This window comes from Jaculus jaculus, chromosome 11, assembly GCF_020740685.1.
Source record: "Jaculus jaculus isolate mJacJac1 chromosome 11, mJacJac1.mat.Y.cur, whole genome shotgun sequence".
Classification (NCBI taxonomy): domain Eukaryota; kingdom Metazoa; phylum Chordata; class Mammalia; order Rodentia; family Dipodidae; genus Jaculus; species Jaculus jaculus.
In genome coordinates this window covers 87597160-87669248 of record NC_059112.1, presented here as the reverse complement: position 1 = coordinate 87669248, position 72089 = coordinate 87597160, and the positions used below count along the sequence as shown (strand labels likewise).

The following is a 72089-nucleotide window of genomic DNA, read 5'->3' as shown; positions in this document are numbered from 1 at the left end:
TTTCTCCTTCTCTAACTCTCATTTTATGTTTCTTTTAGGCCTGCTATGTGGGCTCTCAGACTACGTGGGTGTATTTATTTTCCTTCCCTTGGTTCTGTACTTCTCTCAATAAACACAATAATTTAATAATTATCTGTCTCAGTCTTATTTTATCCAATTCTTTGTTTAGCAGTAGACATGAACCTACAGTTTAGTGTTTAAGGACTTTCCTGAACCCCTAATATCCCATGTCAAATGCTTATACTATCAGGAAAGGAAGTCATTTTTTTCTTGCATAATCATTTCATTTCCAAACAATAGTTTAAGAATATTTCCTCAGGCCTTCCAAAGTTCCTAGAGTGCAAAACTAAGCACACTTTATGCTTTTGTCCATCAGGACTAGGAGTAGAATGGATGTCTTTGCTATGTCCTCTGATATGGGTGAATTAGCACAGATCCTACATTTAGATATGACCTAAATCCCTCCCAAGGCTGATCCAGAGAGCAATGAGACAGTATATACAGGTCTTTGCAAACTCTCACATATTGCATGAATAATAGGCTCATTATTAATTCAGAGTCAAGGTTGAGGGTTCAGAAGATGGCTCAGCAGCTAAAGGCACTTGCTTGCAAAGCCTGCTGGCCTGGTTTGAATTCTCTGTTGTCCATGTTAAGCCAGATGCACAGAGTGGCACTTGGAATTGGAGTTTGTTTGCAGTGGCAAGAGGTCCTTGTGTACACATACTTTCTTTGTTTTTCTCCTTGTCTCCTCCTTCTCTCTCTCTCTCTCTCTCCACATATATATTTTGAGGTAGGGTCTCACCTTAGCCCAGGTTGACCTGGAATTTACTATGGAGTCTCAGGGAGGCCTCAAACTCACGACAATCCTCCCACCTCTGCCTCCCAAGGTCTGGGATTAAAGACATGTGCCACCATGCCTGGCTAAAATTATATATTTTTTGAAAAGGCTGAAGCAAACTGAAGGAGTCAGCATGCTAGAAATTCAAGATACTGCTGGCGAACACCAAGCATTTTGTCTGGATAGTGGCCCCCTGCTATTTCGATAACCCCAGGGGAACTGGATACCTCGCTGGCTAACTCAGAAGAAAGGAGTTCAAAGACATACTCTGTCTTCACATTTGCTAATGCTTCTCCCATCTCCCTCTTCTTGAACATAAAACACCTCCTGGCTGACACCTCACCTCACATTTGCAATGCTGGCTGCTAAGATGTGAAGTGTACCTGTACAACTATGATTTTCCTCCAATAAAGTCTAATTCCTTGGTCATAGATATTCCTACTTGTCTCCATCTTTTTCTAATGCAGTTTCCTAGTTCTCTTAACCAGCCATTTCTGCAAATGTGGCTAGCATTTATTAGGAAAGGCTCCTAAAAAATCAAAACAACTTCTATTTTGTTTGCTTTGAACTGAAATTACCTTCCAGAGCAATTGACCTAGGAAAATGTTTAATGGGACAGCTGAAAACTAAATAATTCAACACAATTTTCACTTTCAGGGGTATAGGAACAATTTGATGCAACTGTATTTCAGATGAGTTCATACTTAAGAGTGTATATTTTGAGAAAAAAAAAAGTGCCATTCTTGCACACTGTGTTATTGGGAAAGTTATCTAGCTCCAAAATTGGTTCCTGTTTGTTGCGAGGATATGACAGCCCTGATAAAGGGGAAAACGCATCTCCTTCCACAGTTAGCAGTGGCAAGAAGAGCCTGACCTTCCCTGCACTTACAGAGATCTTTCTTTTCACTATTTCTATCATAATTTGTCATTTCCTATTCTTGAACTTTATACAAGATCAGAAACTGCATTATCTTTGGTTTCTGGTGTAATGAATGCAATCATAGATATTCAGAAAAAAAAATTTGTTGACAATGTGGACTAAGGTTCCCAGAAAAGTGCTGTGTCTGCTGCACCTTCTTCCAGAAAGGCTGAATGGACTGATAAAGCTCCTGTGATCACAGAGAGATGGGATGTTGCAAGTCAGAGCCAAATCACCTTGGGCTACCTTTAGCCCCTTAGTAGCCATTTATTGCCCACCTCTGTCTGACCTAATAGTCTGGTGACTGTCAGTTGACTAGGTGTGGTCTTTTTTGGAACAAGAACAGACCCCAGCTTCCACCAACCCAAAGGCTAAAAATGTCTAAGAATCTGAGGCCCATGGTGTTTTCCCTGCTTTGCTATAATCAGGCTACCTGATGGTCAGCCAATATATTTGAAAAGTGCCTTGATTTGTGACTTTCATTTGTTCTGTAACTATAAAACTGTCAGGAAATTGTTGACACATTGGAACATGGAATTTGGGGTAACCTAAATCTGTGTTCCTGGACCATGGTCATCTATACTTGGCTCCAGAATAAACTGTCACTTATGCCCTTTGAGATAAGAGCTGTGTCTTTTGTGTGAACAAAAGATCCAACCAGGGGCTAAAAATATGGCTTAGCAGTTAAGGTACTTACCTGTGAAGCCTAAGGACCTAGGTTTGATTCTCCAGTACCCACATAAGCCACATGCACAAGATGGTGCATTTGTTTGGTGTTCATTTGCAGTGGCTAGAGGCCCTGGTGTTTCCATTTTCTCTTTCTCTTAAATGAATAAATAAATGATCCAACCATAGTGATACATATTTTGTTTTTTTTACAGTAGCAAGGAAAAGGAATTAAGCAGATGCCCAATGACTGATAAATGGATAATAAGATGTGATGTGATATAATGTGGGGTGTGTGTGTGTGCGTGTATGTGTGTGTGTAATGGAATTTTATTCAGCTGTAAAGAAAAATGAAATTATGAAAAATTTCAGAAAACAAGTGGAACTGGAAAGTATATATTAAACAATGTGACCTATATTCGTAGACAAATACTACATGTTCCCTCTCAGATGCAGATCCTGCCTTCTAAGTTTGCATATGTGGATTGAGGCTATAGTAAGTGTGGGTAGAGGTGGGGGAACTAGAAAGAGGAGCATGCAATGGGGGAAGAGGCTTAAATGGAAGGGAGCAGAAAGAACAATGAAACAAAACACAAGTGACCTTAGAGTAGAAGGGGCCAGGGAAAAGGGCACAGCAGGGAAAGGAGGGACAAGGAGAGAATAATCCAGAAACAAGCGTGTGGGAAAATTCCATAAGAGAGCCTGTGACTTTGTAAGCTAATTTAAAAGAGAGAAAATGAATAAAGATAGGATTTAGGTATCGAGGAGATAGTTCACTGGGTGAAGAGCTTTCCATACTGGCATGAGGAGTGAAGTTTGGATCCCTAGCACCCACATGAAAGGAAGGCCAGAGTGTAGGCTGCCTGTAATCCACGAGCTCAGAGGTGGAGATGGAGTCCCAGGGCAAGCTGCCTACCTAGTCTAGCCAAAATGGAGATCGCAGGGTCCCAAGATAGAGCTTGCTTCAATAAACAAGATGGAGAGTGATCAAAGAAGATAATGATGTTAATGTATGGCTTCCACATGAACACGCATGATCAACATGCATGTACACCACACATACACATATGCAATGAGCCCTGCAACTTTTCATCTCTCTAAATTGTGCCTCCAACAAGAATGAAAACCGTAAAACTGAAAGGAGGGAAGGAAGGAAGAAAGAAAGAAATGATTTAAATACAAATACCCCCTGTGGATACAACAGCTGACACGCACAGTACTTTCTAGATTTGGACTCACAGGATCGACTACAGCCATCTTTCCAAGGCATGAGACAGGTTTGTGAGTGACAGGAGACTACCCTCAAGTGGAGAGCCTCCATGAACGTGGATGCTACAGGAAGAGCGTGTGGGCCAGACACGGAACAAAGCAAAGGGACAGAGGAGCTGAGGAAAGAAGATGGGACTTTTCTGTTTGCAGCATCAGCTATGGAAGCTTTTGGCTAGAAACCTTTTGAAAATAATCAGTAGAATTTACTAAGTGCATGTGAGAAGGTTACTAATAATAGATTTTTTTTTCCTGGTGAGAAAATGAATCAAAGGGTTTTCTCATGTGTGGGAAATATATTTGAAATTGGAACAAGTAAAGAGGGACTCGACGATAGTCAATTCAACTGTTATAACATTTATTACTGATGCCATACACTTTGACACACAAACATACTCTCGCATTGTTCACTTAGTGTTTCATGCATATTTATTTTATTTAAAGCACAATATCTAACATTCCTTGGAGATACAGATTGAGCCATCAGCAAGACTGCATTGCAAATTCATCCTTTGAAGCATCTCTCTGCTGCAGACATGTCATAATAATGCATAAAATGTTAAAAAGAAAAAATTAAAAATGCATAAATACATCTGTCTGTGTGGTCTAGATTAGGTTATTGCGGGAAAGAATATCAAGATTTCAATGCTTTTAAGCAGAAAAGTAAATTTCTGCTTCATATGGTCTTCCCTTTGCAAGATGACACAGGGAATTGCTCCGTAGTGTCCTCTCCTTGACCTCCAGCTGGCAGGAATACCACTCACAGCATCATTAGTTGTCATGGCAAAGACATGTGATGAGTTATGGGCTAGACCTGTATATTTTTGATTTGTAGGAGACACATGCCAGCCTGCTCATATTTCTTTCACCAAAAAAGAAACAAAACAACGGCTGGGCATGGTGTGCACGCCTTTAATCCCAGCACTCAAGAGGCAGAGGTAGGAGGGTTTCATGAGTTTGAGGCCACCCTGAGACTACATAGTGAATTGCAGGTCAGCCTGGGCTAGAGTGAGACCCTACCTTGAAAAAAATAAAAAGAAACAAAACAATAACAACAGCAAAAACAAAATCACAAAGCCATGCTAAAGTCAAGAAATGAAATTTCCCCCAAGTGCCTAGAAGAAAAAGTAGTAATATTTGGTAGGTGGAGATAAGCATTATTATATTAAGTATAGTGAATGAAACCAGCCATATAATGGTCCCAAACTAAATAGAAATAAAGAGGGCAAACAGAAAATGATACATGCTCCAGAGGTCAGGGGCAAGAAGGGTTAGCCAGGCACTTAATTCTCTTAGAGTCAAAATTCTCCACAAAAGGCTATATATACATGCATGTGTTTACAAAACTATTCCTGACCTTGCTTAGTAGCCAGAATCTGAGAGAGGATGGCTACTGACCCTTTTGTAACACGGTGCTTGGGGTCCAGGAAAGTCCTTGAACCCTAAACCCTAGGTTTCTTTCTAATTTTAATCAAAGTATTGATTAAAAAAACTGAAAAGGATAATTATTAAATTATTATGTTTATGAGGGAAGTACAGAGCCAAGGAAAAGCACCCATGTGGCTAACGATCCCACGTGAAGGGCCTGGGAAAACCATGGGAAAAAAGAGACAAAAGAAGTTCAAGGAGCTCCTGCCATGTGGGGAGCTGGAGGAGGTAAAGAATCCCTGTGGGGAGTAAGGGCTGGGGGGCCCTTCTTTCTGGGCCTGGCCGGAGCCAGCCCAAATCCAACAGAGGGAAAACCTAACCCATAGCTGGAAGTTCCCAAATTGTCAGAGAGCATGCCTCTGACGCTATAAAGGTAGTTATAACCTTACAGTGGTGGGCTGTCTTCCAGCTCAAGTGAACCAGAGGGACAGCTGGTTGGTTTGGGCTGGGGGCTTTCTTAGGAAAAGGCTAGCCCTGACATCAAGTTCCAGAGGCTGAACCTGATCAAACACAATGTTTAACTCCTATGAAAGACCTCCCTCCCAGATGGGATCCTAGTTGTTTATAGAAAAAAAAGATCTAGGGAACTGGGCAAGATATAAGAAGTCAGATTATCTTTGGTTTCTAGCAAGTGAAGATTTTCATAGGCCAGGTCCTACTTCAGAAATTTATGGATGAACTAGTAGAAACAAGAGAAAAAAACATCTGAGTCAGAGAGGTGCAAACACACAGAGAGTGAGGAATAATATCTAATATTTAGTAAACTAAAGCTTTAAATCACTCAACAAACTGATACTAAGATAATCAACAAAATCACACATTATAGTACAAATGCAATTTACTAAATAGGGTATTGTTTGATAAATAATTATTTCCAATCTCCAAAGAGACAATAAAGAAAAAGTTAAATAAAAAGAAGGAAATTAATGAACACAGTTCAGACCAGAGGGGAAAGGAGAAACCATGCAGATATGTATGAGAACCACTTTGAAATATTAGAAATGAAGTTAATCATTGAAATAAACTCAAATTTTATAAATATGCACTTAAGACTGGATGCAATTGAACAGAAAATTGGCTAATTAGAAGATAGTGTTGAGGAAGGACCCAGAACATAGCAGTAATACTGACTTTTTTTTTCTTTTTTCTTTTTCTTTTTTTTTTTAATTTTTATTAACATTTTCCATGATTATAAAATATATCCCATGGTAATTCCCTCCCTCCCCACCCCCACACTTTCCCATTTGAAATTCCATTCTCCATCATATTACCTCCCCATTACAATCATTGTAATTACATATATACAATATCAACCTATTAAGTATCCTCCTCCCTTCCTTTCTCTACCCTTTATGTCTCCTTTTTACCTTACTGGCCTCTGCTACTAAGTATTTTCATTCTTACGCAGAAGCCCAGTCATCTGTAGCTAGGATCCACATATGAGAGAGAACATGTGGTGCTTGGCTTTCTGGGCCTGGGTTAAATACAAAAATATTTTTTAAAAATATAAAGGGCTAAAGGATATGAAAGTATAATCAAGGAGCTTTAATAAATATGTATTAGAGACCAAAGGAAATGAAAAGAATAGCTATGGAAAGAGCTAAGATTTTTTTTTTCCCCAAGATTTACAAAAGGTCTTGGGCTTCAAATAAAAGTATATTCCAAGAACCAAGGAGTACTAGTAAAACTGAAGCCAGATCCAGAAGCATCCAATGAAACTAGAAAAGGTGCATAGAGGTGAGGATCATCTTTGCTATGATCAGAAAACTTAATAGCTGCTAATGTGAAAAGTAGATGACTCCCCAAAATGAAAGCCAGATCAATAATCTACAGAATAGATGCCCAGGAGGATGGAGTGACGTTTTTCTGTTGTCAGAGACTCCATGCCAGCTTGGACTCACCATGTGACTATTCCATCATTTAGGAGAGGGGAAAACACAAAAGCGCTTACAGACCTGAAAAGGTTCAAAAGCATATTTACTGCCAAGGGCCACCATCAAGAGAATTACTTAAGGTGGCACTTAAGTTGGGAAGGGGGTTCAGCAGGCACGGGAGGGAGACAAGAGAGGATAATGGAGGTGAATGTGATCACATTGTATTCCTGCATGGAATTGTCACAAAAGCATAAAAAGTTGAAATTTAATTTCTTCCTCTGAGAATTCCCTGTTCAGTTCTCTGCTCCACTTTGTGAGTGGGTTGAGTTTATTTTCTATTAATTATTTTGTACTCAATAAATAGAGTCAAGTTGGTACCCTTGTTAGCCTCCTCCCTGTCCTCCCCACTCCACGTGGCCCCTCCTTGTTGGGGTATATGGGACATGCATTGTGGAGTTAGCCCTAAGTTATGGGTAGGAGGAAATGTCTCTGTGTATCATGACCTAACATGTGGCTCTGAGATTCTTTCCACCCCTCTTCTGCAAATTTTCCTGAGCCATGTTGGGTTCATTTTAGGTCTACTTCAGTGAGGAGGTCTTGGGAGTCTCTGTGTGTCTGGATATCTGATTTGGTAGGAGTTGAGTGTTCTCTGTGTCTACCTCCTTCACCCTTGTGCTGGTACAGGTTCACCAAGAAAATAGCACACTTGCTTGTTTCGCCAGTTATTCTTAGTTTCAGCTAGGGCCCTTTTGAGGTACGATGGGGTGGTTCTCTCCTTAGGATCTGCATCTATCTGAAAAAGAGAAGCAGATTCTCTGATGGAGTTTGAGTTTTTATAGTTTAGGTTTTTGAGTTCTTTGTAGATTCTAGAAATTAAGCCTCTGTCAGTTGTATAACAGGCAAAATTTTCTCATTCTGTGGGTAGTCTATGGGTTCTGCTTATTGTATATTTGTCTGTGAAAAAACCTTTCATCTTCATGAGATCTCAGTCCTTGAGTGACTGTTTAAGTTCCTGAGCTCCCAGGATTTTGTTAAGGAAGTCTTTTCCCACTCCTATATCATGGAAAGTTACTCCTATTTTTTCTTCCAGTAGCAGTAGCAGCAGAGTTTGAACCAAACAGGGAGTTTTCAGAGGAAGAAATACAAATGGTAAGCACACACTTAAGAAAATATTCAACATCTCTAACCATCAGGGAAACACAAATTAAAACAACTATGAGATTCCACCTTACCCCAGTAAGGATAGCAAACATTAAAAAATTAAATGAAAACAAATTTGGTGATAATATGGAGAAATAGGAATTCTCATTCACTGTTGGTGGGAATGTAAGATGGTACAACCACTATGGAAAACAATATGGGGACTCCTAAAATGGTTGCTGTAGAGTTAACAACAGATCCATTTATTCCTTTACCGGGCATTTACCCTAAAAGCTTCATGCCTCATTTCAGAGAAGTTTGCTCAACCATATTTACAGCTGCTCAATTCATAATAGCTATGAACTGGAATCAACCCAGATGCCCATAATTGGATGACTAGATAACCAAGATGTGATATATCTACGTGATGGAATTCTACTCAGAAGTTAGAAAAAAATGACACAGTGAAATTTGTAGAAAAATGGTCAAACTTGGAATAGACCATTCTTAGTGAACTCACCCAATCACAGAAAGATAATCATTGCACTGTCTCACTTATCTGTGGATCCTGACCTGGATCAGCCTGAGATGCTGACATACCTAACGGGTATCTCAAGGACGGGACAATAGGGAGGGTGGGGGTGGAGGGGAGGGTAAGGGTGAGGGGAAACATAAAACTGGACCCAAATGGAACTGGTACCATAAAACCCTATATCCTAGAAGACAGACTAAAAAGTTGAACCCTCATCACGACCTTAGAGGGAACACCTGAATCAAAGGGTCCCTGAGAGGGTGAGATGAAACCTAACCTTAATTTTCTCCTGTTTCTATCTCTTGCTTTTTCTTTCTCTTTTATATTTTCTTTATTTTTCTTCTTTTATTTTCCCCTTGGTGGTGGACTACAACTCCCAGCACCAGGATGCTGTTAATACCCACAATGAGCTATTGAACAGAGAGACACACAAGATTTCCCAAAAGAAGACAGACTTCTGTCAGAGTTCTTGATTACCCACCAGAGGTTAATGGTATAACCCTACTACCAAAGACACCATATGCTGTCAGTATGGATGGAACATAGAGAAACTTGGAGGCAATCTGGAAGACAGCCAGTCCCCAGATAGCCTATCTAGTGATGAAAGGTGTTATATGAACTACTGGGGGAAAGTGGCCAAGATCTGTCCAAGCAACTCAAGGCCTAAGCTACTCAGAAGCAAACAACCTGACATGCTGCTCACACAATTGCAATAGTGGCACACAGCCATGGTGGGTAACCAGCTGTTCTTGGACTGGTTAACAGATCCACTCAGTGGAAAGGAAACCATGTCTGGAACTGGGAAACAAGTCAGAATCATATCCAGATAATGATTTTACTTTCCATTATCAGGCTGCCACTAACCTTAGAGAATAAGCGGGTGTACACTTTTTAAATTCTCTCTAAATTAGTAATTGTTATCTCATTTAACCAGTGTTGACTTCATTCTCTGTTGGAGAATATGCTTTTCTTTTTCAGATGATTGCAGGAGCTGAGAGAATCAGTCCATTGCACTTTACCAGGGCCCTAGCTGAAACCATAGAAGAATTGGGGAAATGAGAAAGGGTGCTACTTTCTTTGTGAACCTAATGTCAGCACAAGGGTGAAGGAGATAGACACAGAACACTCAACTCCTACCAAACCAAAGATCCAGAGGTTCCCAAGAGCCCATCACTGAAGTAGACTTAAAATGAACCCAACATGGCTCAAGAAAATTCCCAGAAGGGGGGGGGGGTTGAAAAGATTGTTAGAGCCACAGGTTGGGACATTACACACAGAGACATTACCTCTTCCCCATTACTGATGGCTACCCCCACAATGCATGACCCACAATCACCATTGGGATAGCCAGCATCCCCAATGAGGAGCGTCCCTGTGGAGTGGGGAGAATAGGGATGAGGGTAAAGATGTTACCAACATATATTGTTTACATGTTGAATATGTTCATTACTAATAATTTTTTTAAAAGATGGTATTCAAATAAGACATTAAAGATAATAAGTTAGTATGACATAAAAAGAGATAAGTCAGACTCTGGAAAAACATAAAAGCCTTTTATTAATATATCATCTTACACTAATAACTAAGATACAAAAAAAGTTAACTTTACAGGTCCTATATCAGTAGTGGAAAAGGGAAAAGTATTAAAGAAAAGACCTGTACACTAGGTTATCTTGATATCTATCTTTTCCCTCTTCCCAAAGTATGTATCCTATGAGTGCATACAAATGATAAAACAAATGAGGCACCTCTATCATGCCCACCGAGGCTCAGGGAACATTCCAGAAGTGGGGGTGGAAAGAATGTACAGAGAAAAGGGCAGAGTGCCGTGGATCACTGTCTTCCGGACATGATTTCCATGGCATCCATGATGTACAATAGCCGTTGTTACCTGTCCAAGACCTGCATAATATTAGGTTCATTGATACCCTGTCACAGATGGTGGTCGTTGGCAAGAAAGGACATCAAAGTAGAAGGCCTAGTTGGAAAGAAGGGGAAGTGGGTAGGGACATAGAAGGAATTACGATCTAAATACATTGTACACGTATGCAAATTGTCAATAAAAAGTTAAAAAAATAGAAACTACACAAATTAAAAACACTTTCTAAATCAAATTGAAAGAAAAAACAATGCTTGAACCTGAAAATCTGGGACAACTTCTGTATTCTATCAAAATCTGTTAGAAAAGTCCATGAGGCTGTAGTTAATTCAAGCAATTTTGTCCTTCACCTCAGGGAGGAAGAAAGGCACAAGAAAATAATCAGCATGTATTTAAAGTGGCTATTTGATGTCACCGAGTTACCTGCAATTTCCCCATGTCCCATGACCTCATAGCGCTGAGATGGCTGCAGAACTCTGGGGTTTAGAAGGTTCACTTGGAGATGTGTAAGATGTGTGTGACATACAAGTGTAGACACTGAATTTACAACTTGAGAAATGCTTTCAGAAAAACGATGTAGCCGGGTGTGGTGGCGCATGCCTTTAATTCCAGCACTTGGGAGGCAGAGCTAGGAGGATCGCTGTAAATTTGAGGCCACCCTGAGAGTACGTAGTTAATTCCAGGTCAGCCTGGACCAGAGTGAGACCCTACCTTGAAAAATTAAAAAAAAAAAAAAAAAAAAAAAAAGAAAAGAAAAGAAAAGAAATACAATGTGTGTTAACCAGAAATAAGTGGAAAAATTCCAGCTAAAAGACTTGACAGAAACTTCTCAATACCAGTGAAAAATGTTCAGCATTGTAGTCAGCCTGGCAGAGAATTCTGGTACTGATTTGTCCTGTCCTGTGACCATGGGAGCTCTATAAGTACATATAACTTGTCTAACTTACCTGGACCTCAGTTATTCCTATGTGGAATATGGGATGTAGGCCTGATGAACTTTAATGTCCCTTGATACATCATAGTCTGTGATTCTAGAAGGCTCCATGGGCTGGGCATATTGGCTGGGAGGTTTTAAACAACCATGCAGACCTCCTTCGCCGCTGATGTTGTGAGCCTCCTAGATATGGCTATGTTTGAGTTTTCTAGAGCAGGTAGTGCCAACTCAGTTCGATGTCTTAAGTCCTCTACCTGTAGGGGGAAATGCTGTGACATGTCATGCACCGAGGGGTGACAAATAAAGCGTATCTAACAGTGACAGGAAGAGGTGTATCGGCCAATTTACAGTTGGCTTGTTTGCACAAATATTGGACAGAAAGGTTGTAGGTTTGGAAAGGTTACAATGGTACCTTTGTCCCAGGGGAAAGTGTGAGTGATGAGGAGTATTGTTCACAGAGAGAGGGGCCAGAGCTGTGACAGTGCGGCACTGAACCATTTCTTTGTCTGTGACATTTATCTCAAAGCAATACTCAGGATCTTGATTGGAGGCTCATGCTGTGAAATACAATGAATGTAACTTCCAGAAAACAAGGCAGAGCAGATGTAGCTGGGTCATATAATCCAGTGCAACACTCATTATACTTATGAAAGGAATGACTATCAAGTTTGAAAGATGGAGAATAGACACAGCCAAGATGGCCAGAATTTTGCCTCATTTTAAAAGATGCCTGTAATTTCTGTACCTGGGAGTTGTCATTTTGCAGCAGGATGTCATTATACTAGCTGTTATAACAGTCTGCTCCCTTTCTCCCCTGTGAAAATGCTTAATTTTGCTCAAATGATCTTCACTGGACCACAAACAAGGGAAAGTTAGGGCACAAGGAGGTGGTGATCAAGGATGTTTCTTCACAGATGTGGACTCCTATTTCCATGATCTCACTTTAGAAATGATGAAAGTATGATGTGCAGATCCTTACAAGAGGGGGAGGATGGAAGACCGTTGTAGAGAATGTTCCATTATTTTCAACATAGCTATGCTCTTTGGGATGATCTTTTCCTCCTTACTTCATCTTGTTGGGTGTCGTTAGACTTGGAGAATTGATATAAACTCCTGAATTTCCCAACGACATAATGGTTCCATTTCTGAGTTCTTATGTCTCTTGGTATTTGTGTCCATGAAACCTTTTGTTACATTTTAATAAAAAGGATGATTTCATGTCTCTGTGCAAAATACTTTTATTATGAAAATTATAAGTGTTTGGGCTCCCTTTTTTGGATACTGCTCTATGGGTCAGGTCCCTGAGAGAAAGATCATGGAGTCTGATTGCAGAAAAATCAGTCCCCAAATCACATATTTAGTTGAAACTCCACTTAACAAAGTAATCCTTAATGTTTTATTTTCTGGAACCAACACTAAATCTTTTCTACCCTCTCAACATTAACTTTTATTTGTTTGCTCATAGAACAGTGTGACTATACTCTGTTTCAGTTGTTTATGTAAACCTTTTATTGATGTCATTTTCAGCAATGCTCTTTATTTTCAGTGTGTATATTTGAATCTCTTGTCAATTATACATTTGACCTCATTTATAATCAAATTTACTATATTTATTTATTTATCTATTTTGTGTAAGAAGAGGGAGAGAGAGAGACCAACCAAGAGAGACAGGGGGAGGGAGAGAGAGAGAGAGAGAGAGTGTGCACACAAGGGCTTTTAGCAGCTGCAAATGAACACCAGATGCATGTGCAGCTCTGTGCATCTGGCTTTATGGTACTGGGAAATTGAACCTGTGTTGTCAGGCTTTGCAAAGAATTGCCTTAACTACAGAGTCATCTCTCAAGTCCCATTCTTGCTATTGTTTTTTCAATTTTTAAAATTAGTTTTGTACTCAGTGAATACAGTCAAGTTGGTACCATTGTTAGCCTCCTCCCTGACCACACCCCTCTGCAGGGACCCTCCTGGTTGTGGAATATGGGTCGTGCTTTGTGGGGTTAGCCTTCAGTTTTGGGTAGGAGACAATGTCTCTGTGTATCATGACCCAATGTGTGAATGTGTGGCTCTGACATTCTTTCTGCCTCCTCTTCTGCAAATTTCTCTGAGCCATGTTGGGTTCATTTTAGGTCTTCTTCAGTGACAAGGTCTTGGGAGCCTCCTAAGGAGAGAACCACCCCATCATACTTCAATTACTTCTGTAATGAACATTCTATATTTCTGAAGTTTGTTTACTTTTGAATATACTCAAAAGTGCTTTTGAGAAACTAACTTCCTCCTCTGTGGGCTCAAAAAGTTATTCCTAGAAAGTTATGAGGTGGAGGGAATCTCAGGACATGCCTTTGTATAAATAAAACAAATAAAAAATGTGCTAAAGTTTGAAATGAGACATTTGCATATAGATTTGCAATTCAGTTGTTTTGCAAATCAGCAATTCAATTCCATAATACCCCAGGCTCTGGTCTTACTTGCAAAGTATCTCAAAGATCTGCTTTTTTTTTTTTTTTCAACTTTTGAATTTCAGAATGGAGCTTCTGTCTTAATCCAATATCTACTTTCCATCTCCCTATGTGCTAGACAGGCATCTCTCATGCCTGCCTTTCCTCTAGGAGGAGGTGCTATGGCATACTACCTTCTCCCTTCAAAATTGGAATTTAAAGTAGATAGAAAACTAGTGACTTCTAGACAATGCGCAGGTGGTTTCACACAGTGAAAAATACGATGCATACTATGAGATGGACATGTGTTGTATGCCTCTCACATCCCCTCATTTTTCCTGTTTCTATCTCTGCAACATGGGGTTACAGACATAACCACACAACCACGCCTGCATTTTTATGTGGATTCTCGTGATCAAACTCAGACCCTCATGCTTACCCACTGAGCTATGTCCTCAGCCCCTAATCTGTTTTTTTTTCTTTTCTTTTCTTCTTTTAATTCAAGGGAGAAAGTGGCAGAGAGAGAGAGAGAGAAAGAGAGAAAGGGCTTGCCAGGGCCTCTAGCTGTTGCAAACAAACTTCAGACATGAGTGCCACCTTGTGCCTCTGGCTTATGTGGGTCCTGGGGAAATCAAACCTGAGTCCTTTGATTTTGCTGGCAAGCTTCTTAGCCACTAAGACATCCCTGCAGCTCTAATCTGGTTTTGAGAATGGCTATGAAGGAGTACATCATTCTTTCTTTCTGTTGAATACACTCCTGTGTGGGGTTTGTGAAATAATTTCTATTGTCTTCTTGTCAGCAGAAGCTTTCTGCCAAGAGGGCAGTGAAAAATGAGGACCCCATTTGTGCTCTGTTAAGTATGAGTCATTCTCCAAGTATAGTAGTTAGGGATCATCGTGTAATCACTTGTTACCTAATAGGTTACATAATGCAATTTTAAATGTATAGTGTTTAGCAACTGTAAGAGTCTAAATAAATGTGTAGTTATATATTAGATTTGCTTACAGTGGTCCATGGCTACTATTACCAATATACACACAAGAATGTTTCTGTAATTTAGTGTAATATGAATAATGCTTTGCCATTTAATGCTCAAAGCAATAATTGGAAAATACCAAGTTGAAAGCGAAAATTACTTTTACTTGGGAATTTATTTCAAATATTTAACTGAGTGAAGTAATTTCAGCCAAACAAAATTTGTTTCTACATCTATAATCTTTAAAAACTGATTTAGGCTGGGGCTGGAGAGATGGCTTGGTGGTTATGGTGCTTGCCTGTTTGCAAAGCCTAAGGACCCAGGTTCAATTCTCCAGGTCCCACATAAGCCAGATGCACATAGTGGCACATATGTCTGGAGCTCATTTGCAATGGCTAGAGGTCCTGGTGCACCCATTCTCACTCTCTCTTTCTCCAACCCCACTCTCTCTCTGTATCTAATAAATAAATAAATATTTAAAAAATAAACTTATTTAGGGCTGAAGAGATGGCTTAGTGGTTAAGAGGCTTGCCTGCAAAAGCCTAAGGTCCAATGTTTGGGTCACTAGTACCCATGTAAGGCAGATGCACAAGGTAGAACATGTGTCTGGAATTTGTTTGCATTGGCCAGAGTCCCTGGCATGCCCATTCTCTCTCTCTCTCTCTCTCTCTCTCTCTCTCTCTCTTTCAAATAAAGAAATAAAATAATAAATAGATAAATAAATGAGTTTAAAAACTCATTTAAAAGAGGTAATTAATCATTGGTATTGCAAAATGATGATTAGGGACCTTTATAATATTGGCCTAAATTTAGTTTGTTAAAATATTGAGGATAGTAGCTCCATTCAGTATTTTTTTTTTTTTGTCTCCATGTTTTCTTTTCTTCTCTCTCTCTCTCTCTCTCTCTCTCTTTTTTTTTTTTTTTTTGTTTTGTTTTTTGTTTTTTGAAGTAGGATTTCACTCTGGTCCAGGCTGATCTTCAAACCACTATGCAGTTTCAGGGTGGCCTCAAATTCACAGCAGTCTTACCTCTGCCTCCCAAGGGCTGGGATTAAAGGGGTGTGCCACAACACCCTGACTTTGTTTTTATCTTTTTAAATTTTATTTATTTATTTGAGAGAGAGAGAGAGAGAAAAAAGTAATACAAAGAGAGAGTGTGTGATTGGGCATGTCAGGACCTCCAGCTGCTACTGATGAACTCCAGACACAAGTGCCATGTTATGTATCTGGCTTATGTGGGTCTTGGGGATTTGAACCTGGATCCTTTGGGTTTGTAGTCAAGTGGCTTAGCCACTAAGCCATCTCTCTAGCACCCATTTTTTTGTCTTTTATTGATGATATTCTTTTTCTATACAAGAATATTTACACTTTTAATTGTACAGGTTTTCAACACAAAGTGTTAAGCTGTGTTTGTACTTGAGATTTGAGACAGTCACTGTACTTTTGATATTGACACTTGTATTTTAAATACATTATCATAATAAAAATTGTAACCCAGTGATTTCTAGGTAAGATGGCTGCTTAGGAGTCATGCCAATCCAACCTAGGGAGGGATTTAAGTAAAACCACAGAAAAATATACTCTTCATCTGAAAAGTGAATGTGTATAGGTTTTTATCAGCCACAGCAGCGAAGCAGGAGAGACTAAGATCTACCAGAAAGAAGAAAATGGGCCAGAATCCTGCTGAGCCCACCCAGCACCCTGCTGCAGGAGCAGAAACCAAACAAGGGGATTTTCTGACTTCATCAGCCTTGCTACAAAGTCAAGAAACCTGAAGGGGAGACACCAGAGATTAGCTGAGGAGCTGCTGAAGGGGCAGAGACAGGACCAAAGAAATTCAGAAAATCATAAGGACATACATTAAGAATATATATACCTCTAAGCTTGAAAATCTGAAAGAAATGGATGATTTCCTTGATTTATATGACCTACCAAAATTAAATCAAGATGAGACAAACCATTTTAATAGACCTATTACAAGTACAGAGATCTGAGCAGTTATACAAAGTGTCCCAACTAAATACAGTCCAGGCCCAGATGGATTCACTGGTGAATTTTACCAGACCTTCATGGAAGAACTAACACCACTGCTTCTCAAACTTTTCCATAAAATAGAAAAGGAAGGAATTCTACCAAACTCCTCATACGTAGCCAGCATCACCCTGATACCACAACAAGACAAAGGCATAACAAAAAAAGAAAATTACAGACCAGTCTCCCTCATGAACAGAGATGCAAAAATTCTCAACAAAATATTGGCAAACGGAATACATGAATCTATCAGAAAGATCATTCACCCCTACAGTGTAGGCTTTATCCAAGGTATGCAGGGATGTTTCAAAATATACAAATCACTAAATGTAATATACTATACAAATGGACTGGAGGACACAAATCACATGATCATCTTAATAGATGCAGAAAGTGCACTTGAAAAAATCCAGCATCCCTTCTTGGTAAAAACTCTACAGAAGCTAGAGATGGAAGGAATGTAAATTGACATAGTAAAAGCTATTTATATCAAATTCACAACCAATATAAACTAAATGGAGGAAAACTTGAAGCTTTTCCACTAAATTCAGGAACAAGACAAGGCTGTCCACTGTCCCAACTTTTATTTAATATAGTACTGGAAGTCTTAGCTATAGCAATTAGGCAAGAGACATACATGTCTTCCAAATTCTTTCTCAGTGTATGATTTGGAAATGGTCATTTAATGGGAAATGCATAAAATTCCTGATTTAAAAAATGCCTGACTGCCTACCTCGTGGAGAACTCTCAGATTTCATCTACATTGTTTTTGTTTCTCTAGTCTCTCTTTTCTGTATCTTCGTCATCTGCCCTCAAAGTGTCACACCAGTTTTGAAAGGTGGAGGATGACCCCCACACTCTATTACCATGTTTCGTTCTTCACTGTCACCCGTCTCCACCCTTCTGTTCATGAGGCTGGGAAAGGGTGGAGAGAGCTTCACCCTTAAGCATCGGTAGTCGGGAGGCACATGAGAGAGTCCTGGAAGTCTTGGGCAGGATGCACTCCAGGGGAGATGGGGCATATGAGGAAGAACACAGTGCGTGCTTCAAGATGTCCTTTCAACAAGGAGTATACAGGGGAAAACTGATGGAAATTTTGTACAAAGGCATACCATCTCATGGAGGTTGTAATCACCAGAGTATATAGTCATCTGATCAAGTTCCTATACATACAGGGTCAGTATGTTTAATTTACCAAAAAATGACTTTCCAAGTTCTGCTGTAAAATACTTCTGTTTACTCCACATCATATTTGAATTATTAACATTGTAAGTGAGATGTTTGATTATTTATTTCATTCTCATGTCTGAATGGTACTTACATTGATGTATATGAGAAAAGTGTTTAGCAGTTAATTCCCATTTTGTTGTCATTATACAAAGGCGATTGCTCTGTCCTTTGCTTTTACAGTTTATGATTTGATCTCTGGACCCAAAGTGACAGGCACACTGTTGATGACCGAAGGAAGGGCCAAGAGTGGGTTTGTGCTCTGAAGTTGGGGACCACAGACTTGTATTGTGACAGTGCCCCTTCCTCAGCAGTGTGGGAAATAGTGGCTGGATTTTTGTTTTTATTTTATTTTATTTTATTTTATTTATTTTATTTTATTTTATTTTATTCATTTATTTGTTTTTTGGTTTTTCAAGGTAGGGTCTCACTCTGGCTCGGCTGACCTGGAATTCACTATGTAGTCTCAGGGTGGCCTCAAACTCATAGCGATCCTCCTACCTCTGCCTCCCAAGTGCTGGGATTAAGGCGTGCCCCACCACATCCTGCTTGGTCTGATCTTTTAAAGAAACTGGACTGACAGTCATACTGGAAGAGGGAGTAGAGGGTTGTAACCTTTTGGAATTGCCTCATGATTATCTTATTCTTACTCTAAACTCTGAACTGTATTGACCCAGAAGAACTCCAATGCTCCTATTTCTTCCAAGCCCTAACTCATTCCAAAGAGAGTCCTGTGTGCCTTCAATTCTGATTGGAATCATGGTTTTGAAACATGCTCCCTTCTGGTGTCCCCTCTCTTCTCCTCCTCCTTCCTTCCCTCCCTCCCTCCCTCCCTCCCTCCCTCCTTCCCTTCTTCTCTCACTCCTTCCTTTCCTCCTTTCCTCTCTTCTTTTCCCCCCCTTTTCACATCTGATTCCTTGTCCTTGGTTTTAGGACCACCTACAGTTCTTCTCTCATTCTCATTTATTTTCTGGATAACCTTATTTGTACTTACCAGAAGATCATATACTGACTTAGACATTCCATGCATTTTGATCCCAGATTCTGACAGCCATTTACAAATGAGATTTCTTCCCTTTTCTCTGTTGGATTCTATGATATGCTCTGAGCACACAAAGTGCACATTTGACTTTTCACATCTACTGTGGGTAAAGAGACTTATTTTTAATCTATTTTCAGATTTTTCCCCTCTACTTATCTCATTCACTGATGGGAAAAATATAAAAAAGAAATGCATCTAGATTTTGAAATCTTGATATTAAAAGAAAGTGAGTAAATTTGTCTGGAATGAACTACTAGGAAGAAATCAAATTTAAACCTCACATTTTAAAAGAGGAGCTTAATGAACTTTTTTAATCTAGTTATTTTGGTATAACCCTTATCATCATTTATATTTCATACATTTATGTATGTGTGTATTTCTTATTAGCCACAGCCAGAATATGAAGGCACAAGAAGCAATAAAGGCAGGAAATATCTTTATTTCTTGCTTTTCATTAGATGTAACAGGCATCCGAACTACATCTTTGGGAATCTATTTTAGCTGTGGTAGACCTGGCTTGATATTTGGAAATGGTCCATGTGGTATCCTCAATGTTCTAGAAGGTGGGTCTGTAAATAAACACAGAATCATGAAATGAACTCTCCACCTATGTATATCTATACTTGTTGAATAGTATGTTCATCTTAGAGATTGTTAATTTACATGGTCACAGTTTGCAATGTGACTTCTCAACATACTTCTGCATGGAATCTGCCATTTTTACCTCTTGACTTCTGTAGTGTGGTGTGTTAGAGAATGCATTAAGGTAAACTCACCACTTGAAATGTTACTGTGGAATTATTCTATACATTATGCACTCCTCTTTCAGCTGCCTCTATCATCCTGGCATTTTGGGCACAATATGTGGCCTGGATTCTCCCTTAATCTCAGGCTTATTGAAGAATCAGAACATTTTCTCATATATCTTCTTGACTGAAACTTCCCCATTGCTCTGTGCCTAGTTTAAAATGCAATGCTAGCTACAAGAGGAGCCCCAGGGAACACAGAAATCATCACTGAGCTAGAATCACTGCCACATTAACCAGGCAGACATCTTGTTGGGGTCCAAGGAAACTGAGTAGGGAAGAAATGTGTTTGAGATGGTATCAAGGTGTGTGGTGGGGGAAGGCTTCTGAGAAAGGATCTGGTGTATAAGACCTTCGTTGGTCATCTACGAGAGACAATGGGACGGTGGGAGACAGTCAGAGGATAAGAGAGAAGTTAAAATTCTGTTACCAATTCTTGTTTGAGTTGGCATCTCTTACAAGGACTGGAGTTCATACCAAGCTGTTTCCGTGGGTTCTGGATATGCACACGCCAGCAATTTCAAGCCCCTCCCAGGCCCTCAAGCTTGCGCTGGAAGCACACTTAACCACTGAGCCATCTCTCCAGACACCTAAGTTGTCGTTTGGTCAGACACTTTGTCACGGTGATGAAAAACTAAGTAGCAGAGCATCATAGGCTTGGACTCCTACTGTGCCCTTGGTTATCTCATCCCTCAAAGACTTGGCTTCTATAGGTGCTATCAAATAGGACTGTTTTGGACCTGAAGAGTCCCTTCCACTAGCAGAGTGGACTCTAGACCCATTTGTTTTTTTCCCTCCCAGCTCTATTATTTGGTTTCTGGAAGGACAACATATAGGGAAGGCATAAAATTACTTCAAAAGTGAGTTCTAAGCCCTGGAAATTGAAAGCTGTTTCTGACACCTCCAGTAAGGCAGAGCTCCACAGTTTGGTGTTAGGGAGTCTATGACAAGAACAAGCAGCTTCACACGAAATTGTCCTGTGTCCAAGAGGCTTTCTTTATTGATCAGGTTATTGACCTGCACTTTTCTTTATTCTGGTACACACCCAGGGGCATATATACCAGTGAAGAAATCTGTCCAACCTGGTGCTGTGAGTGGATGGCATCTCTGAAGGCAGCCGGATGAGGGGCGCTCACAGGGCCTTGCTGGATAGAGTTTGTGTATCCAGACGAAGATAAAGGGAGCAGTGACAGGAAATGAGAGTGAGAATGTGCTTTGAAGGGACAAATGGAGACATGGGAGGACAAGAGAGGACATAAATGAATTTTTAGAGCAACTTCTTTCCTGGGGCTGTCTAGAGGAGATAAGGGAGGGCGGGGAGAATTGATCAGGGGCAGCTGAAGGATGGATGCGGAGGCCCGAGAGCAGTGCAGAAAGCCCGGCTTATTCACTGAGAGATACTGCCAAGTGGCAGAGTGTTGGCAAGGGTGCAGCCATGCCGCTGGAGGGCTCCAGCCCTCGAGAGTGCGACACTGTCTGCAGGGAGGGTCACCACAGAAGTGGCGAATAAAGTCACATCAATTCCAATCTAGTGCTGCCATTAACTTAATTTTCTAGAAAAGTCACATCTTCCAATTTTGTGAAATTGTGCTGTAAGTGGGCACGTGGGTGGCTATGCTCTCACCTTCTCCGGGGAAGTGAGTTTCATTGTAATGGCTTTTTATTTTCATCACTGAGTAAAATACATCGAGGTCCTTACCTGCCAAGCCTGCGTGGAGGCAACTGCTTTTAATTCTAATCAATAGAAGAATAAACCCTGAGGAGTGTATTTAAGGTTTTGAACTGACTGCAGCCCCAAATCATGCAAAGAGTTTCCAGATGCTGCAGCACGGCATAAATTCAATACAAATCACCAGGCTCATTAGCATCACTGCCTATTGTTATGGCCACAAACAAATCCCATCTTTCATTGCCCACTTCGCTTCAGTTCTTTGACTTAATGATCCCCATCCCAGAGAGACTCCATTAACGTCTGCAGATGTCAGTGCAACTGCAGAGGAAAAAGACTTCACAATGTGAAACCATCAGGCAAGACCCTGGGAACCCCACTACCGGAAAAATAATTTCAGAAGAAAACAAAAGTAATTTCTACTGGACAGAGATTAAAAAAATCTTAGGAAGTGCTTATTGTATTAATAGATAGTATGCTAACATGTTATAGTAATTAATTTGTTTATTCAGTCTCTACTTCATTCTTCCAAGAGTTTCTGGGGACTCCCAACAAATCTATGTATCATCTATCTATCTATCTATCTATCTATCCATCCATCCATCTATCTATCTATCTACCTATCTATCTATCTATTATCTATCTATCTATCTATCTATCTATCTATCTATCTATCTATCATCTATCTATCTATCATCTATCTATCTAAAATGTCATAATGAAAAATAGAAAACTAGCAACAGGGAAAATAAAGTCATAGAATTATTGCAAGTCTGATAAGGCTGGTGATCTGTCTCTGAGCCTCGTCGTAAACAGGAGAGGAAGAGGTGTGTGAGTACTAAGAGAATTCATATTATTGGCAAACTATTTTAATTTTAATTAATTAACTTTAAATTAATTTTAAATTTAAGGGAAATAAATTTTTTCCCCCCTTAGGACTGACTATATTAGTTTTAAAGAAGAGAAAACTACATATGCAAATTTGTCAAGGGTCATTGAGTCATGTAATATATGATGACCTGATATTTATAAACTGGCTGCACTTATAAATGTCATGGCACACCGTGGCAGTGACATGTGATAGGAATACTGATGATTGTAATGTGCTGTAAAAGTAGTTCTCAGGGACTCAACATTGTAGAAATAAATACTAAGCTTCCAGAGATTCAACTTTTTTCAAGCACATAGGATAATTGTGTTTCTCTTGTTTGAAGAATACATGAGCTCCTAAATTCAAAAATCTTTTTTTTTTTACTTTTATTTTTTTACTCTAGGTACTCTGGTTCTAGCCAAGATGAAGGAAACATACTCATTTTGTCTTTCTGAATTTAGTTGCAAGATTCAGGCAATTTAGGAGGATGTGAAAAGCAAATAGCATTGAGAAAGGTAAGGGCTGGCAAGTTCTTTCCTTGGTATCTTGAATGTTCTCCAAAAGCAAGACTTGCTCTCCAGCTGATGGGGTTATTGGGTGGGGGGGCGGTGGTAGAAACTTTAGGAGGTGGGGTCTAGCTGGAGCATGGAGGTAATTGTGATTATAACTGTTTAGGGTCTGTCTCCTGCGCCCTCCTCCCTTTTCTCTTTCTCCTGCTTGCTCCTTCCTGGGTACCACAAGGAAAGCAGCCCATTCTGTCACCTTTTCTTACTCTTAATTTGGGAAAATGGCAGTAAGACAGGTAAGTAAAGCTAAGAGTTCCTCTTTTGAGCTATAATCAATGAAATTCATGTCAAGACATGCCATAATGAAACTTTAAAACGTTAAACACCAAGGAAAAAGATCTTGAAAAGAACCAAAGACAAATGATTCAGTTCCCACATGTACACAATTCAAGTGAAAGCAGACTTCACATGGAAAACTAGTGAGAAAATAGGGTTACTCCATAACTCTAAAAGCCGCACAATTATTTCTCATTAATGAAGATGAAAAACAAGCATTTTCACATGAGGATAACTGAAAGATTTTGTTGCACCAGACCTGCTCTGAAAGAATTACTGATGAGATCTTTAGGAAACAAGGAAATACACAAAAGGGAGCATAGAACTTCTGAGATGCAAGACAAGTACCAGAAATGGTGACTCTCCTTGTCAAAAGTACACAATGCTCTCTATGGAGTCCTTTACAATAAACTTTTGGTTTAAAGAAGAAAAGCATAGTTTTCTGATCAGGTTTCATTGTTCATAGTTGTAACCTATAAAGGCAACTACCACATAAATGGGAAACCTATCAGGTGGTAGAATTTTTCCATTTCTTTTAAACTGGCAGATGTTGATACAAACAAAAGTATGTGAAAGTGTGTTGGCATTTTATAATTATTAGAAAAAAAACTAGTAAAAATTACACTGAGATTATTAGTTAAAATAAAATAAATTAAAGATAATGCTAAAGAAATGTTAACAATAATGTAAAAGTATTACAGTAGATAAAACTATCTGATTTTAAGGTATATTATGGGGTTGGAAAGATTGCTTAGTGGTTAAGGTGCTTGCTGTGAAGCCTAAGGATCCAGTTTTGATTCCCTAGTACCCACATGAATCAGATGCACATGGTGGCGCATGCATCTAGTGTTTGTTTGCAATGGCTAGAGGCCCTGGAGCACCCATTCTCTCTCTCTCCCTCTGTCTCTCTTCTTTCTATCTGTCTCTGCTCATAAATAAATGAATAAATAAATAAATAAATAAAATACATACATAAGATTTATAAATGAAATACAATAAACCACAAAGAATGGGCACATAGATAAATATAAAGGGACAGAGTCCGAAATTAGAGCTATATACTCTGAGCAATTTATTTATTTATATGTTTAGGCAGGGGGTTCACTCTAGCTCTGGCTGACCTGGAACTCCCTCTGCAGCTCAGGATGGCCTCAACCTCATCATAACCCTTTGTTGTAGTTACCTTCATGTTGCTGGTACAAAGCACTACACCAAAGGTATATTGTGGAAGGAAAGGGCTTATTTTGGCTCACAGACTCAAGAGGAAGCTTCATGATGGTGAGTAACAGATCATATGAGCAAAGGCTGGACATCACCTCTGCCACAGCAGGTGGAAAACTGCAGCAGCACTTAGGCAAACATTGGCAAAGTGAAGCTGGCTACAACACCCTTACGTCTGCCCTTGACAGCCAACCTCCTCCAACAAGGCTCCAGTCCCCAAATTACCATCAGCTGGGGATCTAGCATTCAAAATGTATGAATTTATGGGGGTGGGACTAATTCAAATCACCACACACTCATATTTCAGCCTCCCTAGTGTTAGAATTAAATGTGTGCAGTACCGAACTGTGCTTAATTTTTTCTTTTTGGCAAAGGTGCAAAAGTATTTCAATATGAAAAGGCTAGTTTTTAAAAAATGATATTTGTGCAATGTATCCAACTCCCACAAAAGTACCAAATGCATTATCTAAAAATTTTTGGCTAATTCTGAATCATGAAGATTTTTTTTCTCTATTTCCCTCTCAAAGTTTTTCAGTCCTTTATTTTGCATCTATAATGCATTTGGTACTTGATTTATCATGCCCATTTTATTTTTTAAATTTTTAATATTTTTATTTATATTTGAGAAAGAGGCAGGAAGAGTGAGAGAGAAAGAGAAAGAGAGAATAATGGCCATGCTAGGGCCTTTAGTGGCTGCAAACAAACTCCAGAAGCATGCCCCACCTTGTGCATCTGGCTTATGTGTGTCCTGGGAAATCGAACCTAGGTCTTTTAGCTTTGCAGGCTACTGCCTTAACCTCTGAGCCATCCCTCCAGCTCTATCATTGCCAGTTTTATGTGGCTTAGGATCAAGCCCAGGGCTGCCTGCATGGTAAGCAAGCACTCTACCAACTTAGCTGTATTTCCACCCTTTTCCCCAGTTTGACCATTTTAAAAATAAATTTATACATATATTTGCCCAATGATTTAGCCATTTTGTTCCTGTTTGCTTAATTTATAATTTATATCTATAGAAAAACATATGTATATTGATGTTTATAGTCTCTTTCCTCATGCTTGCCAAAAATGGGGGCAACCTAATGCATGAAGAAACTGTGGTCTAACTATAGAGTGGAAAGACCACTTAGCCATAAAGGGGGACAGAACATTCACACACTTGATAGACTTGGGGTACTTGAGGAAAGAAACCAGCCTCAGAAAGCTGTAGATCATATGAGCCCAGTAATATGATATTCTCTGCAAGACAAAGCCACACTAATAAAAGAACCGAATCCTGTGCTTAAAGTGAGAGGAAATGTGGGTACAGAATTATTGTATAGGGCTTGTTCTGGGCTGATGAGATAGTTATATCTTCATCACAGTGATGACTGAACAAATCTCTGTGCATGTTAAACTTACAAAATAAATGAGTCAAGTGTATGTAATCCAAAGAATAATATTTAGTAAAAAAGAATTGTGTCCCTTACCACTGGAGATTTAAATCTCATATGTTAATGTATAAGCCTAAAATTATATGGGCATCCTTATGTGCATAGCTACTAAAAAACCCACAAAACCAAAGCTTAGTTACAAAATAAATACCAATTACAAACCCAGTACAGCTTAAAGCACCATTAACTTAATGTGACATAATATTTGGCAGAAACTAAAGCCTCCCTCCCCAAATGATATGGTACCAGTCCAGCACACATTCATTTGAATTAGGCATGTTTGTATTGTTCTGTGATTTGATTCTTTCTCATTTCTGTTCTAAATTTAGCAGACCTTTGTTTGTATGATACATTGAGAAGCATTTGACTTTGACCAGGCAACTGCATCATTGATTTGTTTCCTTTGGCAATTAAAGAAGTACTATGCATTTTTGTGATTGGCAATGAAAACACAAGTGTGGTTAGAAATCACAGGGCAGAAGGTCCTAGGTCAGGAAGTAGATATTCTGATGATCCCCCATTCACCCATGCTGCGTTTGTGTCTGGGAGGGCAGGCATCGGAGCTTAAGAGACACTGAGCCTTTAAGTAGGTACAAATGTTGTATGTTTACAAAGAGCATTCGTGGATCAAATTGAAAACATTAATTTAAAAATGTTATCCAGGGCTTGATTACTAAAAGGCATTTTGATATTCAGATACTTGGAGAAGCATTCAACTGTGGCTTATGAGGGTTGGGTAATGGTGGGGATGACCCTCTGCCACAGTTTATCTAGTGTGTAGGACAACCCTACCTAGGCACTGTCAGAAGTAGAAGTGTGAAGACAGGCATGGTGGCTCATACCTTTTCATCCCAGAACTGGAGAAGCTGAGAGAGGAGGATCACTGTGAATACCAGGCTAGCCTGGTTTACAGAATGAGTTCCAGGCTATCCTGGATTACAGTGAGGCACTGCCTCCAAAAACAAACAAACAAAAAAAGAAAACACCCCCAAACCAAAACAAACAGAGAAAAGTAGGAAGGTGTCCTTCTGAGACCATCTGTGCAATAATCTTTTCTTGGCTGTTCTCCTTAGAAGCTTATATCTAAACATCTCTCTAGTGTGTGGTGTGGTGATTTTTTTTTTTTTTTTCAAGGTAGGGTCTCACTCTGGTGAAGGCTGACCTGGAATTAACTATGTAGTCGTCTCAAGGTGGTCTTGAACTCCCTCGTGAGTATTGGGATTAAAGGTGTGCGCTACCACACCCGGCTTGTGTGATGGTTTTTATAGAGATAATTTGCTGACCAGATCCTTCATGGAATTTATTTATTTATTTCATTGTTATCTATAACTTTCATTGTCATTTTCCATTTTATTTTTCAAAAAAAATCTCTCTATTTTGGAATGTATTATGGATAAGTTACACTTGTCTTGGATTTCTGGATCAGCAGAATGTTTTTGAGATTCATTGACTAGTGTTTTATTTCAGTGATTGCTAAATAGCTCCCCATTTCATGACTATCCCATAATGTTCTTATTTAGTGAAATTGGGGTTGTTTCTAGATTTTGACTACTATAGATGAAGCCTCTTTGACTAATTGTGTGAGTAAATGTTGAGTTTTCTTAGATATTCTCCAGGAGTGGAGTGCCTTTCCTGGGATGGATGGTACATTGGTATTTAACTTTACAAGATTTTCACAGATCAGTTTACATTCTCATCAGTAATGTTTGAGAATTCCAGGTTATTCACATCCTTGCTAAGCTAAATATTGTCAGTCTTATTACTTTAGCTAATCATGTGTGTGTGTGTGTAAATTTGTATTTCATTTTGGCCTCAATTTTCCTTATGAGAAATTATCTGTGAATTACATGTTCCTTTGCCATTATTTTTTTTTCACTGATTAGATAGCATTCTTCATTCTTTTTTGAAAATATATTGCATATTAGTCATATTCCCATCAGGTTATAGTCTTTTTAATTTAATTAATTTATTTATTTGAGAGAGAGAAAGGAAGAGGCAGAGAGAAAGAGAAAATAGGTGCCCCAGGACCTCCAGCCACTGCAAATCAACTCCAGATGCATGTGCCCCTTGTGTATCTGGTTTACATGGGACCTGGAGAATTGAACCAGGATCCTTAGGCTTTGCAGACAAATGCCTTAACTATTAAGCCATTTCCCCAGCCCAGATAATCCTCTTAAGTTCCCCTTTCTCCACCCCCATGCCCATGAGGATCCCTCACAGTGGAGTTGTCTGTATTTACTGTGGGATCATGAATGCACCAGTCAGTCTCTGGAGATGGGAGGTAATACCTAAGGATATTCCTTTCCACCCAGTGGCTCTTTTCATCTTTCCTCCTCCTCTTATGGAATCTTCCCTGACTCTTGGATGGCATGTCATAAGTCTCCTTGAGTGCTGAGCTCTCAGAAGCCTCCAATTTTCTGCTTTGAGGAGTTTTGATTCTCCTCAGTGTCTACTGCCATCTCCCTGGAGGAGGCTCTCAAACCAGCAGAGAGAGCAGTGCTCATAATTAATGTACCACGTCCTCAGTAATGCTTCCTGGGCTCTGGCAGATGGGATAGAGATAACTCATCCCATGTTGGCAGGTGGCCTTCTTTTCTTGTTGAAGTGATAGGTCTCGGGTTGCCCTGTCTTTCTGTCATCTTCAAAAAGCTGATTCTCTAATCCAGAGTGAGAGCAATGTGGGGATAAACATAGAAATTTAGAAGACTTTTAAAAAAATGTTTATTATTTATATGCAAACAATTAGAGAGAGAAAAGGGGGATAAGTACAGGCATGGCAGGGCCTCTTCCCACTGGAAATGAACTCCAGAAGCATCTAGTTTTATGTGAGTACTGGGGATATTGCAGTCAGGTTCACATTGCTGGTAGAAGTCACCCAACCAGGAGCAGCCTGTGGGGGGGAAAAAAAAAGTTTTATTTTGTATTACAGGCTTGAAGGGGAAGCTCCTTGATGGCAGGGAAAATGATGGCATGAACAGAGGGTGGACATCACCTTCCTAGCCAACATAAGGTGGACCATAGCAACAGGAGAGTGTGCCAAATTCTGACAAAGGGACACTGGCTATAATACCCATAACCTCACCCCCAACACTACATTGCCTCCAGGAGGCATTATTTCCCAGATCTCCATCAGCTGGGAACCTAGAAGTCAGAACACCTACGTTTATGAGGGACACCTGAATCAAACCACCACATCCCTCCCCTGGCCCCCATAAACTGATATCCATACATGATGTAAAATACAATGCACTCAGTCCAGCTTTAAAGTTCCCCAAAGTTTTTAATCAATCCCAATGATGTTCAAACATCCCCATAGTCCAAGATCTTTTAACTGAGCCATTATGCCAGAAAGTACCCCCAAAACCCATAATGGCACAGAATAAACATTCACACTGCAAAATAAAGCATTGGGCATAGCAAAGAAATATTCAGTCAATATAAGATTTTAAACAACCAGGGCAAACATCAATTTCTGTAGTCCAACAATTCTAGCCAGTGAAAAATCTCCAAATCTAATAATTTTAACCAGCAACAAGTCTCTGGACTTACAATTCTGCCTCTTCAGCTAGGCTACTCACAGTCCCAGAAACCTTATTGGGGCCGGCAGCTCTCCTTAGCAGCCATCCTCCCAGCAGCTCCACTGAGTCTATGCTACAATCCACGGTTCTTCCTCATGGCCCCTTGGGGTCTCCAGCAAACCCGCTTCACACTGCCCATGGCCACTTCCAAAACACAGGACCATATTGCAAACTCAATGACCCCCTCTTTCCTGCATTTCTTATACTCCACAATACCAGGTAGGGTGCCAATTTGTTAGTCCATGGGGAAATAAAGCAGACTTTGAAGAACAGGACACTCCTTGAGCACTCAGGCCCCTTTAAAAGAGTCCACATTCTTCCTGTTGCCCCAGTGCAGATCAGATGGCCCAATCTCAAAGGTTATAATCTCTCAATTGTAGCTGAACTGACAGCAGTTCACCTAAAGATTTCATTTTTTTTTCCATTCCATATCCCTCTGCTCACACCAGTTCATTTCTATGCAAAGCAACCCCACACAACTTCTCAGGACCTGGGCATAATAGTAAGTCTCTCACACAAACTGCTAGCCCAGTCCAGGCAAAGCTCTTTCTCACCCCCATAAGCCAAACCTCACAGTCCACAGTTCTTACTGCATTCATATCTTTTAACTCTAACCAGAATCATCCATAAAGCTGTACTTACAGCACTGCAATACATCTCTTAGGCCAAAGTTTCAAATCCTTTCACATTCCTCTTGAAAATCAGCTCCAAAAGGTCAAAGCCACACAGTCAGGTGTCTAGCAGCAATCCCACTCCTCTGTACCACTTTACTGTTGCAGTCAGGTTCGCATTGCTGGTAGAAATCACCCAACCAAGAGCAGCTTGTGGCTTATAGGCTCGAGGGGAAGCTCCATGATGGCAGAGAAAATGCTGGCATGAGCAGAGGGTGGACACATCACCCCCGGCCAACATAAGGTGTACCATAGCAACAGGAGAGTGTGCCAAACACTGACAAGGGGATACTGGCTATAACACCCAAAAGTTCACCCCCAAGAATACACTGCCTTCAGGAGTCGTTAATTCCCAAATCTCCATCAGCTGGGAATGTAGAATTCAGAACACCAAAGTTTATGGGGGACACGTGAATCAAAGCACCACAGGGGATTTGAAACTGAATTGTCAGGCCTTGCAAGCAAGTGTCTTTAACCACTGAGCCATCTTGCCAGCCCTAGAAGGGCTTTTGAGGGGCGTACATTCTCCTTTTAGCCAAAGAACAGTGGGACTCTAGGCCTATGACTTTGCAAGTCATAGACTTCTGACTTTCTTTTCAGTGCCAGGTAAGAATTCCCTCCCACTGAGCAGGTCTCGTGTTCAATCAAAGAGCAGTTGGTTATCTCCATAGCCTGTGGGCCACGATGTCAGTATTTTTTCAAATGGACAATTTTCCTTGGATTGTTGAAGTACAGGAGGTCTTTGCACATTATGGATTTAAGTCATTTGTAACATGCATATCATGTGTCATTTCTGTCAATCTTTGGTTTATCTTTCCATTTTCTTAATACCCATCGAACAGCATACATTTCCATTTGCATAAAGATCAATTTATGACTTTTTTGTGGTTTGTGCAGTTTTGGTCCATGTGAAGTTCTTTTTCTTTCCTATTTTCTTAAGCTAGTAACACTTCTATTTTTTTTTTTTTTCTTAAAAGTTAAAGTCTTTCTATTTGAGGCAGTACTGGCCGGAGGTTTAGTTTAATGTCTCTTCACTAGAATTTTCCTGGTGTTTTTCTCATGAGTAGACTATGTTTATGGGTTTGGAAGGAAAAAAAAATCACAGAAACAAAGTGTGATTTTGTCAGGGCATTTAGAGGGCATGTGATATTATTATTTTTGTTGACCTTGATCCCCTGGCTGAGATAATATTTATCTCTTCTCTTCTCTTTCCTTTTCTCTTCTTCACTATCTCTTCCCTTCCTTTCTCTTCTCTCTCTCTCACCTTAATATACCTTTGGAAGAAAGCCATATGTAGTCTCGACAATTAGATTTTTCTCTTTATTTGTATTTGGTTAGGATTTTTCTGTTTGGGAGATATGGCCTCTCTCCATAATTCATTTACTTATTTGTTTAATCATCATTAATGTCACTGTGGATTCATGAATTTATTTTATATTTTGGGTTATGATTCAATAGTGTTTATGTTTTTATTTTTTATTTCTTTTTTCTTTTCATGTCTATGGTTGTTTTAATGAAAAACATTCCCCATAGGTTCATGTATTTGTGATTAAGCCTCCCACTTAGCCCATAGCTGGTGGGTGGTGCTGTTTGGGAGGTGGAGCCTTGCTGGAGGGATGTGCTACTGTGGGCATGTCTTGGAGTGTTATAGCTCAGCCTCGCTTACCACACTCAACTCACTCTTGCTGCTGACATAAGGAGGTGATGCCTGGTTGTCTGTTCCTGCCATTCATTCCAGGCCACAGTGAAACTTTTCCTTGAAACTGTAAACTGTAAATGAACTCTTTCATTCCGCAAATAACAATGAGAAAAGTAACTGAACAGTGCCAAAATTATTTGTTGTGGTAATTTGGCTGCCTATACTTTTTGACATGATCCCTTGTGTGTGTGTGTGTGTGTGTGTGCTCGCACATGTGCATGTGCGTGTATGATTATGCGTGTGAATACTTCCTTTTTAGCTCATGGTACTTCCAGATGATGCAGTCTCGTCTTGCATAAATCCTGCCTCAGTGCTAGAATCAGACAATTCTTTAAGGAGCCTCAGATCCAGGGTCTCCACACATACACTAGGCAAGCACACTATCCCAAGCCTCCTACATCGGCTTACTCGTGAGCTCTTAGGGCTGTCTCCAACACAAAGAGGGTGGTGCCTGGGTTGCTCAGCCATCTTGCTCTGCTTCTCTGTCACCATTAATTCCAATAAGGAGGATGGTATTAAATTTATTTTATTAATATGGATTCTGAATGCATCATGTAAGGATACTGAAGCATTACATATTGATAATTAATTATTTCCTTGTGGGCAGATAACAATCATGGGCTTTCTCTATGCCCCAAATTTTATCACCAGTGAGAAATGATGAGAGCTGGAGGGATCATCCTACCCAAACCAGGTATTTCAGACAAGGAATGCTGCAAAACTTGATGATTTTATACAACCTTTCTCTCTCCTCTCTAATTTATTAAATTTATTAATTTATTGGAGAGAGAGAGATAGACATAGGCAGGTAGAGAGAGAGAGAGAGAAAGAGAGAGAGGGAGAGAGAGAGAGAGAGAGAGAATGGGCATGCCAGGGCTCCCAGCCACTTCAAACAAACTCCAGATGCATGCACTCCCCTTGGGCATCTGGCTTACATGGGTTCTGAGGGACTGAACCTGGGTCCTTTGGCTTTGCAGGCAAGTGCCTTAACTGCTAAACCATCTCTTCAGCCTTATCTCTCCTTCTGAAATGAGGCAGGAAAATCTTGCTCCTTGAGAATGAATATGGGTTCTTCTCCTTTGGACTGTGAGCATATCTGAGTCCAGTATAACCTCCTTTAACATTTTTTAAAACGTTTTTTATTAACAACTTCCATAAATATAAACAATCTATACTATAATCATAATCCACTCCCACCATCTTCTCTTTTCCCCCTCACAAGGCCCTCCTCCACTGAATCTCTTCTTTCCAACTGGTCTCTCTTCTATTTTGTTGTCATCCTTTTTTTTTTTTTTCTCCTATTATTCAGGTCTTGTGTAGGTAGCATCAGCCACTATGAGGTCATGAATATCAAGGCCACTTTGTGTTTTGAAGGCGGTATTGTAAGCACTCCTTCCCTTCCATCAGCTCTTACATTCTTTCTGCCACATCTTTGGAATGGTCCCTGAGTCTTGGAACCTCCTGTTTTCATTTGTATGAATAGGACTGTCTTCCTGGTTCTGTTCCTCAGCCTTCCTTGAAATGTCAACACATAATCTCTGGTAGGCAAATCTCTCTGAAGTTCTATCTTTGTAGTCAGTCATAAATTATAATTAAGTACTTTATGTGTTTTTAGCCTAAGAAGCCTATTGAATTTGGAAGTTCCCTAAAATTTGCTCAAAAATCCCTAACTGCAGGAGCATCAAAGCACTTCTCTTTAGTTTCTCATGCAGATGTGGAAAGTGAGACTTAGGCAGGCCCAAGGCTTTCAGAATGCCTGGATGCTGGTGGTGGGGTTCAAACAGTGCACCAGAACGTGGAGCTCATGTCTCTTCTCTCACTGGCTGTGTGGCCGGGAAGACTCCTGTCACTTGGCAGTTTCAGATACCTCAACCACGCGCTTGGCTTCTCCCCCTGGCCTTGCCGCTGCGCACTTTTCTTTCTTGGCCTCAGCAATTCATAAGTCTTCATGAGTTAACTCTGCAGGCTTTTGCTGCCTATTTAATCCCCATCTGCATTGCACAGTGACTTCATTTTGGGTGCTGTGGTATTTCTCAAACCATTTTTAAGGTGTACATGTCTCCCTGGAACTTAATAAGGTATGGATGTCTGCTTAACATTCAAAAGCGCTTAGGAAAGATGAGGTAACCCTGGAAACACACAATGCTAATATTGCTTTCTTCAAGAGCCACTTTTCTGGTTTAATGTGAATTAATATCTCATCTTTAGTTTGAACCATAACAATTTCTCACATCTGTTTCTTCCTTGAGACCCCTACCATCCAAAGCATTTCATGCCTATGCAAAAAAGAAATCACAATTTATTACTCTTCTTGACCCAAATGGTTCATAGTAAAAGCTCAGTGGCACTCAGGGTCAGCATGTGAGACTGTAAATAGTCATTCAGAAGAGTGTAAAGACCCCAGTAGTATTTCCAGGTACAAGGCAACACTATGGCTGACATTTTTACTGGCACAATCTGTCCAACCTTGCTGCGGGCAGGGTCTCAGGAAACACTGCTATATCATGAGTTTCAGCCTTGCTTTAGAGGATTCATGCATGTCAATTATGACTTGTTTACAGCCACCACTATTTAATTCCTGGCCATTGCTTGGGGCTGACCATTGTTGATTTAATTGTTATCTCTTTACCTAGGCTCACCTACATGCTTAATGCCCTGTGGTCATAGTATTAGAATAAAAGCTCAAGAGAAAAAAAACAGCTCACTGGCTCTGGTTCAGCCCATTCTTGGTCAGTGCTTTGCCATGGGACATGAATGTAGACCTGCAACTGGGGGGATTTCATTTTCTGCAGCTGAAACTAGTTGGCAGGCCAGAGTGGAACAGGCAGTCTTTTTTTTTTTTTTAATTAGTTTTCTATTCTGCAAATACAGGCAGTTTGGTACCATTATTAGGCTCATCTGTGACCTACCCCCTCCCCACTGGCCCCTCCTTGTTGAGGTATATGGGTCATATGGGTCGTGCATTGTGGGGTTAGCCCACAGTTATTGGTACGATAAATGTCTCTGCATATCATGACCCAACATGTGGCTCTGACATTCTTTCTGCCCCCTCTTCCTTTTAAAGCAGTTCCTAGGCTTCCTGCGGGGGACACAGCCCCATGGTAGGCACGGCGATGGTATCTGTAGTGAGCACAGCATTGCTCTTTGGAGCTCAGATGTTTGAAGCCTTTACCCAGAGTGCAGCTCTACGCCACACTGTCTACAGTCCTCACTGCACAGTGCACCCTGACAAGGCCACTTCTGCTGCTGTCCCCAAGAACTTGCACGCTGATGGATAGCTGCCTGTTGCACATTCTGTGCAGTGCCTCCAACATCATTTGGACAGCAAATGACTTCTCTGCTATTCTTTCAAAGCATATACCTTCTTCCTACCTGAAGTTTGGCTACACATCACTACCAACTGATTGCATGCTGACTCTGGAAGGTGTAGCTGCCACCTTCTTACTTAGGATATTTCCAGAAAGCAAAGCATTGCTTTTGGTATTTTTATAATCTGTAGATTCAAATTCTGTTCTATTTCAATTTGGAGAAGAAAATTGACTTAAATTTTTTTTTGTTTTTATTTTATTTATTTATTTGAGAGTGACAGACAGAGAAAGAGGCAGATAGAGAGAGGGAGAAAGGGTGCACCAGGGCCTCCAGCCACTGCAAATGAACTCCAGATGCATGTGCCACCTTCTGCATCTGGCTTACGTGGTCCTGGGGAATTAAGCCTCTAACCAGGGTCCTTAGGCTTCATAGGCAAGTGCTTAACCACTATGCCATGTCCCCAGCCCTGAAAATTGACTTTTGATTGTTCCTACAGGTTTATATTTTTAGGTAAGTTGGCCAGTTTCACATATTTTCGGGGAATGTCTTTTAAAAATTATTGGTTGATATTTTATACATGTGTATAATATATTTTGATCATCATACCTTCCCATTATCTTCCCTTGTCTCCCCTCCCCATTCCCTTCTCACTGAACCCCTTTTTCCTCCCAACTAGGTTCTATTCTACTTGGATGTCTTTTTTTTTTCTTTGTATGTGAGAGAGAGTGAGAAAGAAAGTGAGAGGCTTACTGAGTTTGATTAAGATTTTTTGCATGATCATGGGTGGGGGGTTATTTACCAGAGTATGTGCAATTTACCAGGGGCAACATCACTGAAGAAAATGTCTTCCCTCCCTAAGCAAAGCTTTTATGGGAATGGCTGCATTCTCTGGGGGACCAAAAACGTACAACACAGAAAAAATAATGTGCACGAATGAGCATCGTACAAGACAGAGTGATCGATGCTTTGAGAGAAAGACAAAACATGACCTGTGTCACACAGAGGAGAGGCTATAACTATATAAGGATTTATGATGCAGGTAAAATTGACCTGGAAATAGCAGATCTTTAAGGGTTTAGAAAGTTAGAAATGAAGGTGAAGGCAGGTCAAGGCAGGGCAAACCTTATCACGAAAATCATTTGTTCCTCTATAAAGTAAGCACCTATGGTACACAGTTGCAGTCTGCAAGTAATTGTAATCTGAGAAGATAGATATTTACCAAACACAAACACTAAAATGTGATGAACTTAGCAAGAGTAGTGAGTACTGAGGATGCTGGGAACACAGACTGTCACTATTTTGCAGTAACTATGGTTACAGGAAATATTCTACTGGAAGAGGAGGACTGACTGGTGAAAGAGCCTAGTGTCCTGTACACCAGTCTAACAGAAGACAGCACCTCAGTGCTATTACCAGCCAGTCTCTCCTGAATATAGCAAACACCTCCACTGAAGAAAAAAGGATTTCCAAATTAAAAAAAAGCACAGCAAAAATGGCAACAAGAAATTCAACCTCGAACATAAAGTGAAGGAAGTTCTAGTGCAGAAAAGCAAATAGTATGAAAATTCAAAATAACATGCCCACCAATCCCAGAGTGGTGGCTCCACACTGGAAGTCTGCAAAACTGGTTCCAGTGTTTGTGAAGAATAGCAGCAATGGGGTAGATGAACACAGCAATGAATAGCGTGGGCAGCCAGGCAAAAGGCTCTTCTTCTCCTGAAGCTTCTTTATATACAGGCCACCACTAGAAGGGTCGCCCACTCTGGGGAAAGTACTTCCTCCCTCCATCAGTGCTTCCTAGAAACACCTTCAAAGACCAGCCCACGACATGTGTTTTTTACTTGATTCCTAATCTTCTCTAGCTGGCAGCAGGACCTAGCCATCACAGTGGGTAGTCACAGAACTCTATGGAATCAAGGGTGTTTTCTTACAACATCAACACATAATAAAACTACTGGTTGGGCTGGATAGGTGGCTCAGTTATTAAAGTGCTTTCTTGTGAAGCCTAAGAACCCATGTTAGACTCTCCATGTCCCACAAATGTCAGACACACAAGGTGACAAGGGGCGCATGCGTCTGGAGTTTGAGTACAGTGGCTGGAGGCCCTGGTGCGCCCATTCTCTCTCTCTCTCATTCTCTCTTGCTCCATTGCATAAATAAAAGGCCAGCTTCAGAAAACAAAAACAAACAAACAAAAAAACACTACTGGTGTATTTCTGAGAAAGTGGGTCAGTAGCCTGGAAACCTTGACAGTACGATGGTTGATTCCAGAGCTTGCATTTATTAAAAAATAAAAACAAAAAGGACAACCTGCTTTAGTAGTGATGACTTGTGGCCCTGAGATGTCTGAAGAAGAGGCACACACTATTTTAGATTGGTAAGCTATACTGGCCAGATCTTGACTTAATTTGCTTTTAGTAAAATGTAGTGTTGATTTGGGCTCTCTCTGTACACATGCTCCATGGGCACACTTCAGAGAAATGAGCATTAAACTAGGAGAGAAGCTATGGGGTCACATCCTCCGAGTGTCTTGGTGACCTCCAGAAGTGGTTCATCATTTGGGAACTCTCTTCTTATCTCGTAAATGATGATCTACAGCTCTTCTAATCTTACAGGGCTGCCCCAGGTGGTGTGTTCTCCATTCCGTAAGTTTACGTGGGAATAGATTTGTGATTTCTGTTTTTAAAGGTGATCATTCTAAAATTCCATTATAGTGTTGAATGGAGAAGAAATAAGTTAGGTAAGCAAGAACAGTACTTGAGCTTCCCTCTCATGTTCAAGGCTTTGTACCAAGGTTCTTCATATATTTTGCATATCAGTGACATTATTTTTTAATTTAATTTAATTTAAGAGAGAGAGAGAGAGAGAGAAAGAGAATGGGCACGACAGGGCCTCTAGCTGCTGCAAACGAATTCCATATGCATGTGCCACTTTGTGCATCTGGCCTTACATGGGTACAGGGGACTTGAACCTGGGTAGGAAAGTGCCTTAACTCCTGAGCCATCTCTCCAGCTCCAGTGACATTCTTTAAATGTTATTGATCACCGAGTTTGACAATCAGGTAATGCAGCTAACTACATGTGCAGACTAAGAAACAGACTTTCAGATGCTTGGATTCCTGCACCTTTGGTGTCTACTTTGCCTTGGGACATAGGGGTCCCCACTGGCTATTACCAGGCCTGCTGGGTAATTCTTCAGTAGGAAGAGCTCTGCACGAGTGATTGGCAGGGCCAAGAATCTGTGTTATATCCCTGGCCTAACCAGGTCCCTTTCTGTCCCCACTGCAAATAACTTTACCTGTGTTTTTTCTACCATGTTATCACAGAAACATGGTGATAAAAGCCTCCCTTTTACAGTCCCTGTGAAATAAATTGAAGTGCAATGTTTACAGAGACACCCCACTAAATGTCTGCTGCAGTGGCCTTTGAGAGCTCTGGCCCTGCAGACAGTGCTTTTTTTCTTTCCAATGGTGCAAAGGAAAGAACCTTTTAACAAGATCGAGTGAGATACTTGAAAAGGGCTCTGGCTTCTTAGTCCCTTGGGAAGCACAAGTGACTTTAACATTTTGATTTAAATTTTGAAAATTGTTCTCCTCTTCAGACTCCCCTCTCCTGCCCGTGTTTTCAGTTTCAACAGCTTTACTTTCCCATGCCCACCTGTCTTCTAAAAGCAGTGAGTAGGTGGAAAGTTCCACAAACAACTCAGATACAGTGAATTTCCTGCCATTCCAAGTGGCGTGATAAAATCTCAAGTGTCCTTCTCTGTCTCTCCCAGGTCATGAATCATCTTTGCCCCGCATGTCCACACAGTGCAAGCTGCCCGGCCATCCGTCATGCAGTAGCCTTCGTGATAGAAGATTCGCTGCTGTCTGTCTTGCAGGGCATGTGTGCAAATAACCTTATTTTGCAGTAATAGCCCCAAAGTCCTCAAGTAGTGACGCTGGCAGTTTTATGATGCTATATTGTTATAATTGTTCTGTTTTATTATGAATTGCTGTTGTGACTCTCTTACTGTGTTTAATTTTCAAGTTAAACTTAACTCTGGCTGTATATGTGAGGCAAAACGTAGCATCATTCAGTATTGGCTTCGGTTTCAAGCATCCCCTGGGGATTTGGGAAAATAAGTAGCATGGGGAGGGAGGGACCAATGTTTGCTGGCGTCCTTCCTGTAGGTGACAGTACTCACTACCAAGTTAACTTACTGCCCTGCCGGGAGTGAAGCTACCTGGTGCTATGGATACTGGAAAGACTGAATTCCTATTCGAGCTATGCTACTCTAAGTGGAGTTGGTGGAGGCGGGGGGACCTCTGTGAGCCCGTATCCTAGTCTGCAATACAGAGAATGTGTCTTCCTAGAAAGGAATATTAAGAACCATAAAAGATAATAAACTTTTTAAAAAAAAATATTTACTTCAGAGAGAGAGAGAAACTGAGAGAGAAAGGCAGGTAAAGCAAATAGGGCAAGCCAGGGCCTCTAGCTATTGCAAATGAGCTCTAGACGCATGTGCCACCTTGTGCATCTGGCTTATGTAGGTACTGGGGAATCCACCCTGGATCCTTAGGCTTTGCAGGCAAGCACCTTAACCATCTCTCCAGCCAGACAATAAACTCTTTACTTCCCTCACTGATGTATAGTAGGCTCTTGTTTTCCCTGGTAATCTGGGTAGAAAATTATAGTTTCAATGCCAGGTAAATGTTTTGGAAAAATTACTTTTCAATGGCTCTAACAATGTTTTTATTGAGTGATAAAGATTCCTTGTAGATAAAACAAGTCAGAGTTATTATTCTATGTTGTATTATCTGGATATTTTGACAAGGTTGTGCATTGTTTCATGTTTTTCCAGTTATCGGTGTTTCATTCATGATGAAGACACACAAAAGATTTCTTAGCAACATCATTTATTCCATACATATTAATTGATGGATTTTTTTTCCAATTTTTTTATTGAACATGCAAGTTGAATGTCCCTACTTCAAAAACCCAGAATTCAACAAGATTCCAAAATCTGAGGCTTTTTGTGCCTTGACATGAGACTGAAAACCGAAAATTCTGCCTCTGATCTCATGTAATTGGCTGTAGTCAAATGCACACATACTAAAACCACTGTATAAAAACAACTTCAGGCAATGCATATAAACTTAACATGAAACATAATCCATTTTTGCATTGAGACTTGGGTTGTTCCTGAAGATATTCCTTTATGTATATGCAAATATTCTAAAATACACAAAATCCCAAAGCCTGGAACACTCCTGGTCTGAAGAATGTTGGGTAAGCTGGATAGTTATCCAGAGTTACAGATCTACTTGGAAAAATAAAGGACAGTCTTTGGTGTTTCCCTAAGTATTTATAATTGCCTTCATTCTAGCCATATGTGTCCTAAATTAATTCATCAATCCTAATGGATTCATAGAAGGAAATGGGCCACACAGAACACATTATGCTCAGTCAGAATCTCTCAGCAAGTGCCAACTTGAATTTATATGTTGGCAGGTGAGCTGGTGTGCTTACCCCAATACCTTCCCTTCCACTTGTCTTTATTTTTCTGGACCTAAGTGTTTCCATACCTTTCTTTGTCCTAGAAAATCTAAGCATCACCTAGCATGCCCAGGTCTTTATGTTGTAGCAGTCACGCCTCAATCTTTACTGCAGAGGATGCTGTCGGAAACATTCCTTTTTCTCTTATAAGCATAGTAGGCAAACACTGGCAAGGACTTGAGAAGTATTAGATAATTTTGAAGTTATCATTTCAATAATTCAGAGCAATTTGAAATTCTAGGAGAGTTGGAGACATCACAGGCATGCAATATCATCTTAGAGGTAGACAAAATGGCAGCATTCTGGAAGTTTCCCTTGAGCCTCCAGAAACGGTCAGGCAGAATGACAGAGGCTTACAGGTTCGGTAAAATGGGTCCTGAGTACCTCTGTGAGATCTCCAAGGCGATCACATGTGTGTGCACAGATGGTGGTATTCTAAATCTAGAACTTGCCTTACAAGGTACTCAACAAAGACTCTGTGGTCGCCATGCTCTAGAGCATTGGGTGGGGAGATGAAAGAGGCGAATAGACGATTTAGCACTTGAGAAACTGAAGCAACTGTGGTGACCAGTGAAATGGGAGGAACTCTACTTTTCCCTGAGAAATGCTAGAGATCAAAGAATAGAGGAGTCTGATGTTAGATAATTCCTGTTCTCATTCATTGCACACCTCTCTTTGAGCATGCTGGTGTCTGCCAACGTTCTGTCACCGTAGGGAGCACTAAGGTAAGATAGACTGCTTTTTCAGCAAGAACAAAAATATCACCCCCTCATTCTCTTTTTATCTTAAGACATCGATCATCTGGCAGTCAGAACAACAGCTTCATCGATGCAGAACAGAGCAAATGCCCTTGTTATTAGTTGTGACTTTTTCTTTTTTTGTGGGCCTGTGTACATGTGGCATGCATGCACGTGTGGATGCAAGTTTGCATGTGTGTGGGCTCAGGAGTAGGAGCGTGTGTGTGTGTGTGTGTGTGTGTGTGTGTGTGTGTGTGTGTGTGTTTGTGCTGACATCATGGGTCTCCCTCAATTGCTCTCTACCTTGTTTTCTTGAGACAGGGTCGCTCACTGACTTGGCCAGACAAGCAAGTTAGTCAGCCTTGATGATTTTCTTTCTCTCCCTCTTCAGGGATTATGGATGCGTGCCTCTCTAGCAGGCAGCCTCATTTTGCTAGGATGAACCTCCACACCAGACACAGTGTATGGGAGGGAGAAGGGATTTATTGAAGCTTACTGATAGAGGGGAAGTTCCATAAAGGCAGACGAAGGTGCCCCTCCTCACAGGTCCACGCAGAGAGAGAGAGAGGGAGAAAAGCACCCACCACCAAAAGCAAGCACACTTCAGGAACTCAGGCAGAACTCAGGTACCTTGCATACTTTAGTCGGGAATTTGGATCCACCCCTCTTTGTCCCCTCCTCCTGACAAGTCCTACAGCCAAGTTACAGTCTTGAATAAAACTCCTGAAACCAGGGGGGGACATCCATTCCAGCCACCACAGCCACGATGTGCAGCTTTGATCACAGTGTTGGCGCCAGGGCTCCCACGGAGGTCGTGATGCTTGCACAGCACGCTCTTTACCCACGGAGCTATCTCCTCAGCCCAAACAGTGGCCTTTCCAAGGCTGGCCTGTGGAGAGCCCACTCTAGCAATACATTGCGTAAGTAACATTGTCTAGCAAGTCTTGTTTCTTAAGCCCAAATTGATGAAGATTAGATACGTGTAGCACCAGTGAACCAGGTAACACATTTTCCCTTATCCTGGGAAAAGTGAGAAAGGAGTGTGATGTGAGATATTAAGTGTTACATCACTAGGAAGAGCCTCACGGAATTTTGGGGTCAGGTAAAAAGAGATCAGAATATATTTTTGTCCAGCTCTCCCCCATAACCTGTGGGTCTAAATCCGTGGTAATGTAATACATTTGTCCCACTCAGCAGAGGAGCTCATCAGGCTGTTAGACTAAAGACTGCTTGGCCAGCTGTCTTTCATACCGGGTAACTTCCTTGAACTGTTTAGTTCCTCATGGGGGCTTTAAAAAGTGTGAAACTAGTCTCTCATGCTAGAATATGTTTCTTGTGTCACATGCTGGTGATGAGCCTGGGCCCACGCCCTGAGCTGCCCTTTCCCAGCCCTCCAGCGTTTAAGCTGAACCTTCGTATCTTGTCCAATATCAAAGCTCATACACAAAACCCAAATCGTCATAACTCATAACATGGAGAAGCCCACCCCGCCCCTGCATTGAGATATAACCCCGTTCTCTCTGCTAAGTACCCAGAGCAAGAGAATTATAAAAATCCAATTATCATGGCTTCGTAATGAAGTTCAAATTTACCGAAGTCACTCCAAAGATAAACTTAAGGTGACATTTGAAAATGTTGAGAGTTGATGTGGACAGAGGTTATTTCCAGACTTGCATTTGCTCGACAACAGGTTTTACGTCATCAGACGTCTCCGTGACCCGCTGAGCTGCTCAGCCTGGGATGGAGGGAGTGGACGTCAATCGACTTAGCACTGGCCACGTACTGCACGCGTCAGCCACTGCGGGCAGTCATGATCACGTTGAAGGAGTCGCCCTAGTCCCTACAAGATTGGCAGCCAAGGAAGCTGGGGAAAATGGAATGATGCTTTGATATACAGGAGTTCATGTCTGGTTCAGCTTAAATTGCTAGTGCTGTTTCTCATGTTTTCTTCCGTACACTAAACTCCAGCCATACTGAGTTTTTTTGTTATTGCCAACACTCAATCTCACACTGCTATCTCTGTCATCCCATGTGAACTTTTCCTTTTCTTGCCTTAGTTCTATTGATTTTAGGAACCAGTGTGAATCTTTGGTCAAAACTTTATTGTTTTTTTTTTTTTTTTTTTTTCTAGAAGGGAGATAGTCAGACCTCACCCCAAATTGCCATAGTAGTAATCTCTACCTCCATTCAGCCTGTGTCTCCTTGTTTTAGAAAAAGAGAATGTCCTCTCCTCTCACTTGTACATTCTCCAGTGGAAAAATTCAATGACAGCTCTGAGACTGTCCCCTCCTGGTGTGTCTTTCACTGTGTGACTGTAAGTGTTCTTTTACTTGGGGTGAGAGTTTATTTCTTTTTGCTCTTTGGCTGTGAATTTTGGCTCTCTCACTTGTTGGCCCATGGGACACTAGTAGACATGGCACAGAATTTGGAAAATGGACTCACGGATTTCTGGCTGTATCTGTGGTGGTTTGAATTAGATGTCCCTGATAGGATCATGCCTTGAGTGCTTGGACTCCAGCTGGTGGCAATTTGGGAGATGGAGCCTTGCTGGAAGGGGTGTGTTGGTAGGGGTAGAATTTGGGAGGTTAAAGCCAGCTCCCTCTTGCCAGAGCTCAGCTCACTGAGTGGCTGCTGTTTTCCACCTGCTGTGGAAATGCTGAAGTGCTGTCCAAGCCTCTGCTCTCCCATCTTTTTCTGCCATCACGAAGCTTCCCTTTGAGCCAAAATAAATTCTCTCCTCCCATCAGCTGCTTTTGGTCATGTGTTTTGTTCCAGCAATTTGAAAGTAACTACAACACACCCATAGGCTTCTTGCATTGCTTCGAGGGTTTGCCTGTTGTTAGCTTCTTGGAAGGTGATGATATGTGAGACATAGTTGATTTCCTCTGATCATATCAGCCAAAGCGGGCCCATGTTAGCCAAAAGCCAGCTGCTTCTGAAGATGTAACTCTAGCCAAGTACAAAAATCACTGCCCAAGCTGTAGAACTGGCATGCTGGCTCGTTGTTTAAATAAATGCATACCTACTGCTTTAAGCCCCTTTAACTTTCATGTTAGATTTCAGGTAGCTATTTTGTGGATATAAATAATTAATACCCTTTCTGTTTACATCATTAGACTGAGTTTTCTGAGAATGGTCATTATGTAACCCGGTCTTTTTCCTTTCCACTGTCTAGTGTAAAGTTACTTAGATAAAGTATGCTTTTGTTTACCACATGCAAACAACCTAGATGAATAAGTGATTATTATGCCTTCAAAGTAGAGATTTCTCCCAGTGTTATTTAAATCTGGTTCTGAAATGTTCAAGAGTAAATTTATGGTCATAGCCTATTTATCTTTTCCTGGTGTTTTCTTATGCTAACATTCATGCTCAAAAATTATTAAAGTACAAGAAAAAACAAATGCCCAAGAAATAAAGGAGCAAGATAAAACAAGTTTGGTTTGAAGTGAAAATTGTCACTGTCACCAGCAGCCCAGGAAGTCTCCCTCTAGGGAACTACAGTTAGCTACATCTGGCTCCTTGAACATATGCCACCGGAAAGAATTCCAGGATAAATCAGGAGGAAGAAAGACTAGCACATTTCTAAAGCAGAGACCGAGATCATACATGCTGTAGATTTGAGCATGGGTGCATAGACAAAGACATGTTTAGGAAACATACAGTATATGTCCAAGACATGGGTGGGAGCTTCTTACGAGAGTCACACTGAAGTGATTTTACAACAGCCATATATATGACCTTGTGGTTTTCTTATTTTTTTAAAAAAGTATTTATTTGTTTGAAAGAGTGTGAGAGAGAGACAGCTAGACAGAGAGACATAGAAAGAGAATGGGCACACCAGGGCCTCTAGCCACTGCAAACAAACTCCAGATGCATGTGCCACCTTGTGCTTGTGGCCTTAAGTGGGTACTGGGGAATCGATCCTGGGTCCTTAGGTATTGCAGGCAAGTGGTTTAACCACTAAGCAACCTTTCCAGCCTGATCTAGTGGTTTTCTGAGTTATATAGATCAAAAGATAATTTAAAGATTAAGCAAAGTTGAAAAATTAAGTAAACTTGAAACATTAAGTGAAAGTAGATGATCTGGTTTACTTATTTCTCTTACATTAAAGAATTTCCTTTTGTAAATGAAATTGTAAGGTGGCTTTAAGAGGTGCTTTGTGTAGATTCAGGGGTGAGAGGAGAGTGCTAATATGGTTCGACTCTAGGCCACAAGCATTCTGGTCCTGAGTTAGCATAGTGGATTTACTGTGTTAACATCATTGCTTGAAATGGTTTGTGGACAAAAAGGAATGATCTATGTAGGCAGCTTTGGGGTTTTATTGTTTTAAAAAATATTTTAATTAATTAATTAGAGAGAGGGGGGCATGTAGAGAGAATGGGTATGTGAGGGCCTCCAGCCACTCTGCAAACAAATTTAAGACACATGCACCACCTTGTGCATCTGGTTTATGTGGGTACTGGGGAATCAAACCTGGGTTCTTAGGTTTTGCCGGCAAGTGCCTTAACCACTAAGCCATCTCTCCTGCCCTGTCTTCAGGTTACTTGATTTTTCCATGAGTAGGAAATGTAAGCTAGACCCCACAGTGAGGGGCATTTTTCCCAGTCCATGTCTCTTTAATTTTCCTACCTTTCTTTCCAGTCTCACAGATGTCATTGTTAATCAGTAGCTGTTAATATGATGCAAATTATCCCTTTATTTTAGTTACCCCTTCATGCTTCTATGACCCATGATCAGTAAAAGAATATTCCCAGCTATCATTTTTGTCTTTTCTACATGGCTGTTGTCTGCCACTGAACTCTCTGGGTTATAATTAGGATATAACCAAATATTTTCTTCTGTTTGATATGGTTTGGATGTTGCTTGTTTATCAAAGGTTTCTTAGTTGGAGGTGTTGATCTTCAGTATGATAATGTGAGAGGTCATGGGACCTTTAAATAGGCTGGCAAGATGGCTCAGTTGGTAAAGTTCTTGCTTTGTACGCATAAGACTTGAGTTCAACCCCAACAAATCCCGTGTAAAATTTTTGGGTGTGGTGGTACACACTTGTGATCCCAGGGCTGTAGACACGTTTAGGCAGGTGCATCCCTGGGCCTTTCTGGACAGCCATTCTTGCTAAATTGGTGAGTTCTAGGCCAGCGAGATACCATCTCAAAATAAGTAGATGAATTTAAAAAAAGGTAGATGGCATTCCTGAGGTAGTAATACTTGACGTTGTCTTCTAATCTTCACATGCACATGCACGAAGTACACCCCCAACACACAAATGCACACATATACACAAACACACACACACGCAAACAAAGACACAAACACAGGCATATACACACACACATAAGCACCGAAATGTGGGGTTCTTGCCTCTTTGGCATGCTGCCTTCATTATGCAGCTTCATAGTCTTCATGGGACCCTTAGTGAGTTGTTACTGAAGGGTTATTATATAAAAAATGAGCTTTTCTCCACTCTGCTCCCTGGCTTCCTATCACACAGTGTGACACCTTCCATGCATACACATCCCTACCATAATGCCATATGGACTTGTTTTCTCACCCAGAGGATAAATTAATGGCTGTGCCATCTTGACCTTTCAGCATCCAAAGCCATGAGACAAATAAACCTCTTATCTTTATAAAGTTAACTTGCCTCAGATGTTTTGTCACAGTAAAGAAAATGGAGGAATGTGATATTTGTTTCAATGTACTTATAAGTCACAGGCCTTTAGTTAAAGAAGATTTGTGAAATGGTTTGAGGTAAGTCTGCTAGTCATCTAGTAGTGAGGTTGTTTACATTGTTGAAAGTTGGGTTTTAGGATGATATCAGTTGATGATAGAAGCTAACATTTAAAGTAGGATGCTGCTTGGGGAGCCAAAAGAGCACTGTTAGTGTTAGGGTTAGTGTTGAAGCATGCATGAAAGTAGAAAACCAGGAGTCTATAATCCCTTGCAATGAGAAGCCATCCCTGGGTCAAGGCTGTCCAAGAGCGCTCACATATTGTGTCCTGTGAATGGTAAGTTTGCTACGAACATGGCTGCCAGAGGTTAAGATAAATAGTCAAGAAGGATGTGTTCCTTCGGCAATGGTCCTTCCCATTCCTTTGAGCAAACGTTGACTAAACATGCTAAGCCAAGGGTACTTTTTTGGAGAATAAAAAGCCATTATGTCATGAGGTGTTAGCAAATGTGAAACACCAAGCTGAGAAGATAGCCGGCTGTAAAGTGCTGTCTCACAAATGTAAGGACCTGAGTGTGATCCCCAAAGTCATGTGAAAGTGTCAAACGTGGTGGGGAGGCTGAGGCAGGAGTGTTCCTGGGGATCGGTGACCAGCGTAGTCTAACTGGGGAGCTCCACACCAATGAGAGAACTTGACTCATAAAAAAGGTATGCCATTCTTGAGGTTGTCCTTCAGCTGCCACATGCCTGTGCACATACTTGCTCACACACTTCCATACACATCCACATCTACACATTAACATACATACACATGTGAATTTTTAGTAAATATATGACTCAAAAGACTTTCCTAATTATAGGATTGTTTTTCTACCAGATTTTTCATAGTCTCTCGAAATGCTCTGATCTGACAGGAATGAGCTTTTAATATAGTTATTAATATTTAATATATTTAATATTTAATATAGTTGTTGTTTTATGTAGTCTCAGGGTGGCCTCCAACTCATGGTGATCCTCTTACCTCTGCCTCCCAAGTGTTGGGATTAAAGGTGTGACCCACTAGGCCTGGCTCTACAGTTATTGTTTTAAATGTTCATTGGAGGAGGAAGTGCTGGCCAACTTAAATCATCATTGAGGTTTTTAATAAAACATTCCGGATTCCTGCCCAGTTGTCAAGACATCAAAGTGTCATTTGGGATTTCATCAATTTGTGATTTCCTTTTTTCTTTTTATTACTTTCAAGGTAACGTCTCACTCTAGCCCAGGCTGACCTGGAACTCACTATGTAGTCTCAGGCTGGCCTCAAACTCATTGATCCTCCTACTTCTGCCTCCCAAGTGCTAGGATTAAAGGTGTGTACTCCCATACCTGGGTCTCAATTTGTCATTTTTTTTTTTAAACTAAGATGTCATGTTATAAAGAAACTGTGCCCTCTACCTTAACCCAGTTTTGGCTACATAAAGTGAATTTTGTGCTTTTTATGGACAAACTTGTTTCATTTCAAGGATTTGGTGGAGGATGCTACAAACAAACTCTAGAGGTATGCATTACTTTGTGCATCTGGCTTTATGTGGGGAATCAAACATGGGTCTTTAGGCTCTGAAGGCAAGTGCCTAACTGCTGAGCTGTCTCTCCAGCCCCAAAATGTGCATAACTTACAAACAAATATCATGCTATTTTATGCAAGGGACTTCAGTATTTGAAGGCTTGCGTATATCTGTTTGGATTCTATTGGAGGATACCAAGCACTGACAACATGTGGTATATATCCAAGACATGCCAAGGTTCCATTCTCTAGTTATTTTGGTTTCTTTTGTTCATATAAACTGCAGCAGATCAGATAAGCCATCCCTGTTATAAAGGAAGGAACTGAAGTCAGGTGTCTAGAGTTCATGCAGATCTTTTGTGATTACTGGATTGAGCGGAACCAGCTAAACAGCTTAATTATATATAATCCTATGCTCCTCTTACTGTGGACCAAGGGTTGAACTAAAGCCTGTTGGTGAGGATAAATCCAGAACTCCTAACTCATTAGTAATCTCCTCAGTCAGACATTCTACAGCACTATTTTGGCTCAAGAGGTTAATGACTTTTTTTTTTTTTTTCAATTTAAAATGAGTTTTCAAGCACTCAGTGATTTCAACTGAGCTGAATATATAAATTGCTCTACCTTTGGCCTAGCAAAACTATAAAACCAGAAATATAACACAATAATTTAGTCTCTAGTCTCTGAGAAATTTGCTAACACCCCCACACACATCTGTGCGTGCGCACACATGCACCCCTCCTCACACCCAATGGTTCACGTGTGCCTACACTTCAGTTATTTACATTTAGTATGACAGTTCTAACTTCAGTAAGGATAAGTGCTTTTAAGTGAAAGGGTAAGGGCTCTTTGCGTTTCTCCTTAACAAAGGGAGCTTCAAAGGATGTGACTAAATCCATGTAATTTGGAAGGGAAAATATACCCATAGTGAAAAATGTAGGGAGTCATCCTCACAATGGAATAAAAAAGAGATAATTTTTTAAATCGACTTTGTAGGGTGTGACGTAGATAGAGTTCCTAGCTGCTGTAGGTCAGGATGGACCTCCTCTCCTCTCCCTTCTACTGAAGGGCTGGACTGGGATCTGGCATGCCTTCTCTGTGTTGGCCCCACCGCCATCTTGCTCTCCAGGAGGTTCCATGCTGACTCCAAGGGAGCTGATGGTCTTGCTTTAAGCCCTTTGCTCATGGACGTGGATGGACCTTAGAGAAAGACCAGGACAGTGGGATCTGAACGACGCCAGTAAGCTCAGCCTGTGGAAAAGTGCTGGGTATAGCTCACCACTTAACCTGTGAGGAAGCCAAGAAGAGGTGAGTGACGCACCTTCCAGGAGAAAGACCCACTTAGTGTGAGGCTGTGTTTCTGTGATGCGGGCTTGCGCAGTGATTGAACTTTTAACTGTGGTACGAACTGGTTCCTCCAGCAGAAATGAGACTGATACAGAGCCAGGGAGCGTCAGGGAAAGGACTGAACCCTGGAAAGGAAGCCTCTGGGTGCCACTGGGTTCTGTCTGGTTTTGTACTGAGGCCCCGTTAACTTCGTCAAGGCCAAATGTCCATCAAAGCCTTAGAACTAGATGAGAAATTCTAAGAACAATTATCAGTTCAGTTCAGAAAAGATACTCTGGCTAGACGTTAAATCTTCTGTTTCCTTTTATTAAGGCTGATTTAATAAAAATAGGAGCCATTTACATTTTGTGCTATGTAATACAACCTATAAAAATGGAAACTCCTGAGATAAAATTTTAAAATGAAGTGCGTTATTTTATTAAGTAGGAACTCTGTAAAGACACATCAAATGTTAGTACCATCACTTTCCTCCTCCCTGCACCCATCCTACTTGGGCCCTCCTCAGTGGGATTGCTGGTATTCCCTATGGGGTTGTGGGTTATGAGATGTGAGAGCAGCAGTCACTGCAAGGCGGGGTGCAATGCCTCTGGATATGCCCCCAACCTGTGGCTCTTACAGTCTTTCTACTCCCTCTTCCACAAATTTCCCTAAGCTGTGGTGGATATGTTTTAAGTCTATTTTAGTGTTGAGCTCTCAGCAGCTTCTGAATTTCTGCTTTGGAATGAAGTATTTTAAAAGTTAAAAATAATATGATACAAGATACCTTTTGACAGAAGATGGCCAGTGGGCAGAGAAGATTTAAGCATGTGGCTTGAATTAAAAAAAGATACCAAAATGATACATTATACAACAATACGTGGGGATCAGTCGTTTTCTAGTTCTTGGGGGGAAAAAAACTAGGTAAGTAATGATTTCAACATCGATCAATACTTCTTGCTAGAAGTATAATCTCCAAAATTCTGGATCAATCATCTGATATAATTCAGGCAGTTATTTATTTTAAAATGCAAAAGAATTACAGATTTCCAACCATGCGATTTTAGTACTAAAGAGATATAGAGTCATCGCTTTCCGGGGACGTGTGCCATGACTCTGCCCGAAGCGGGCTCGTTAGAGTAACAAACCTCCGACCAGCAGTGTAGAGCAAAATGTAAAAATTTCCTTCCTGGTAAAAGGAACCAGTTCTGTGATTTAATTGTAATCTAAGCTGTGTCTGGAATTTCAGGAGAAAGATGAAAAAAAAAAAAATCTCCACGATGTTCAGTAAATTAGTTTTAAAATTTGCCTCTAGGGATGAAAGGTATGTTAGCCCGAGGGACGTTTTACATTACCTGTCTTCTTGTCTGACTCCGTGGAGTTTGTCACAAAGGAGGGCGGCTGGATGGAGGAGCAGGAGGGTTCCAGCTCATCACTGTCAGGCCTAATATGCAAGGATGGCACACTTGAATATCTTTCCACAAAGGAAAGTAATATTTATTCAGCAGCCCCAAGGCTGTTCACCATCACCATAGTAATCTAACTGTCAACTATTTAGTTTTGCAAAGACCTACCTTCATTCCATCATGCATAGTGATTCAAAAGCTTCCCAGACTCTTCCCTTCCAGTTTGCATTGGTCACTGAATTTCTCTTATTGTAAGATTAAAGCCAGGTCAATGGGCCAAGGAGATGGGTATCATACCGTGCTCAAGATCTCGCATGTTATGATGACCTAGCCTGTTACAAGGCATAACTGTTAGTATGTGAAGTGTCCCCACGGGCTCATGTGAGTGAGCACTTGGTCCCCTGCTGGTGATGCTGTTTTGGGAAGTTATGGACCCTTAAAGGGGTGAGGCCTAGCTAGAAGAAGTACGTTGTTGGAGGTCCTGTCTTGATGGTAATAGCCCAGCCCAGCTTGTGGTCCCAGCTCCCTCTCTGTGCTTGCTGGACCACGTTCCAGTGTGGGTCTGCTTCCACTGTCCCCCAGGACGGGCCCTTCTCAAACTGTAAGCCAAGAGAAGTCCATCCTCTTTTCAGTCGCTCATTGTCAACTATTTGGTCACAACAACAAGAAAAGTAACTAAGGGGCTGGGGTGATGGCTCAGCAGTTAAAGATGCTTGCTTGCTTGCAAAGCCCGATGGTCCTGGCTTGGTTCTCCCATACTCACATAAAGCCAGATGCACAGCGTGGCACATGCACCTAGAGTTTGTTTGTAGTCAGGAGGTGTGCCCATTCTCTCTCATAAATAACTATTAAAATGACAACAAAAATAACTAGTATACATGGTGTGGTACTTTGGATATATGCCCCCCATAAACTCAAACATTTTATTAAAACTTGTCGTGTGGGTATCCAGCCACCTGGCTAGGGGAGGTGTCATCAGTGGTGGATCCTGGGGGCCAACTCTAAGGTGTGTTTGAGGGTGAAGTTGTGCAGAGCAGTCTGAGCTCTGCTTGGGTCCCTGCTGCTTGCTGCTCATTTGTGTCTGCTGCTTTCTGTGGAAATCCATCCCCCACCCGGATCTGTAAGCTTTAAATAAATCCCTTCCTCCCCTAAACTCAGCCTGGTGGAACTTCCTACAGCACATGCTAATAGTTCAATATGGTGAAATATCCCTAAACAACAAAACGGAAGAGCATGCCTTTCTTCTCAGAATAATTACCATGCTGTATCACGTGACAAGCACTCCTACCATTCAGTATCATTCAGTATAGATCACTTGCCAACTACTGAAAATTCTAACAGGCTCAAATTCTTTACATTGTCTAGAACGAGAAAATTCTAGAAATTAGAAAACTGACACTTTCATTTTTGTGTGTGCATAGTGTGGGTGGTGTGTGGTGTACGCACACATACATGCAGAGGTTCATGTGTGTGCATGTGAGTACAAAGGCCGGAGGAGAATATTAAGTGCCTTCTGTCACTCACCCGTATGTCCTTGAGATGGAGTTTTTCACTGAACCTGGAGCTGCTGATTTTCGTCAGGCTGGCTGACCAGTGAGCCCACATGATTCTCTAGATGCTGCTCCCCAAAGGACTTGAGGTATGACCACGCACGGCCCCCTATATCTGTTTTCCTGGGGCAGAGGACCAATCAGGATGAATCAGACCCTCACACTGTGCAGCAAGTACTCTAGCTACTGAGCTATCCCTCCAGCTCTGAGGATCAAAGATTTTGAGGAATTCCCCCAGAGTCACACAGTAGGGTTTTGAAGTGACATTTCAACATGTTGTTATGTTTCAATACCAACAATTTTCAAATCCAGAAGTCATGTAACAGGTTAAGTCCAGTTATTTCCACCCTCCCCCCAAATAGTATGCCTCAAAGCTTGCTCTCAGTGGACACAGGCTAGGTTTAAATGTTCATGAATATCTGAATCTCATGTCTCTTCCATCACCAGGCACATTATCCTATCTGTGTGGTTCAGGAATGCTCTTCAGCATGTGGAAAGCAAGCAAAGAAATGCAAAAGGGAAGGGCAGGCTGCTTTTTATAAGCAGACAATTTCTGTTCATAAGCCATCAACTTGAACTTAACACATATGCTCATGCTTAGCTTCCAATGAGGATAGGAAATGAAGTGTTTATTCTGGCTGGCTCGAAGGCTGGATGAACACAGAAGATCTTATCATTGGAAGTAAATTAGGGATCTTCAACGGGACTTTCATATAATGGAGTGTCCCTGCTTCATTTTAGTGAGGATTCTCAGGGCCAGAGAGGTGATGTGAATTAACAGAGCTGCACACACTTTGGTAGCTTAGCAAGTCCTAAACTCTGATTTTCCTGACCTCTAGGTTTCTGCTTTAACTACCATGTCATTTGTCTGTATGGCTTCATTGCTGTTTGTGGAAAAAAAAAAAAAAAACATATCCTGATGAAATTGGGCAGGTGTTTCTGAATTATATTCATTAGCATATAAATATTCTCAAAGAATTCCCCAACTATTTTATGCTCTCTTTCCATGAGTTAATTAGAAAAGAACATAAATATTGACACAGTTTGAACTTCCTGGAGTGAGTTTCTTTCTTTCTTTTTTTTTTTTGAAGATAGATTTTAAAGATCATCTCTGCATAGCTGGAGACATGTTATGTGGGTGAATTTGGTACAATTTTCTTATGGACAGACAGCAAGAATTAATCCTGGAATTTATGACACTGTACATTTTGCTGACAGATCATTGGAGTTTAATATCAATTAAAAATGATGGTGTGTCATACAATAATAATCTGTAGCCTCATACTGTCATCAGGTTTTGTAAAGCAATAGAAAATCGAAATCATTCTTGAGTTATTTGTGTTTTTTAAATTTTCCCATTTGCCAGTTCACAATTTAATTCTTATTCTTGAAATACCTGAGCTTTGAATACACTGATTAATAATTAATTAAATAATTAATAATTAAATAATAATTAAAATAAAACAGATTAATTTGCTGAGACCCATCATTAGCTAAGCGCAAAGCTGAGGCTAGAAAGCAGAGGCAGTATACTGTTGAGTAGACAGTAGATCGTGCAGGCTCCCTAAGCAAAACGTAAGCCCACATGGGACAGAGCGGTGTCTCCAGCAGTGCTGCTGGCTTCCTCCCTTCCACGCTTCTGTTCACTAACGCAGCAGTTTCTTAGAATTGCCTGGATGTCTCGAACATATGTTCATTCACACCAACAACAATATTCCCTCCAGATTTTATGCTTTGTAAAGGGCTTTCCTGTATGAGATGTGATTTCACCTAAAAGAAATGCTCGTGTTCAAAAAAAGAAAGGACCATAGCTCTCATTGATGCAGATAAGGCACTCAGTCACGAGTTCTCATGAGGAAGGTCGACCATATTAAAAGGAGTAGAAGGGAGAGCCACGTGTGATTGTGAATTTAGTGCTTGCCTTTGGGAAAGGTACCCAAGAGTGTGTTCTTGAGATGGAGTCATCCGTGAAAACGGCAGCAACATCCAAGCTGGCAGCTGAATGCATTATGCAGCTACACTTTTGGTTCGCCGTGTGAGATCTAATTCTTAAGATATGAATCTTTGAGAATTTTATTCCTGGGAGGCCAGAGTTCCTAGGCTTAGTTTGACTCTTCTCTTTCCTTCCTGTCAGCCTCTCCGGACATGTCCGCAACCCAGAGTGCTGCTGTTTCTTCTTAGAGGCTTCTTATCTCCACTTTTGTCATTGCTCCAGTTGTTTGGCTTGCTTTAAGAACTACCCTTTGTCATCCTGTCTCCTGCTGGATGACCTGGCATGGTCAGGAGGCACAGGTCAAATATAATACGCACAGTCTGGTGCTGGGCTAGCCACTAGCCACCCTTCTGCACTGCAGAGGCTGCACTCTGTGGTTGAGTGGTCAGGATGAACTTTTGCCTTGTGATGTGCTTTACGCCCTTGAGCACTTTTACTTTCATTTCTCAGTCAAACCTGAGGTTGGTGAGATGGCTACGTGGTGGGGAGCGCTTGCTATGCGAGCATGAGGGCTTGAGGGGAGGGCCTGTGTTACCCGTTTGATTCTTTTGAAAAATATTTTATTGTGTACTTATTTCTTTATGAGAGAAAGCAGAGAGAGAGAGAGTGGGGGGTGAGGGAGGGGGGAGAGAATGGGTACAACAGGGCCTTCAGCCATTGCAACAAACTCCAGATGCATGATGCATGTACCAACTTGTGCATCTGGCTCACATGGGTACTGGGGAATTGACCTTGGATCCTTAGGTTTTGCAGGCAAGCACCTTAGCTGCCAAACCATCTCTGCAGCCTGAGTTTGATTCTTTAGCACCCACATAAAGAGCCAAGCATGGTCATGCATGCCTGAAACTTCACTTCTTTGGGAAGCAGAGACTGGAAAATTGTTAGAGGTCAGTGGTCAGCCAGTCTGACAGAAAACTACAGCTCTGTGTTCAGTGAGAGACTGTCTCAAAGAAACATTAGGATGAGTGATATGGAAGGACACTATGTTGTCTTCTGTTCTCTACACTCTTGAACACAGGGTATGCACATCTGTACACATGTGTACATACATGATACATACTCATACCACATACTAAGCACACAACATATATCCTATACACCCACGGAAAAAATTAGTTAAATCCATGGAACTCAACACATTGTATTTCAAATTCAAAAGGATTAATTTGCTAACAGTCTGTCTTTTTAGTGGCTGGTCCTGACACACCTCTGACATTTTTACAAGCTGAACTTGAACGTGAATTTTGGTTTTGCTTTGGGTTCTTAGTGTTCTTTGGCATAACATTGCAAGACGTTACAAGCCTGATTTGCTGTCAAATTAAAAATATCAAAACGTGGGCTGGAGAGATAGCTTTGCGATTAAGGTGCTTGCCTGTCAAGCCTAAGTACCCATCTTTGACTCTGCAGATCCCACATTAACCAGAAGCACAAAGTTGGGGCAAGCACAAGGTTGCACATGCCTACTAGGTGGCACAAGTGACTGGAGTTCAATTGCAGTGGTTGAGGCCCTGGTGTGCCAATTCTTTCTCTCTCTCTCAAATAAAAATAAAAATAAATTAAAACTAAGAACTACTTAATTTAGCTTTGAACCAAATTACTATTCCTCTGTTGTGGTTTGAAATTGAAATGCCTCCCCCTCTACATATACCAAGCTCATGTCTTTGAACACTTGGTCCCAAGTTGGTGGTGCTGGTTTGAAAGGTTGTGGAACTTCTAGGAGGTACAGCCTCACTCATGGGGCGTGGAGTTCAGGTTCCTAGGCTAGCCCCATAGCCCCACCTCACTTCCTCTCTCCTGTGTGCTTCCTTATTGCAGATGCAAGAAGTTCATCTGCCTCTCACTTCTGCCATGCCTTTTTTTCCATGTTGGACCTTGAAAGCCAGAGTAAATACTTCTTCCCTATTGGGTATTTGGATACAGAAGCATTTCTCAGTTCTCTATTCACTTCTTTGCTCTCACATCTTTTTGAAGATTAGAGGACAAAGCCACTTTTTCATCTGTGTGGGTCAAGAATTGTTCATAGTACTGGCATGATAGATCTTACCCTTGGTATGGTATTATCAGCTGACAGAAACCCAGCCTTCAGGGAGGATCCTTAGTCTGAGCAAATTCCAAGAATTGAGCTCGTAATTTCCCAATTCTCCACCCAAGGTGCCTGTACCCCAAAACTACCCACAGGTTTGTTGATGACTTCATGTGTCCTTCTTTAAGAATAGGAAGTACTCTGTCCTTGTTTTTCTACCACTGGAGCTTGAAGACCTGACCTTGATTGACAAGGAAACTTCCCAGGCAACAGCAAGCACCTTCAGTGGTACTTTGGATAAATGTCTATACTGGAAATTTTAAATTCCATTGTATATCATAGAAGAATGTTTCAAGGTAGGCAGAAAATTAATATCTCCTTTGAAATGGCCAATAAATTATGCCTGAGCTTGAGGTCAAGTCATAGACTAGGAATGAAGGTAATTATACTTTAAAGTCATCTTGTTTAACTCTAAAGTTATATTGCATATTTGTTGTATGTGTAGGTAGGCGTTGCTAGATATTTTTAAACATTTACCTTCTGTGAAGATTTAACTTGATGGTCTTTGTCCTGCATTTGCCACAGAAGGTGTAACTTACGTCAATGAACAGGATTTGCTGACATTTTGTGCAATGAGAAAAGTACTACGATTGGAAGCTTTTCTGTACAGTCAGATATTTAAACAGTTTTTCTATCTTGTGAATATAAAATTAAGGAATTTAGAAAGGTAAATCTAACATTTCCTCACCAAATGTGAGAAAAATAACATGACTTAAGTGGAAGCACAGACTAAGGGTCACCTTTCATGGACTTAAACAAAACCAAATATGAGCAAGAGATTTTATATTGTGATTAAAAGCAGGAGAAATCCTGAAACAACTTTTGCTGTCTCCATTTTGTACCATAAAACCATAAATATAGGACTTTTCAATAAAGGGAAACATAATTCTACCTTTCATTGTTTTAGTAAATTTATGAGGAGAGAATGGAAAGTTTCCTTGAGTGATTGCACATCACATTAATTTTAGTTTAACGATTTTCCCCCTGTATTTCTCAAGGTCTGATCCATCTGGTCAACTCGTCTACTACACATCTTTCCAGCCCAGCCACTTTGTAAAGTATGACTGAACAGACAAGTAATATTTACTTCTAATAATTCTAATGAAGTCTGAGAAAGAGCTGAGATTGCTAGTCAGGAAGCTTTCCTGCAAATCTGATGGTGTGAAATCATTTATCTGAACTTGAGTTTCTCCATCTGTGAAGCCAGACACTTGACTATGAATGAAGTAAGGCATACTCTTTTCCTTTAAGTACTGGTGGGGAAAGTCTCTTTGAAAATGAGGTGCGTATCTTCCTATATGCATGAATCACAGGGGCAAAATAACTTTGTGTCTAAGAGAAACCTCAGCTTTGAGGCTCCAGGATAAGTCTTGGAACTTCTAGTGTGTTTGGGAAGCTATTTCCTGGGGGAGATTGCACACTCCCAGGACTCTTTAGATTCATGAGGTCTGGTGTGGGGACTAACAGCCATTTTTCAGAAAAGTTCCCAGAGTGCTATGACAGATGATACTAAGGCTGGTTTAGGGAAACAATTGGCTTAAATGTTACGTAGCTGTGAGTGCTATAGGACAAACACCTATAGAGTACCAGTGGAGAAGACCTAATTGTTCCAGTTCCCTGTGTTTTCTCAGCTGGTCCTGAGGCCAATTGATAATTGGTGAAGTTTCTCTTGTGTGTAGTTTGGGATGCTTTTTAGCTGCAGGCAGTGAGTATAGCCTGAGAAATTACCATGTTGTCTAGGTGTGGTCAAGGTCAAGTGCTCTTCTGACTTCCTAGAAGAACATGGTTTTGGTATAAGGCAACCTGTTTTTCCATGAGGCATCTCTTCTTCTGTGTGTGTGTGTCTGTAAGCACGTGTGCATGTGTGAATGTCTGTATTTGGTTGTATAGGCGATAGAACCTAACACCCCATACATGCTAGTCAAGTGCTCCTTCCTGGAGCTCTATCCTCAGCCCTCCCTTCCCTTTTATAGTGAGGGTAATATAAGGCACTTTTTGTAGTTTCCTTATGAAAATGTATACAAAGCAGTTAGAGTGTGTGGAAAGCATCAATGCTGACTAAATGTTGCAATTGTCACTAAAAGGAACATGTATGACATATTGGATTTGGTAATCTATTTCTCATACAATTTCACCTAAAATTTTTCTTCATTTTTTTAAAAAAAAATTTATTTATTTATTTATTTGAGAGCGACAGAGAGCAAAAGAGGCAGATAGAGAGCGAGAAAGAGAATGGGTGTGCCAGGGCTACCAGCCACTGCAAATGAACTCCAGACACATGCGCCCCCTTGTGCATCTGGCTAATGTGGGTCCTGGGGAATTGAGCTTCAAACCGGGGTCCTTAGGCTTCACGGGCAAGTGCTTAACCGCTATGCCATCTCTCCAGCCCAGATTTTTCTTCATTTTTGTAAGCATCTATTATTTGTTTACCCTGGATCAAGCCCTCTAATGTGGTGGGATGGGGGTTCCATAGGAAGATGAGAAAGGTTTCAGAGGCTCCAAAGGGTTTCGTAGGCTGCTTGTGGTAGGCTGAGCCCTCAGATGGGATTCTTGAGAAAAAGAGGAAAGAATTCAGTATCAATCCATTGTGGAACGTCCAGTCATAACTGTGAATGAAAGCTGGTGATTCCTCTCAGGTCTGAGGATGTGATGATACAGTGTTACAAGGAAGGGCTGCTGCGGGACTCAGTAGTTCTATACATTTCCAAGTTGTGATATGTGTTACTGTCTCTTACAACTCTCCCTGTCAAAGGGTTGGGCACCCACTCTTTCATGAACTCTTTTCTGGGGAAATGCCAACAAGTGTTTGCTTCCTATGCAGGGTACTTTAGCAAATGAAAGGATGATTTTACCAGCCTAAGTTAGTGAACCAATAGGTGTACTGGGCTTCCTTAGGGAGCATGGGCAAGGGGTTACTTACAAGAGTATGGAGACCCCTAAAGCAGCTGAATTGAAAGGTCTCATCTCAACATGGATAACACCCTCCCCATGACTGACAGGTGCTGCTCCTATCCCTTGATCTTTTGCTCTCTATATACTTTCTTTCCCCTGAAGGCCATGAGACCTCATTGGATCATTGCCTACACCTGGGGTAGGATCTACTTGTGATCTCACATGAGAGGCTGACCATCTTTACTGGTAATAATAGTTGCCTTTCTCTGAGGACTAAGTCACACAACACACCCCAAATGTCTCTTTGTGGTTGTTAATAAAAACATTTGTTTATAGTTTATATGGAACAACTTGAAGTCTGTGCAGGACTTAATAGTTACCCAGGGTTTTACAGTGTGCTCATCTCAGCATCATGGATCTGGGTTTTGGCTTCCACACAAACATAGGCAAGGCTTTGGGGAGAAAGAGGCGCACAGCAAGAGTGTATTTCAGTCCTTTCTCAAAGAAAGGTGATGGAGCACTCTGAGTCACTGAAAATCTGCGCAAATTTGGTTGCTAAAATAAACAGTATACCATGACCTGTTCAAAAAAGGGGCAAGAGAAAGACATTAATAAAGAAGAGCTTTTCTTTTTTTCCCAGTAAGGGATGAGAATGGTAGGCTTACTAAAATTTATTTATTTATTTTCAAGGAATGAGAGAGAGAGAGAGAGAGAGAGTGAGAGTGAGTTTTGCCACTGCAAATGAACTCCAGGTACATGTGTCATTTTGTGCATCTGGTTTTGATACAGGTATTGGGGAATTGAACCCTGGCAGTTGGGCTTTGCAAGCAAGTGTCATTAACCACTTAATCATCACTCCAGCTCTCCAAAATGTTTTTAAAATAAAATTAAAGATTGACTTCTCTATCCCACCTCCTCCTCCTTGCCCTTCCTCTCTTGATAAGGTCTTTCTGGTAGCCAGTCTGGCCTCAAACTTGTAATCCTTTTGCCTCAGCCTCCTGAATACAGGTACCATAGGTGTGACACCATGCTGGGTTCCTGCATGTTTTATTTAAGAAACTTATCACCTGGAATATGAATCAGCAGTAAGAGTGAAAAAGCAGGAGGCAGCCAGGGAGGAAGGGACAAGCCCCGGGGTACGTGGGAAACCTTCCCAGCGACCTGCACCAGAGGGACCTGGAGGACCTGTTCTACCAACACGGCCACATCCACGACATAGAGCTTAAGAACCGTCACAGCCTCGCGCCCTTCCTCTTCGAGGACCCCCGAGATGCTGAGGATGCAATTTATGGAAGGAATGGCTAGGATCATGGCCAGTGTCATCTTCATGTGGAGTTCCCCAGGACTTAGGGAGGTCAGGGTGGGTGGTGCCATGGTGCAAGGAATGGACGTCCACCCAGAAGCTCCGATTCCGAGTTCTTGTTTCACGACTTCCTCCATCGGGCAGCTGGCAGGATCTGAACGATCATGTGTGAGAAACTGGGGACATCTGCTAGGCAGATGGACAGAAGGATAGAATGGGGATGGTCGAATATCTCATTAAAGGAGATATGGAATGTGCTCTGAGTAAACTGGAAGACACCAAATTTCGCTCTCATGAGGGTGAGACCTCCTACATCCGAGTTTATCCCGAGAGAAACACCAGCTACAGCTATTCATGGTCTGGGTCTGGGTCTGGGGACCCTGACTCTCCATACCAAAGCAGGAGTTCTCCGCACTACTTCTCTCCTTTCAGGTCCTACTGAGACAGGTGGTGGGAATTTTGTTTATTATTATTATTATTATTATTGTTTTGGTTAAGTTGAGTTGCTTTGCACTCAAGAATTTACATTCCAGGTTGGTAATTTGGTGTTTTAGGATTTTTTTTAAGAAAAAAAAAAAGCTACATAATTTCTACCATGACCACCATATTAGCAGTTAAATGTTTTAAACTGCAGAGATTATGGCTTTGGTTTAGAAACAAGTTGTATATTGTTCACCCTGATTATGGGGGGAGGATCATTGCTGTGTCTTTTTGGGTTACTTTGCTCTGGAGATCAGCAGTTATTGTGACTGAGTTGGTCCATTTTGTTTAGAAATATATTTTTAAAAGTTTGGTTAAAAAAAAAAGAGTAAAAAAAAGCCATGCACATTTCCATAAGGGAGTCAGTGGTATGTATGTTTCTAGGTGGCAATGGAGGAAATACTTTCCTTGACAGAGCAGACACACCCACAGGAGTTCTGAATGAGCCAGCACAACCCTGCTTCAGGTTTCCCCAAACACCCAGGAAATCACCACTTGGATTAGAGGCTTGGACTTTGTAGATAATTTTGTCCGAAGCCAATAATTTTTTCCTCACCTCTTTCAAAAGTCACTGGTGGAGGAAGAAAATGTGAAAATCATGCTAACTACATTCAGGTATTTTTTTTTTTTTTTTTTTTGTGCCTGCAAAATCTGAGATGTAGAGATTCTGCATTGACTTTATATATGAAGAGCTATGGCACCAGCTAAACAGCAGAGACAGCGACTTCTGCTAGAAACAGGGGTCCTTGGAGAAGAGAAAGATTCAGAACCTCGGCTTCCCAAGGCTGCTACCTGCTTCATTAGCAATGGGCAACATAGTACTTCTAATTAAAAAGTCATTTAAAATAATTTGCAAAAAGCAAGGACATGTCAAGTGTGGCAAGTTCCTCACCAAGGAGCCCTTCAGGGCTAATGGTGATGGGATGACCGCACTTGGGGACCTTGGATCTTGCTCAGGCAGCTGGAAAGCACACCTAATTAGCACTTGTAGTTCTGTTTAAAAAAATAAAGTAAAAGAATAATATGTGGTCCTAGGCCAGATAATTTTCAATGAAACAAAAAAAAAAAAAGCCTTCATATACTTCAGGAATCTTTCTATTCTAAATAAGCTAATTGATAGCGAGAGTAAATCCTATTAACAGAGAAATGGATACCTGAATGGGAATTGCTCAGAAAGCCAAGGAACATGCCAGGTCCCCACACTGCCCCCTCCATGGAGGATTGGCATTCTGGGCTGTATTGCATGGATAAAGAAAGTGACTGTGGGCTACCTTTCAGTTTTGAATGCTCTTGGGAGTAAAACATCATCGTCTGTTCAAATTTTTAATTGGCTGTTCTCTAAATATGTCATACTGACTCTCCTGTAAACCTACCTAAGGTTCAGTGTTCTGATCTGTAGAATGTAAATACTTGCCTTCATTTTGCAAAGCTTTTGTGAGGATAAGTTATGTTATTGAATAGTCATTAAATATGGTAGCTGTTATTGGTCATGTGTCCCAACAATGGAACTCAAGTTGCTTTAAAATGTTTTCAAGTGATTACCATATTCTGAGATTCTGTAGGTCCTGATGGCATTGTCACAAATATCTACGTGTCTCTGTTGCATTCCCTAGGAGATGGTGATGGAAATTGATGAAAATGAAGTTGACTCTATAAGTTGTAATATTTGGGAGGAAGATACTAGTCTCTAAGGCAATAAAAGTAGCTGCAGTTTTTCTTGCTAGTTTAGATTATTCCAAATAACTTTTGAAATGATAGGGGACAGCATTCTCCCCAATGACTAACCTTTATCAACATTGAATGTATTGACCTATATGGGCCATGAATTCTAAAGAGTTCTCCAGGACTTCAGGAATTGGGTTTAACAAGAGACACCTTTTGGAGTGATAAAGTATTTTATTTGCAATTTTTGTTTTTTGGCTTTTCAAGGTAGGGTCTCACCCTAGCCCAGACTGACCTGGAATTCACTGCATAGTCTCAGGGTGGCCTTGAACTCACAATGATCCTCTTACCTCTGCCTCCTAAATGCTAAGATTAAAGGCATGTACCACCATACACATCTTCTATTTGCTATTTTGATAAAAGAATATTCAGATTTCTGTACTATATACTGTTTACTTAAAGCTCAGACTCAAATATCATACTACATGGAATTATTAGTGATGGGGCTCTACCCTTACTTTCATTTGAGTGGAGGGACTTGAGCCTTGGACCAGGTCATCAGAGTGTTACCAATTCTGGCCAATTAGAAAACTCAGTTATAATCTGCTCTAATTTTCTCATTGAGAATTGGAAAATGAGCTTTAGGTTTTACATAATTACTGGGTTGTTATGCTTGCAGGGACTCATCTGTGTTACTCTTCTTATAGAACTCTAACTCAACAGTGAGCCTCAAATTTTAGTTGAAGGAGAATCACTTGCAGAGATTGTAAAGATAGATTTCTGAAACAAACATTCAGAGCTTTTCATTTATAAGGTCTGGGTGGGATTTGGGAATATATATTTTTTTTCATTGAAAAGTTTAATATATAAAGAAACTGTAATTTGTTCATGGTCCAGCCCATTTATCTTTTGCCCATTCTGCCCCACCCCTATCCACTGAGGACCTTCCCCTATTTTGTTGTGGGATTCCTTTTGTCCTCCTCCATCCTCCCTGTAAAAATGTTGATGGGCTCAGAGAAGTGGCAGGTCTTGTGTAGGTGCCAGTCACCACTGTGAGGTCATGAACTCGTGAGTCAGTTGTGTGAGTAGGACAGTGTCCCAAAGTGCTCCTTCCCATCCTGTAGCTCTTATATTCGTTGTGCCCCCTTCTGTAATCTTCCCTGAGCTTTGGGACATGTGATAGATATCTTGGTTCGTGTTGAGCTTCCAGCAGTCTCTTGTTTCCTGTTTTGAAGAATTCTGAGTCTCCTTGGTGTCTACTACCACCTCCGTAAGGAAGGTTCTCTGGTTAGCAGTGAGCAGCATTCATTCAAGCCACCCTTGTCCCTGCTCACTCCCGGAGCCCCGGCAGGTGTGATAGAGATGCCTCATCCAGTGCTAAGCCCTGGGCTTTCTCTTGTGATTTTGTTGAGTTTTGGGCCTCCCCGATATTCTCAATAATCTGTACAAGAGGGTTCTGTGGAGCAGGGATCTGTGTCAGGTGTGCCTGGTGTTCGTAGCTCTGGGTGGGTGGCCTATATATGGGTCTGGATTATGGTGGGTGTGTATGGCGGGGGGATAAGCTCATTGGTAGCAGGGGCCTGGGATGGACAGGCCTCAGAATTTGCAATTTGAATAAGTTTTCTAAGTGATGCTGACACCAAAAGCCTGAAAGCCGCGCTGTGAGGACCGCACATGAGAGCAAGCCAGTTTAATTTGTGTCAGGTGCTGAGATTGCAGTAGCATAGCCAGAACTCCTCTAAAACACTTGATAGCAAAATGCCTTCCCATATACTTTCATTTTATCCTCTCAGTAGCCCTGGGAGGTAGACATTATTAGTTCTGATTTATAGATGAGAACTGTACTGTAACCATTTTTGATTTTTCTCTCCTAATAGGCTGCGAGTTCTTGAGACCAGATTCATACCATATTCAATTTTGTGTCCTCAATACATAGCAGGGCGTCTGGCAGTAAAGGCTTGCAAAAATGAATAGAGGGATTTGCTCTGCGTCACACAGGGAGCTTGTGGTAGAGCCAAGTTTTGAACCTGCACTCCTTACATCTTAGTCCACAGCCTTTTCTATCCTTGGGTTTAAAAAGCAAAAAGCAAATTTGCTCTTATACCTGGGAAAAAAGCAGAAGTAGTTTTTCTGTTTTATCCTGAAATCCTAGGTTTTAAAAGCAGGCTAGCCAAGGTGATTGAACTCTGTTTTGAACTGCTGCTAGCCCCTGAAATCTGTCTTGTCCATTTGTCCTTTTCTCTTTCATTGTGTCTGCTTGACGCAGTGCAAGCCCTCTTGACTTCGATGGTACACATAATAGTACAAGATAAAATTAACATGGATCTTAATAATAAATGTGGAAAGTTCCATGGCCTTCTTTTTTTAAAAAAAATATTTGATATTTATTTATTTATTTGACACAGAAAGAGACAGCGAGAGAAAGAATGGGCATGCCAGGGCCTCCAGCCACTGGAAACGAACTCCAGATGTGCGTGTCCCCGTATGCATCTGGCTAACATGGGTCCTGGGGAATCACTGACCTTTTAATCAACCACTGAAGTCTCTCTTACAAATGCATACAGAAACAGAAATGACCAATATTCATTTTGTATATTGTGACTTAGCCTATTAGAACCACCGAGAATTTAAATATTTTCTCTCTTGGTAAATAACACCAGTCTGAATGATGCATGCTTATCCTATTCTTACCATATAACTCATAATAGCAGATGTTCATATTTTCTGTGCTTTGAAAAATTATCATATTTCTAAGTTGGGATCGAGCTTCTATCTTTCCATCCTGCATTTTTAATGTTGTAAAACGTTGTTGATAGTTTGTAGTTTTATTATGATGATGGTTATTATTGTTATTTTGGCTTTTATGTGTGTGGTGGATACATGTCTGTGTACCTTGTGGAGCCCCAACTCTCACTGGTGCTGGTGGCCGGAGCTAAACAATGGGTGTCCAGCTGTATTGCTCTTCTGCCCATTCTTCTGAGTTCAAATCTCTGACTGATGTTGGGACTTGCTGTTATTCACTAGCCCAGGTGATTTCCTGGTCTTTTTGCCTTTGTAGGATTCGTGTAGCAGGTACACATGGCCATTCCCAGCTGTTTGCATGGGATTGAGAGATTTGAACTCAGGCAGCTCCAGGCCCCCTCAGGCTCTCATGCTTGTGCAGGAAGTGCACTTTCCTGTGAATTCATCTCTCCAGCCCTTGGTAGTTCCTTTCATGTGGCATTTTTGTTCTGTTGCTGCTGCTATCTCTTCATCCTGTTCAGTTGACCATTTTTCTTCATGTATCTTGACAAATTTGGCCCCCATTTCTCTGTCTACATTTATAAAGTCTCCTGAACGGTGTCAGTGACAGCAATCTCATGCTCACATGTTTCTTTTATATCTCTTTGGGATCTTGGTGTAAATTTAACAGCAGTATCTCTCATCAGAGTGTTGGCTTGACCAGATAGTCTGATGTTAAAAATCAGTTTTTGTGGGCTATGTAACAAAATGAAAACAACCTTCACTAGAAATAAGAGAACTTCTTTAAACCACCTTGTGATTGTACTTTTCCTTCAATGTTGCAATTTTCTCCATTGATTTGGTTCAATGCTGCCAAAACTGATACTTGATCTTGTGTTTTTAATTAGTGACTTTCTCATTTCTGTTAAGAAATACCCTGTCAGAAATAACAAGCTCATTTTTGGCTGACAACTTGTGAGGGCAATTTCAGGAAGGTGAGGAAAACACGGCAGGCCACAGCACGAAGCTGGAGTCACATTACAGCATGGCTTGGAAGCAGAGAACAAGCTAAGAGTCAGGCCAGGCTACACAAATCGGAGGACCTGTCGCAGTGACTCATTTCTGCCAGCAAGGTTCCACCTCCTCAAGGATCGACAACCTCCCCAGACAGCAACACCAGCTGGGACAAATGTTCAAACATGTGAGCCTATGGAGATGTTTCACCCTTAAACCACAGCAGTCTTCAATACAAAATAGAAATCAGTTCTCTCTTTCAATTCATTAAGTGGCTTCTTATTCCTTTTGCAATTTAAAGAGAGGCATGTCTAAGCAGTTTGACTTTGTTTTTATGTTTATTGTAAGTTTTTTTTTTAAAATATTTTCATGTCTCTGTGTGTGTGTGTGTGCACGTGTGTATGTGTGTGCCTGTGACTATGTATGGGTGTGCCACTGCAAATGAATGCCAGAGACTTGCACCACTTTTTGCATTTGTTTTCATGTGGGTGCTGAGGAATTGGACCTAGGCTTACAGGCTTTGTAAAAGGAAGTGCTTTTAACCATCTCAGCCCTCACTGGAAGTTGTCAGCATAGATATATCATGTCTTCTTGAAGGAATCAGTCTTGCTCTAAATTTCACCACCATGCTCCTATCTTTCAATGATATACTGCCCAACGGTGGTGGTTCCATGAAATTTATATGCCCACCCTTGGAGTCTTGTATCCAAGAATGGACCCACTGCTTCTGAGAGCAGATCCTGAAGTTAAGGATAGAACTTGTTTAAATCAACAGTGAGCCTGGTGTTTCTGCTATTCCTGCTATTGGGGCTTCTCCCAGGGTTGCTGCTTTTGTTGGGAGGTACAAATCTGATGTTTCATTGAATATCAAAAATAGCAATATGTGAGAAAAGAACATCTTATGTGAAAGAGAGACAAGGAACTTTAACAATATCTTAAACATTTGCTCACAAGAAGGGATTTAAGGGAAGGATCAGTTTAACTTTGGTGCTCTAGGATGAACACATGCACACACACCATTTACTGATGCAATCACTCTATACCTACTTGTTGCTTTCAACCTTTCTGTGGGTATGTGTGGGTATGTTGCTTTCAACAGTAGTCAACATATCATCTCATGCATGCAAACCTTGATCTGGGTCAAAAGTATAACCAGGTCACCAAGGAGGTAGGCAAAGAATATAGCTCAAGGTCACATCAGCAAATTCAGCATTCTTTGTTCAGGGAACAGACAATCTAAGATATAAGAAATCATGGTACTTTGTTCTAAGTAGGCTGATTACAAGGTTGTAAGCTTTACCTCAGGGCACATTACAAGACAGAACTTAGAAAAGTCATTTGTAAGTCCCATGCAAAGGGTTCCTACAGTTATTTCCCATAGTTCCTTCCCACTTTAACCATTTTACTTCACTTTCTATTTCTCCAATGCACTTTCACCTTTGTCAAATGATTTCTTCCTTGGATTATCCACTTATGTAAAATGTCACATGGGTTTAGCCCTTACAGAAAGAGAGGCAACATGATGGCCTGGTTTCCTGTCACTGTGGAAAAAACAAACAACAACATGGGGTTCTTGATGAATAGCTGGAAGACCATGAAGGGAAGGTGGGGATAATCACTGGGGATGCACACTGGTTTTCATTGGAATTGGCCTCTGGGCTGAAGAGAGCAATGATGTTTGTACTTTGTGTAAATACTGTGTGCCCCATGAAAGCATAGTGTTTGAAGTTTGAACTGTGTTACGTGGAGATTGGTATTTATTAACTGAACTATGGCTAATGAGTTTCATGCACATAGAAGGCACATAACATGAGTGTACTCCTTCACATATACATATATATCACATAGTAGGAGAGAAAAGAAAGATAGACACATAGACATCAACTGTATAGTTGAATGGATACAGGTTTGGGCAAGTTTGGATGGAATATAGTGAATTTTAGGATTTGCTTAGTTGAATTTTGTCCTGCTCTATTTCTTCCTGTAATATTACCTTGAGTATTTCAGGGATAACAATAACTGACAAAGATCCCAACCTGAGTAGGTAAGCTTTCTGATGGAAGGGAAATTAAGATTGGTCTGAAAGATCATTTATTGAGGTTACTGACTTCTCCATTTCTTCTAGGCAAGGATGTCATTTACTGTGCTCTACAATTGGTAATGGAACCACTGCGATGTTTTTAAGCATTTGTTCATTTACTCACTAAAATAATGTGTGAAGCAGAGTTGGCATTTAGAAAACATCCATTCTGTTCCCCAGGAATGGAAAGACAATCCTTGTGGCCACACAACAGGATTCTCTTGTTATGATTTTTGGCTAAGTCTCCAACATTGTGCAATAACAATATTAATATTAAAACCAGTCAGCATAATACTATTCAGCACCTGTAAAGTACCATTAACTCTATTTGACCTATTCTTATGCTGTCATCTTCCAAAGCTAAGATGGAAGGTATATGTTTTGATTTCAAGATGATCTGCTCACACATCTATAGGAAAACAATTAGAACTGAAGGTCAGTGAGTAAATTTAAAATCCATAATCAGAAAGACCAATATTGCATGTTTTCTATAATAGGTAACATATAGATTTAAATATGCATGTATTCATGTGTGTATAAGTAGGACACCAAACTAAAAAGGCTAATATGAGAAGAGTAGAAGAGATCTAAAGACAAGGGCAGGGGGAAGAAAGTATAATAGAATACATATTATAATATCAAGAAGAATTATTTGAGGCTCACAAGGAAACCAGTTTCTTTGTATGATAACAAAAATATTAATTAAAAAGAGATGGCACTAAAAAAAACAATGAATTTTTTTGGTAGAAAATAGAGAATAGAAACCAAGACTCCAAAGTATACTGAAGTTCATTGAAAAAGTATTCCTTTATAAAGAGACTATATATTGTATTGTTCCACAGGGTGTACTGCTCCACAGGCGTACTACTACACAGACATATTACTTCACGGGTGTACCACTTCACAGATGTACAGTTTCACAGGTGTATTAATTCACAGGCATACTACTTCACAGATGTACTACTTCACAGATGTTCTACTTCACAGGCGTACTACATCACAGGTGTACTACTTCACAGACATATTACTTCACAGGTGTACTACTTCACAGACATATTACTTCACAGGTGTACTACTTCACAGGTGTACTACTTCACAGACATATTACTTCACAGGTGTACTACTTCACAGGTGTACTACTTCACAGATGTACTACTTCACAGGTGTATACTTCACAGATGTACTACTTCACAGATGTTCTACTTCACAGGTGTACTACATCACAGGTGTACTACTTCACAGGTGTACTACTTCACAGATGTACTACTTCACAGATGTTCTACTTCACAGGTATACTACATCACAGGTGTATTACTTCACAGGTGTACTACTTCACAGGTGTACTACATCACAGGTGTACTACTTCACAGGTGTACTACTTCACAGGTGTACTACTTTACAGGTGTACTACTTCACAGACATATTACTTCACAGGTGTACTACTTCACAGGTGTACTACTTCACAGGTGTACTACTTCACAGATGTTCTACTTCACAGGTGTACTACATCACAGGTGTACTACTTCACAGGTGTACTACTCTACAGGTGTACTACTCCACAGGTGTACTACTCCCCGGGCATATTTCCCCACAGGCATGCTACTCCACAGGCATACTGCTTCACAGGTGTACTGCTTCCCAGTGTGTACTGCTTCACAGGGTGTACTATTCTACAAAATATGTTGTTTTCTTCATAAAGTATGTTGTTATATGTGGATGCCTAGGAAAATGTTTTCCCATGTCAGATGACCATGTCTGCTATAGTTTTCCTGTTATGGTCCAAGGAGACCTGGCTACTGCTCAAGTAGGCAGAACTTGACTTCATCCACATAGTGATTCAGCAGTCATTCAGAATCCTAGATGTATTTGTGTTCATGGAGTTTACTGCCAAATCACTTTTTTTTTAAAATTTTTTAATTTATTTATTTGAGAGCAACAGACACAGAGAGAAAGACAGATAGAGGAAGAGAGAGAGAATGGGCGGGCCAGGGCTTCCAGCCTCTGCAAACAAACTCCAGACAAGTGCGCCCCCTTATGCATCTGGATAACGTGGGACCTGGGGAACCAAGCCTCGAACCGGGGTCCTTAGGCTTCACAGGCAAGCGCTTAACCGCTAAGCCATCTCTCCAGCCCAAATCACTTTTATTTATTTGTGTGTGTGTGAGAGAGAGGGTGGGGGTAGAGAGAGGAAGAGAATGAATGCTTAGGGCCTCTAGCCAGTGCAAACAAACTTCAGATCATGCACCACTTTGTGCCTCTGGCTTTACTTGAGGACTGTGGAATTGAACCCAAATTGTTAGGCTTTGCGAGCATGCACCTTAACTACTAAGCCATCACTCCAGTCTCAAGATTTTGAGAAACAGTTTGGCAGCTAGGCCATGTGTAGAAGGGTCAGATTTGTCAGTGGAAGCCCCTGCTATGTGATTTTTGAAGGTGATCAAGTGAAGCCCAAGTTGCTTTGAAGCCCCAGCATGTTGGGGAAGGCATCAACTTGGGACATTTGTCAAGCTACCCTCCAAGCAGTAAGTGGAGTGGGCCTAGGAGTGAGGCTATGTGGATGACAGGGATAAGACTGAAAGCCTACTGGAGCTCACTGTATTCTGGCCATGGTGTTGTTAGACTTCATGTCTGTTCTGTTGGGTTTTAATTTTATATTGATCCAAGTTTTCATTCCTATCTTTCCTCACATTCCTCTTTTGAAATGGGAATGTTTACTCTGGACCATTGTACATTCCTTTTTGATTTTGTAAGGGTTTGAAGTTAAGTGTTTGCCTTGAGTGTTAGAACAGACTTTGAACTTCAGACTTTTAT

General features: G+C 40.9%; 1 pseudogene; it reads left to right on the top strand.

Moving 5' to 3' along the window:
• The first annotated feature begins 36213 nt into the window (after positions 1 to 36213).
• Positions 36214 to 61763, top strand: LOC101612722 (annotated as a pseudogene).
• Positions 61764 to 72089: the final 10326 nt, after the last annotated feature.